Source organism: Paramormyrops kingsleyae, chromosome 17 (assembly GCF_048594095.1).
Source record: "Paramormyrops kingsleyae isolate MSU_618 chromosome 17, PKINGS_0.4, whole genome shotgun sequence".
Classification (NCBI taxonomy): Eukaryota; Metazoa; Chordata; class Actinopteri; order Osteoglossiformes; family Mormyridae; genus Paramormyrops; species Paramormyrops kingsleyae.
The window spans coordinates 20,121,941-20,182,465 of NC_132813.1; the positions used below are offsets into that span (position 1 = coordinate 20,121,941).

The window sequence follows — 60,525 nt, forward strand, 5'->3', positions numbered from 1 at the left end:
CTACAGGGCAAACAGTCTGAAATCTTTTTCACAAACATCTAAAGAAGTTACGGTAACACATTTCTTGAAGTTCCCATCTTTAATGCAGTGTAGATACCTTCGTAATGCATTATAATGAACGGTACTGTATAAGAATTAATAAATCATTAAAGCATCTTCTATTGACAGTGATGATAGTGTTGATTATAATACTTTATAAACTCAAATGAAGCTCTCATCTATAATGCACTATAGAACCTTCATAATGCATTATGATGGACAGTATAAGAATTAAGGATGCTTTGTACTTCATTATGAAGGTCTCTATAGTGCATTATAAAGGGGAGTCATAATGAATAATAAACATAGTTATAATGTGTTATGCCCTTTAGTAAATGTTTATAGCCATGTTTCCAATGCTTTATGAATGCTTTATAATGTATCATGAATGTGTTCATAGATTCCTATGGACATGGCATTCGTACAAAGTGTTACCAACATCTGTTACAATCTGAATAATTGGTAGTTTTATGTGTGTTAGTATAATTCAGCTCAGACAAAAGAGTATAGATCTTTCCCAATAGTGGAATTGTTACCATTTCTTTGGAAACCATACATAATATAAAATTAAAAATTCAGCAATTCAGCTTATTCGAACAGCAAAAAACTGGATTTGTTGTGTCAGGAATGTCACGCCCAGCTCCGTACGATCCTCGTGTGTGCCTCGCCCACCTCGTTACCTCGTGTTATTTCCTAATTGTTATCACCTGTTTCCTATTTGATTCTGACTTGTCTTGTGTATTTAGTCCACGTCTGTGTTAGTATCCCCAGTCCGGTCATTGTAGTGTCATTCTGTGTTGTTGCCTGCCGTTTGTGGAATTAAACCCTGTGTTCCCCTATTCACAGCTTCATTTGCCTGCTTCCGCCCTGCATCGTGAGAAGGAACCAATGAAGATCACAGTTGAAAAAAGAGAACGGAGGGACAGGTCACATGCAAAAGCCCAGACTGCTGCTTTTCCTTCCCCAGCTGGCTGCTAACACATGCCCCCGTCAACCTTAATAAAACAGCCACACAATCCCATTTCTAACTCTGAACACTGTTCACTAAATCATAAGCCTGTATTAAATGGCAGGAGCCATGATTTAATTATGGATAAATATAAAGTATAAGACTCGAAAATGCCTCACATTGGCTTCAGGGATGCAATGAATAAACTCTTGGATTTCTTGGAAATAAGTGCTTTAAAAGGTGTGCGTCTATGAGGCAATAAGCTCCAAATACAGAAGATTAATTCCAAAAGGGGACTTCCTTTGTAAGTCTGAGTCAGTATAGTCTATCTGATAAGCTACTGTAATAGCATAAAGTAAATTACTTTAGCTAAGCTCACATTTGTAAAACTAGCCATCTATCTTGCAGCTGTAGCATAGCTTCAGGCAGACTATGGGTTACCAGATTTTTAAAAAGAATTACCTTATCTGGACAAACACTTTGCTAAAAAGCAAACAGACCATTTAAAGCACAAGATGAATTCACTTGAAATTTATCACAATTTATTCTTGTATGTTTTTATTTCATTGTAATATCAAAGTTGTTATCGCCAAGAAATCACACAAGTGATATGTGTATATGTCTTCAGCAGAATATTGTGCAGCACTGAAGATGTTTCTGTTTCACAGTTCTGCATGCATTACTGCCAATCAGCTCAATGCTTTTTGGGTAGTTAACCATCGTAAAATTTGTATTGTAATCTCTGTTATGCAAAACTATATCATGAGCTAGTACAATTATTAATTGTGTATTTAGGAGCTGTGTTTGTGACCAAAACCTGACTGGTTCAAAAGCCTGCCGCTCACTATTTGACTTTTGAATAATGAAATTCAGGCTCCTAAACCGCTTCTTAAGTTGCTCTGTATAAATTAACATAACAGGAAAATTCTTTCCACAGTGCATTTTATATTGTGCCCTGGATAAGTCAGGCATAAGTCATTGGGACAGACTTTTTATAGAACATCCCTTTTGCAATATATAGAAGGGATAAAATAGGAAGGAAGTGAATGAAATTTGCTTCTTCCTAAAGATCAAAAAATGTCCTTGGAACTCAAAACTTTTCAGAGGGGGGTGTGGCCAGCACACCATGCATATGCAAGTACCTGTGGGGGAAAAACACGAAAAAGAAAATGAAGGACATTCTGCCTGGTGTTTTAGGACTTAGGAATGAAGGTGCCCATGGCTGCCATCAGTCAGTGGGGCTGACAAAACTGCATCAAGACCTCAGTCCAGTTGACATCAAAGAGAGAAGATGGCATGTTTTCTGTCATAAACAGCACTAATTCTTTAATATTTCTTTATGATTCATTCAATGACTGTCTCTGTAATTATTGTCCGATTAAGTTAGACTGGCCTACGAATTCCAAATGAAACGAAACAAGTTCTTTCACTCAGCTGAATCATCTGTGTTGTATCTGTTACACTCAGACTGACAGAAATGTTCCTGCTATTATAGGCAATAAATTTGTAAGAGCATTTTTTTCATTCTTGCATATGATGCAACTCAAAGTATTGAGAAAGCGCATTTAATGTGGTTTAACCGCCTTTGTTTCATTTCCCATGCAGTTTCCAGCTCAGTTTTACATCTTGTTGCAATAGTTTGATAGCATCCGAGATAGGACCCAGCAACAGGGCTGAAGGGGTCAAACCCAACAGAAAAAAGTTCAAGATGCTCAGTAAATCGAGACAACTCTGACAGATTGATCAAGAAACCCCAATCACCACATGTGCATTTATTGCGAGCAGATGTTTGCCTCCCGGGAATGGCTGTTTCCTTGCCTAGAATGTTTGCCACTTAAAACAGCGCATGTGGCCTTTTGCCTGTCCATTCAAACTTTCCTTCTACGGGGTCCCTAACAGGAGGACAGACTGTACTAATTGAGGACCCTGCCAGGGCCTACACATAGATAGCCAGTGAAGGGAATTTACACGGCTAAAACCTTCTAAACCTTCCATACTAAAATTGCTACAATGAGGTGTTTTGGGAGAGAGGTCATGGTCATTGCGTGGCTGGGATGTGATGAGGTTTTTATTAAGAAAGACAAAACATTGGAGGCAGGGGACAGCTCTTATTTCCAGGATATATGAGCGTATCTTTGTTGTTTTTGCACGTTTAATGGCATCACAGAAGATGCTGATTCATTCAGCCTGGTTGAATAAAAGCACACACCTGCTCTATTTTCCTTGCAGAAGGCTGTGTGCGAAACACAAGCTTCATATTTCACTCAAAGTGTGTTCAGGTTAAGAATGCTAATTTTATAAGTATGTCTTACTAAATCTGTACCGCTAAGTCCCTCAGTTCTTCTTCCGAAAACCTTGGGAAAAAAAAACATAAAACCATTCCCTGAGAAATCCAATCCACTCATAATAAAACCACATATTTCTGGGTTCCCATCTGTGCATTTTAAAACCAAGACCAATGTCAAATTATGTTTTCATGGTCATTATATGATATTTTGACCAATAAGCCTTATGTCTTGAAATCACACAACACATTGGTTGTCCCAGCACTAACAGAGCTGCACATTGTATTGAAGAATTAGGGTCAGAGAGCACCAGCACTAACAGCAACCCAAGAAACTGCGTCCTTCAAGACGACATACCAGCAAAAGATTCCCAGCAAGGCTGATGCCAATAAAGTAGGAAGAAGAGCAACACAATGCAGAGGAGCAGGACATGAGGAAGGGCAGTAAGGGTGACATCACCAAAGAAAGAACAGCAGCCTTAGAGTGAACAGACAGTCCCCATTTTGCTTGAGGAATAGTTCTTATCTCTTCATCTTCCTCATGTTCCTCCATTTCAGGGAAGACTGTTATTGGTTCTCTGAAATTGAAAATACTAAATCTTCTGTGACGTGTAGAAGGGACTATAAAGGCCCAGCAGGGGAGAAGGAAATGAGACACAAAAAGACTGAGGTAAGGGCGTCTCTTTGCATGGCAGAAGAACACACAGACCGCCCCAAGCCCGCTCGCAGTGTTCCCAGGTAATGGCCCGGCAGAAATACCGGCCCGAATGACCACCTGCTGGTTCTGCTTCGCGGCTGTCTGGGATACAGTGCCGGGGAACAACGCTTTGCAGCGAAAGCTTAATTTTTCCTTCATATCAAATGAATTTGGGCCAGAAATATCACTGTTTTAGAACAAAATATGAAGGTCAGACACATCACAGGGAGACGACGTCAAAAGATGATGTTCTTGTCATTGAAACTCAGTCGACAACTCCTAACTTAACCATGAATAAACGCTGCCTATTGTTACGGAAGACTTATTTGGTTAACCCTCCTCTAGCTAACAAATTGTGACTCTTTTATTTTGCCCTGCTAAAAACATGAAAGGAACTGTAATTTATATTCTACACCTACTGTGGCGCAAACAGCTTAGGGAAAATGACTCTGCTGTTATCTGGGACTCCCTCGAGCCACCCCACTTTGTGATGCCAGCTAACTGACTGACTTCATTACTTCATTTTCTGTTATCTTGGGAAGCAAAAAAAATAATAATATGTTGTTGTTTCCTCCATGTAAGTCTGGGCGCTTCACATCGCCGGTACTTTGGTCTTATCTCCCTGATTGTGTGTGCGTTCAGAACGCGGATTCCAGTGGGAATCCCTACGCTTGATTTAAAGAGCGTTCTTAGAATAACTGCATGGTTATCCTACCTCTTCACGTAAACTCCGCCTCTGGGTTACCATCCACGCTACACGGGCTATCCGCTCGCCAATCTTCTCTCGCTTTTCTGCCCCAAACCCTGACAGTTACATCTGAAAGGAGCAGAAGGAGATTGAGATCTCCTTGTTAACTTCACCACTGTTCTGTGAAAGTTCTGCTGAACTTCAAAGCTCAGAGAATTTGGTATCAAATGCATGCATCACCTTTCTTTCCTGCCTCTCCAGGAGATTGACAGATATACAAAGGCATACTCCATCAGCAACTCACTCTATAGCCAGTCTGGTATCAATGTTCTTTAAATGTTCTTTAAATGTACACAACTAACTCTTGATTACTGTGGGAGCAGATCTACCATACAATCTGTTACCACTCAACCCAAATTTCAGTGGCATATATTCAAAAAGAAATCCGTAGCGTTCGTACACTGAACATTTGCCAGTTTTCAAAATGGTCTGTCAAGGAAGGAAAGCACAATTATACAAAAGAACAGGGACTGTTATGTCATACATGGTGACTATGTATAAATATACAATTTTTAAATATAAACTGTCCTACTTAATCTCAAATAACAGTCACAAAGTTACACCCCAAATTTTCAGTCCAAGAAAATGGCATCTCAACAAACCCTGAGTATAAATTCATTGCAAATTTTGTTTTTTCTCATTGCTAACCGGTGGTCCACTCCCTGGGATTTTGTTTCAATGTGAAAGTGGTTTCCTTGCTTCTGGGACTAATGACTGCCACTATTCACAGCTACATGTGCACTGTGAGTGACTTCTGGCCAAGCCGAATGGAGAACTCATTTGATCTGTTCTCTTTCCACTGCAACCGCTACGTCTCCTGAACCAAGACGCCTGCCCTGCTAGTGTGTGCAGCCTAGTAGGGCCCATCCTCCCATCCTGGCTGAGGATTCGGTCTCAGGGACTGAACTGTTGCTCTGAATGATGTAAGAAAATTGAACTGCTGCTCTGCTCTCCTTTAGCAGATTCTAAATGCTGAACTTCATTGAATTCTTCCAACAGTTGCCTAAGAACAACCTCAGTTCTGGTCTCCCTACACTGTGAAAAAAGGGTGCAGCCCTGGTACTGTTTTGTACACCAAGGTACAAACCGCATTAGTGTACCCCCAATCAAGGGCATACCTTTGGGTTGAGCATTGGGGGGATTGAGGTCTCCACCCATTTCAGGGGGTCCAAAGGGTTGCATTGGCTGGTTTTGTTTAAGGGGGAGGTTACAACGCCCCCATTCCTCCATAATTTATGCCCATGCCTCCAGTGGTTAGTGTTCTAATACTTGAGACCAGTCTTGGTCTTGAGACCACTTTTTTGCGGTCTTGATCTCGTCTCGGAATGGACTTTATCTAGACTCTGTGTTGTCTCCGGTCTTGGACATAGAGGACTCAAGGTTTTATTTCAAGACCAGTCAAGATCACTCATCAACACACCTCAATATTTATCACAACCGCTTGATATTCATCTGTTTGTTAAGTACAGTGATTGGGAGTAAAATGTCTTGCTTCAAAATTCAAATCCAACCGATAAGGTGTGTATTATTTGACAAAATGTTACATTTGTACAAAAGAATTTATATTGAAATTTTAAGAAAAAACTTCCATGGTTCAAATTTTACTGTGACACAAATTTTAGGCCATACTGCCTAGCCCCAAAAAGGTGCCTATGCTCCATATTTTATAGTGTGTTATGTTATGGAGACTCAAACATTAGTCTGTTTCTGATCTTGACTTGGTCTCACCTTGCCTTGGTCTTGGTCTTGTCTCAGTCTCGCTTTGCCCTGCCTTGGTCTTGTCTCGGTCTCGATACACTCGGCTCGGCTTACTGTAAGAGGTGGTCTACTGGCTAAACCTGCCAGAGGTCCGTGAGGACCCTGGACTCCGGGACCTAGCCAGCAAAAGCGGGACCCTCCTTCAGGAGATGACCCCGCTCACGAGCGCGCACGCCATAGCCGACGTGCGCGAACTTCTCCAGCAGCTTGGAGAGGGAGTGACGGAGAGGCGGCTCCAGCCGCTCGTTCTCTCCGGGGCCACCCCGTCACAACCACCCAGCCAAAGCCGGAGAAAAAAGAAGAGGCGCAAGGGGAGAGGACTGGAGGAGACCCCGACCGTTTCCCTGTGGGCTTGCTCCCTTCTTTCAGCCTCTCTCCCCGCTGCATATCGGGAGGAACCCCTCCCGACACAGAAGCCAGTGGGGATCACTGCAGCCGCGCGGCCGCCGTCACCAGCAGCCTCCATATTCCAGGGTGGCCACCTGGAATATGAGGGGATCAGGGCCGTCTGGGATGCGGTTCCCCGGATCCCCAAGGCCCTTAAAGGGGCAGCGCCTGTACGCCCGGCGCCGATCCTGGCGCCTATCTCGGACCTGCCTGCTCCGGACTTGCCAGCAGCACCGGCTGCTACTGCCGCCGCACCGCCTGCTGCTGCTGCCGCCGCTCTGCCCATGGCACCGCCTGTCCTGCCTGACCCGCCTGTTCTGTCTGACCCGCCTGCCCAGCCTGCGGTCCCTGCAGCTGCCGCCGCTCTGCTTGCGGCAACGTCCGACGCGCCTCCTACTGGCCGCGTGAGGGCAGCACCCCCCGAGGCGCCCCCTGCTGGCTGCGTGATGGCGGCGTCAGCTGAGGCGCCCCCTGCTGGCCAGGAACTGAGGGTGCCCGCTGCAGCTCCGCCCGAGGCGCCCGCCGAGGCGCCCCCTGCTGGCCACGTAACGGCGGCACCCGCCGAGGTGCCCCCTGCTGGCTGCACGCCTGAGGTGCCTGCGGAGGCGGCCCCTGTTGGCCGCTCCTGTCCTCTCTCCCCGTGGCCCTGCCTGAGGCCGCCGCTCCTGCCCTGCCCGCGGCCCTGCCTGAGGCCGCCTCTCTGCCCGCGGCCCTACCTGAGGCCGCCGCTCTGCCCGTCCAGCCCTGCTCATCGGTCCAGCCTGTTCTGGACCCGCCTGCTCCTGACCCGCCTGTTCCCGTCCTGCCCGCAGCTCCAGCTGCACCGCTTCCTGCAGCTGCCACCGCTCTGCCTACGGCGCCCCCTGCTGGCTGCGTGATGGCGGTGCCCCCTACTGGCCGCGTGATGGCGGCGCCCACTGGGGCGCCCCCTGCTGGCCGGGAACTGAGGGTGCCCATTGCAGCTCCGCCCCAGGGGCCTGGCTTCGCCTCCGCCTGCAGCGGAGGAAGCCACTCTGCCCGTGGCACCCCCTACTGGCCGCACGGCTGAGGCGCCCCCTCCTGATCTGCCTGTCTCGCCTGTCCTGCCGGCGCCTGATCTGCCTGTCTCTCCCGTCCTGCCCGTCCAGCCCGGCTCTCCCGTCCAGCCCGGCTCGCCAGTCCTGTCCCCGGCTCCGGCTGCACCGCCTGCGGCCACGCCCCCTGTTTTGCCCGAGCCTCTACCCTTGGGGACCTCCCTCATGACTCCCTCGCCCTTGCCTCGGCGAGGCCAACACCCCCCAGGACCCCGCCTTTCTGTGTCCCGTAAAGGACGGGGACACAAGCGTCGGGCCCGGGTCCCGCCCGCCCTGCCCCCTGGGTTGCCCGTTCGGCCCCTGGCTGTGGCTCGGTGGCTGCCTGCGGGTCCTGCGGTGCCGGTTCGGCTCTCGCCTCCGGGTCCCCCTCCGGTGCCTCGTCGCCCACCTGCGGTCCCTCCGTCGGTGCCTCGTCGGCCACCTCCGGGCCCCCCTGCTCCGGCTGCACCTTCTCCTGCCGCAACTTCCCCCTTCTGCCTGCCTGCGCCGTTGTTCCCTCCTGCTCCCTCCTCGTTTCCTTTGTCGGTCCCTCTGTCTGTCTCCTTGCCCCCTGTGTGGTCCCCTTCGGCTCTGGCCTCCCGTCCGCCTGTGGCCCCGGGCTCCCCTTTGTCCTCCGTCCGTTCCTGTCTGGTCTCCCCTCTCTGCTCCTCCGCCCTCTGTGTCTCCTCTGTTCCTCCTCTGTTCACTCCTGGCCCCTTCGTGTCACCTGTGGCTGTTCCCTCTGTGTCTCCTTTCTCTGTCTGCCTGTCCGCGTTTCCTGTTCTTTGTCGTGTCTTGTCCTTCTTCTCGTCCCTGTTTCTTTTTTGTGTCTCTGTCCTGTTTCCGGTGTCTCGTTGATGTTTTTGCTTTTGATTTCCAGGTTTTGGGCCCCTCGTCTCGTCCGTCGCCTCCTCTCGGGCGCGCCCGGTGTGCGCACCTTTGGGGGGGGTTCTGTCACGTCCCGCTCCGTCCGCTCCTGATGTGTGCCACACCCACCTCGTTACCTCGTGTTCATCCCTGGTTGTTCTCACCTGTTGCCTGTTCCGTTTGCCTAGTCTCTTGTATGTAGTCCGAGTCTCAGTCCATCTTCCCCAGATCCATCATTGTTGTTGTTACGTCGTGTTTGTTTGTATTCCCCGGAATAAAACTCCGATTTCACTGTATTCATGACTTGGCTTGCCTGCTTCCGCACTCGCCCCACACGCCCGGCGTCACATTGGTCTTGGTAATGACTTGGTTTCGGTTTAGGTGGTCTTGACAACATCACTACCAGTGGTACAGAAATGTTCCATTTCTGTGCCTTAAAACGTACATTTACTTACAGCCATCGTACAATTGGCACACCCATAAGTAAGGTCCAGTGACAAGTAAATGTACCCTTAAAGGTACAAATTGGTACTTTTTCTGACAGTGTGAGATGATCCTTAAAACCCCATCCCATAACTCACCATCATTGCTAGTATCCCCAAAACGATCCGTAGTATTATGATCACCACACTCATCATCAGTGCTAGTGTCTCCAAAATGATCCCTAACATTAAGATCCCCTAACTCATCCTCAGTGCTGGTATCCCAGTGAGGATGCTCCTAATATTACTATCCCACTATCCTAAGTACTACTTTCTCTGAGTTCGTGTACTTCATTCGTTGTCAGTGATCTGCCTAAACTCACACATCTTCATAAATACAGCAATACAGGAAAATCTCATGCCAGGAGACTGAAAGTCCCATCTCAGATCCAAACTTGCATGCACCCCTCCTCCATTCTCCCACTTTCTGTTGAGTCTAGGACCACACATGACAATGATAACATTAAAAAGCAAATGAAAACCATTGTTTAGCAATTTACTTGGACCATACTTATATTCCCCCCCCTCTTTGTCCAGACCAAGTCTTCTTATCTCTAATTATAATAGATTCCACCATGACTTAAAATGTCACACACTTTCCAAGAGTGAATTGTTTTGCTTTGTCTTTTTCCAAATTTGCAAAATGTCAGAATAAATTGATTATCAAGTGTTTTCACCTCAGGCCAGAAAGAGAATTAGAGATGCAGAATGCCAGAACTTGGAAATAGTTTCTGAGTTCTGTGTTTTCAATTTGCGTGCCTGAATGGTACTGTGCCCTGGCTCCAGATTGAGTTAGACCTCTCATAACGGCCGACACGCTCCATCTGAAGGATGTCCAGGGTCAACGTGGCAGCAGAAACCTTCAGCCCATCGTCTGCCGAGAGTCTGGATCACTTCTTGAAATTTTACAAACGAATTCAGTTAAATTAATTTGAACACGATTCCTTGAAAACATGCTGCAGCTGACTAAGACTGTGTGGATAAACAAGAGGCCCAAAATAACATAAAACTAACAGGGAGTGCAACAAGGGGACACTTGTGACAAAACACTTTCCTTTTGTCAAAGGTTGGTTTAAGCTGTTTGGTAATAATGGACGGTCACTGCAATTTATCCCAGTTGACTCCCATTGACTCGACCAATGAAATGTGTATTTTTAAATCAAGGGGATAAGTGTGCCTGACTGAAAGCACAATCCTCTTTTCCTGCAAGATTTATCAAACACTGAGGAACATACACATGTTTATTCAGTTTGACTCCCTTTCAATGTCAAAACCTCCATGTCAGAATTAGGGTCTATAATTGTCTGTCTTCTCACAGGATCTCTGCTTCTTTCTGCTGCAATGATCATGATGGTGCTTAGGAGCCATACGAAAGCCATCACATGAAACTTCACAGAGACACGAGTTTTCCAAACGACAGTCACATTTTCCCCCAGAATGTTCCATTAAAAAAAAAGTAGGTTTGTTTTGCCCTTTGGTAAACAATGATCCAAATCCGGGGATACAAACAATACAGTGGTTAACCTCCCAGATCAGGCCCACATGAGGAGCATGTTCTAAAAGCAAGCTGGGGACCAGCTCAGGGGTACGGCTATCTTTGGGAATTCCGGGTCGCATCACCAATTCCACACTCTCAGGCTGCACCCAGCAGATCTTGCTCTGATCCCATCTCATTTTTTCTTTCTTTCTTTTTTTTTTTTTAACCAGAACTAATGTTCTCTGGCTATCCATATGCAATGGGAAGTAAAGGGACCAGGAGCCTTTATGACCATGTACTGCCTTCATCTTCCTCCAGGTGGCGCTGTTGCAGTAACCCTGGTATTAAATCATCAAGCTAAGCATCATTCATACACCGACATGGTAACAAACGGAACCTTCGAATGGCTCATGTAAAAATGAGTGCGATGAAGCAGTTGTTTACAGGACGACCCACTCACTCACGGAAGAGTAAGTAGACCGAAAGGTGCAGCTTAATTACAGAGTGGGCCGGCGTGCTGCCATAAATCTTGCCCATGACTAAAATGCGGATCTACTACTTACTGCCCTCAGAAGTGCTGTATCTACGTCAACTATGCGTGCGAGCCAATGCTGCCAGCTGAACCGGTTTATAGAACCGACCTGGAGACTGATGTTGCAAAGTAAGAGAAAACGAATAACATGCTTAAGTGCACTATGCTCACTTATATGAACAGGCTTTCATTTAACATCTCGATCCTTCAGAGCCTGCATGCTGTGCACACTGCGACCCAAGTGAAACCTGCTTGTGTTACTCTGACCAGTGATTATACAGATATAGGACATCAACATGCCTTCAGTATATGGCAGGAAAGGGTTTGTTTGTGTGTGTATATATGCTTGATGCATAGTGTTTCACCTTCCACCGGTCTTGATGGGAAATGATGCCCCATAGTATGCTGAAGGCTGGCAAACTTCATCTCCTCTGTTCTCTAGGGGGCGCTACCACTCACACTCCTTCCTGGCCACGGTAACAATCCAAATAACACCACTTGTTGGTTGCCTCTTGTATTGTCATTTCTGTTCTGTGTAACTCTGATACATATAAACAGTATCTAGTATGGAGATTACCCTTTAGTGTCATTACATATATGGGACAAAAAGAAAATAATTACAATCCTCCCCAAATTATAAGTATAAAAAAATCTGCAAGATCTATTACTATTTTGAGAATGTGAAGTGCAGTATATGGGCTGCGATGGGTTGGTGCCCCTTCCTGGGTTGTTCCCTGCCTTGCGCCTGTAGCCTCTAGGATAGGCACTGGACCCCCCTGACACCAAACAGGATAAACAGAACCCTGAACAAAAAATGGATGGATGGAAGTATAGTATACTCTACATACCTATGGAAAACATACCAGTAACAGAGACAAAATCAAAACAATTTCAAATAATATTATCATTGCCCTTTGAAGGGTGAACATTAGATGATGCAGAAACACAAGAGTTATTATGTTTATTTATTGATGTCCTAAGTTCATATTATTCTACTAAGGCTGGCAAACAGCCAGATATTTTTGCTTGGACAAATTTCAGCGAAGCGACATGCACACACATAATCTTTTTCTGTGACCAACGGTCAGTCTGGCACACTGCTAAGCCAAATTGAGGTGCAAGTAGAAAATAGCGATAATGAAGCCCGCCGGGGGATGTGGTATTTTAGCTGTTCCAGTAGCTTCGTAATTTCAGAGATTTCAGCCCAAGATAAGGAGTTGCCTCAGAACACCACGGCATGGCCCTTATGCTCAGTAGTAAATGAACCCTTTCCTTGTTTTGCTATTTGTCGCGTGTTCAGAGATTGTAAACTGATTAAACAGACTCTGGTAGATGTGCCAAGGTGCACTGGGAGGACCAGCTTCATACTGGGCAGGAAATTAGGGAACAAGCAGCCCTGCAAGGCCAGTTTTATTGTTACGTTTCCTCCATTGCCTCCAGGGCAAAGTCCAGAGCATTGCATCATTCGAGAAACTGCATAAATCTTTCAGTATCCTGACTCTTCTAAAGACCAGTTGTCAGTTATCGTCACTGACTTATGTGAAGCAAAAGCATATCGTCTTCACAGCATGAGAGATCACGCTCCTCGAGATGTATGCCAAAATGCACAGTGCATAATTACTCACAATGACAGTGAAGAGGTTAAGATTAAGTCATTAAGGGAAGTAATTAAGTATAAAACACATCTTATGCATAACATAACTATGTCTGGAATACTTTTGACCACTGTGGTCGAAGACTGAAATCCATCACTAATAACATTATATCTTTATATCTCTTCATACCAGGGTGTGACTAGGACCAAAAAAATTCAGCTGGACTGTTCCAAAGCGAATGCCGTTATCATTTTCCGCAACACGCGCAAGACAACCAGCACAGCTGAGGTGTGTCTCTGTGATATATTTACAGGAAATGATAAATATATCCAAGCTTGTGGAAAGCCCTTAGTTCCGAGAAGTAGTGCACTGGGGCAGGCAGAGTGCGCCCCCTGGTGTGAGGCGGAGGAACAGCACGCAGGAGTTATAATCATTCTGCTACTGCAAATTTTTGCCTGTGCAACAATCAAGTCTGTTCTGTGTTTGAGAGGAGGGGAGAGCCAGAAGGAAGGGCTGTGGCCTGGCTGCTTTTCTCAGCTCTTACTGATGCCGCATAGCTGGCCAAGGTCAGGGAGGAGGCAGATTGGCACATACACATCAATCAGTCAGATTAACTCAAGGGTATCCAAACGCTCTATGAAACTCCAGGCATCACGCTACTGTTCATCGAAACAGTACTGTTCATCTAAGGAAGGTTTTTCTTGAACCTTCAGTCAGCTCAGGGCAATTCCCAAAGGAATTGATAAAAAGGAATAGATAAAAAATCACAGATGAGACAGTGTGCCCTTTCATGCAGCAAACATTAGCTTCCTTGGTGCACACATAAGCTAGCAAACATCTTATGGTGTAGTCCAACATTGGAATGACTAATGTTCTAAAGATCCAGATACAGACCAAAATCCCTGCAGTCTGTATCTCTTTCATTTGTCCACTGGACCTTCTTACCTTCCCTTACGGATAACAGAGCATCACCTGGAAGGATAGATTTATTCATCCTTTTATAGTTCCAGGAAGATGCTATACTGGTCTCCGATAACAATGTCTCTATGGTTACTATTGTTAGCCAAGCACTTGGAAAAACCTGCAGATACAGTAATATTCACTGCTTGTCTCAGGGAATTGGGACTGACAGGGTATTAGACACAATGCATTAGTGTTATTTAATTAGGCTAAAGGGGTGAGAGTCAAGCAATTCCAGATCATAGATAAGATCGTTGGGATGTGGGGTGTGTGTGAGATAGCAATACCTACCAGGTTTCTATGGAAAGGTCAAAGCAGAGCAGGATGATACCTTCGGGTTATCATGATGTGAGAGTTTTAGGGCAGATGGATATTCTAACTCTAATACCTCTTAACTCCTCTTGGTAGAATTTCTGACATGCTCTTAGATAACTGTGGCAGCAGGGAGATGAGTTTGCAGGTATTAAAGCAGCTCTCAAATAATTATGGAGGAATGGATGGATGCAGGAACCGAGTGGCTGGAGACCCTCAGGGAAAGTCGACTAAAACAAGCAGCCATCAAAAACCCAATCCTGCAGGAGCATGTCTGCTGACTTCCAGCCCGTAACATTATCTTCTGAGCCACCTGATGGGGACCAAATTTGAACTCAACTTCTGCAATTATTACAAAAATGGAAAACTACAATTGTAATGCAATAACAATAATAATAATTTTGACTGAAGATGAGAAGATCTGAATAGCATTGAACTGAATGCAATAGGAACATTTTCTGGAAGCTGTGGTGGCGTTTGTCTTCACGTAAAATCATGATCACTGTGACTGCTTCAGGAAAGGAAAAAGATATCATGCCAAAGTTCTCCACGGTCAACCACACTTACTGTTTGCCCTGTCCACCCCTAAAAGGCCGTCAGCAAATAAACTTCAGATCCTCTCCCTTGCTTAACCTACCAGTAGAAGAGCATTGCAGATACATTGTGCCGCAAATGTAAATATTTATGTAGTTGAACCAGCGACCATTTAGTAGTGGGACGTCCAGGCATGTTTACGCATTCTGACTGATGGACGTCTGCTTGATAAGCCATGCAGAAGGTAGAGGACCTGGCCAGGGTTAGCCAAGCCAGCACTGGACATGGGAGGAGCGAACCAGGTAACTTAGCGACGCTGAGGCGCCCTTGGGCCCTTGTGGTCGCGGGGGGTTGTGCAGTGTTTATTTTCATCCTGCATGTTTGCTTTCCGTTCTCCCCCTGATTTATGTTTCATATAAGTATGAGCGCCCCCTCCAGTTAACATATACAGACGTCGGTCAGGAGAAACATTAGACGACTCCAATGTAACCAGACGGGTTTGTTTGTCCTGCAGTCCCTTGTGTTTTTTTCTACATGTTGCTTCGTCCTTAGAAACACATTCTGTCATCACATGACAGACCTCGTTCCTAAAGGAGGCGCGCAAGCGGGACTTCCCAGTGAAGCAACGGTAAATCAACCCTGCGTGGAACCAAGACGATCCTAGTCGGTGTTTACCCGGATTTCGGAGATCTCTTTGGTAGGACTGCTGCTAAGAGGAGGCGCTGTGTGAACCCCTGACGTACGGACTGGTGAGGCAGCTGGATTCCAGAAACTCTGTAAAGTACACAGTGTTTATCTGAAATTGCACATCGACCTACTGCGGTCCAGGGTGAGGGAAACACACTCTGTCAGGGTTATAATCTACAGCTCTATAAAATGTCTCAGGCAGTACCTGAAAATACACCAGAGCACACGCAATTCGGGAGTCATGTTTAATGGTATAGGTAAATGGGCATTCTTCAGGATAAATATCAAGGAATAAGGAAGTTCACTTCCTGAAGTGGTCTGCTGGGAGTCAAGAAACTTTGAAACAGCTCAACATAAGTGACCCCTTAGAAATGTGAGGGATCGTGCAGAGACCTACCAAGAAGAACGGGGAAAGGCTGCACCAGGATGGCCTGCGAACCGGCTATAAACTTACCGATAAAGACTTGCAGCTATATGGCAAGCCATTTTAACTTTCAAACACACCTCTTTCCTATCTGTAATTGTATTTTAGATATCCAGAACTCTCTTTCTCCTAGTAATAAATGAAAATTTGAGATATCCAAAACTCTATTTGGTGGCATCTATAACTTAGACTCTCCTAGTCAAATTTCTATTTAACAGATCTTCAAATCTTTAACAAATTTCAGTGGCCATTTTAACATTAAATAAGTAGGCAGATAGCAATTTTAGATATCTGCATTGTAATTCTTACTAATACAAACTGGCACTTCCAGTATCTCAAATTCAGTTCTTACCTGTACAAATGAACATTTGAGACATCCATAAATCAGGTTTTCAATTTGAATATCTAAAACAGACATTGTGACTAGTAATAATTCTATTGCAGACATCAAAAAAGAGAATTGTTACTAGTACAAATGTAATTACAGATATCTAGAATTTGCATTTGAGATACCTACAGTAAAATGGAATTTTTGCCCTCTCAAATGAAAACCGTAATTCCATTTAAATGGAAAAGTGACGTCATTCCTACTAGTAAGAACTGAATTACAGATGTCTCAAATGTCTGTAGTTGTAAGAGTTGAATTAGAGATATCTGAAATGCTAGTATGAAGTAGTAATAATTACAATGCAGATGTCTAAAATTTCCATCCTGCCTACTTTTTTAATGTTAAAACGACTTGCCGTAGAAGCTTTAACTGTTGACGGAAGTGTTTCCACTAGATACTGAGTTCAGAGGGCCTGCGTACATATGCAATCAATGTTTTTTTTTCTTCTTAAACTACAGTCAAAATGTTAACAAAAGCTGACATTAAAAAAAAACCCAAACAGCCTGAGCATTCTGGTTTCACATTGAACAGTAATGCAAAATAGTGTATACATGTGCTTGAAAACTATGCTGAAATGGGTTAGCATCTGTCTCTTGATGAAGATGCGGGCCTACGCCACAGATCGACCGCTCTGACTCACCAGCTTTGGAAAAATACTGTAATCATTAAGTCAGGCTATAAACAACTGGTGTAGCGTGATCCAAAAAGAGACAAACTTCTCTGCAGAACTGGAAGGTGGGGACAGGGGGGGGGGGGAATGTTGAAAGGAGCCAAGCCCCATTTGCACATGACCTCACTGAGTAGTGTAGCAACTCCCCTCAGAAAACATGCGGCCCCCACAACATGCACGAAAAAGAGGAAAAAGAGGATGAGACAGTGGCTGGAAGGAGGACAACATTCAGAGTTAGGATGGAAGAGATTGTGCACCTGGGGTGTCAATTGGAAGCTCGTGTGCACTGTGAGGTCTACAGCAGACTGACGAAGGTCAGGGTTTCAGTCACTATAGGGCGCTTGTGGGGATGTCTGGAGACAGACCGAACATTTTCTCAGAAGTCTCGCGGCGCCGTTCATGTGTGAAAATGGGAAGATTAAGATTAACAGCAAGCCAAGACACTCCAGTTGGAGTTAATTTAACTACAAATGCAAAGCGCTCTCCAAATCCAGACCACAGCACAAATCATCTTTCAGTGGCTTACTAATCTTCTCCTTATCGTGATGCCACTATCTTTTTTAAATTTTTTGCCTTAAGAACTGTATACGCTGACCAATCATAAGCCATTATGGGCAGAGGCCTTGGGTTTGCTGGTATTCAATGGGCAATTTTCAGCTAGGGCAACCAGGTGACATCAGACGCCTTTTGTGAAAATGACAAGGTTTAAGAAATGCATGAGGTCCTAACAAAAAAAAAAACACACACACAATCTTGAAGGTGGTTTAACACCTGGTCCTTGAGGGGAATTCTGGGATTGATGATTGAAGTAATTAAGACTTGACACTTTTTTGGGTGTTAGGGATAAGGTGCGTGGTGTTTTCTGTTGAAGAAAATATTTTAATGGAATTTGGGCTAGAGGGCCATGGGCCAATCTGTATTTTAAGTTGTAAATAAAGACCCAGGTGATTTAATACGGCAAGAAGGGGCGGACAGGAGCAATTTTGTACCTTAGTGGATGGCGGACATCAAGATGTCAGATAGGATATGTGGGAAAATCGAAAGGAACTCACGCCTGAAGAGCTCACAGGCATATTGACAGAAGTATATCCATTTCAGCCATTTAAGCTCAGAATGTCTGTTTGTGGGGGGAGCGAGGAAACCTCGTGATGAACCTGCCCCTTGGTGTTTAGCTGGCAGGCATGGCAGAGGAAATGAGAGTAACAGGACTGTTTTATCCAGCGAAATGTTTTCATAATCACTGCGGGGAGCCTGTAGCAGCTCTCGGGACAGCTGTCAATGGTATTTACACTTGCCAAGCTCAAACATCAGCTCTGCTACAACCCACCATGCATCTTCTACGGCTGGGGTTGTCTGGTCTCTTGTGTCACCCCCCAGGCTTTCAAACTTCTAAAACACAGAGCATTCTCTAAAAGGGGATGGGGGGGGGGGGCAGGTGGCATAGAGGTGAGAAAGTAAAACAACCCAGTTGCAGCCAGTGATAGCAGAAACACTACGCACATGCTGTGGGTATCAAGTGATGTCAATTGAAACCACTTCTGATTGGTTACTGGCAAATGTTCTAAGTAGTGACTGACAGCTATGCTAATTATATGCAGTGAAATATAGGCTGTGTCCCAATTCAGGGCCTGCATCCTTCTAAGGCTGCATTCAAAGATCGAATGCTTCACAGCGGTGCGACAGGCCTGTCCCATTTCGAAGGCTCCTTCAAATGTGCCCTTCTTTCTCCATAGTCCTGTACAGGTATCCCCCCATTTAACCTCTGCATTACGTTCTGTAAAACAAGATGTTAAACAATTTGGACATTGATCAAATATTACCACAGTCACTTTGGAGGTTTAGGCTACTCTCCCCTGCCATAGCATAAGATGCCTATAATTACTGCAATGAGTAGTTTAGAAACTTTACAGATAACGAATATTAAGGCAACTAGAGTTAACAAGAGTTCATTACAGTTCTCTAACATTATACGTCAGACAGCACTGTACAGTATAGTGCCTTTGTTGGCTGACAAGGCTACCTACAGCCTGCCCGCTCTATATCTACCACCTCCCCATGCATAAAAAACAGCAGCCTCTATGTCTCGCATAAAGACACAGATTTTATTTTTTATTGTCATTTTTATAGGCCATAGCCATTAACGCGTTAACAGGGGATACCTGTATTTAAGTGCTTCCTAGTCCTGTGTATCACCGATCCATCACTGATGTCATTCTCTTGAGTTGCTTGTATCCAGCCTTCCTGCATTTGTTTCTAGTCTTTGTTTATTCGTTTCCAATAAACCTCTTTTGTTTCACCTTTACGTTCTTCGTTTCGTCCTTCGTCCTGTCCTACATGAGAGCAATACATTTGCAATCAAAATTATTCAACCCTCCTACTTGTTTACAAATTTAATCTGTTCTGAAGACATTGATTCCTTAAAGAGTACATTACCAGTTGAGTGACATATTCACATTAATAATGAAAATGTATAATGTGACACTTAATTTGCTACAGCTGTGATGCACATATAAATACCTCCCGTACATGTGTTCAAGTCGAGCTGCAAACATAGCAAAAAAAAAAGCCTTCGCAAAAGCTGAGTGAAGAAATAATCGCATTACACAGCAAAGGCTGTGGTTGCAAGAAGCTTTCCGAGACACTCCAAGTTCCGAGAGGCACCAAGGCAGCACCATGCGCGAGTTTAAACATGTGGTACAGCAGCAGACCTACCTGGGCATAGAAGAGGAGTGAAATTTCAGCGAGGTTCTGAACAGAAGCTTATGAGCACATACAGGAAAGATTTAGTGGAGGTTATAAATGTAAAGGACGCTCCACAAAATATTGACTTTGGTGGTTGAATAATTTTATACATAGATGTTTGTGGGGCGGATTTAAATTTTAATTGGAACTATTAGGAATATCAACTAGGTTCTCTGAACATTTATATACTGTATGTGTTCCTTGAATGTTTCCTGAGGTTAAGGGTGTTGAATAATTTTGATTTGATTGGCTATATGTGTGTAGGTGTATGGCTACAGAGCAGTCAGGAACTGAAAAATAATAATGTAAGCACAACTTTTACATTTGACTGTGTATAGCAGCCTCAGGAGCTAAAATGGAAATGATGCTTATAACTTTCTCAAAATGTCAGTGTAAGGTTTGCTCCAGGCAGGATGACAACCAAAACTGCATGACCCCAGGACGGAAGGATGAAGGAAGGACATTATTTAGGTACGGAGTGGATGTAATGAAAACGGCAGGGAGGAAAGCAAATAAAGTACAGCCACTTTGGCGTCAGCACAAGGGAAAACACATGAGAAAACCAGTGAGCGCTGGGACTGTGGAGAGCACTAGGACCAGGTCAGCAATCTGGGTCAGTGTCTTTTTCTGAACAAGAAAAACCAGAACTCAATCTTATATAACGACGGATGTGCAAGTACAGTACAGGTGAAGCAAATGACCGTCATGATCCAGCTTTTCCTGCCATAGAGACACATCCACACCAATCCCAGAGCGGCCAATCAGGAGACTTGGAAGAGAAGTTAGCCACTTAGCTGCTGTGCTGGTCAGTAGCAATGCTTCAGAATGTTAACCAGCGAGTTTTCTCACACAAATTCACACACAGACACACACACAAACACACACACACGGGTTTGTAGGGACCATTCATTCATTTCTATGGGCAGAACCCTAATGATGACCTTAACTCCTACCCAGCCCTAACCTTACTCATAAGTAACCAAACAAAATACAAAACTTTTGACATTTTTAGTTTTTTGATTGTGGTCACAGATTTTTATAAAAATTAAGTGTCCCCTTGTTTGCAGTTGTGGAGGTGCCACAACTAATCGTTTGCTATTGCTGTTCACTGGAAGTTTTCCAAATTATGGATATTAGAACGGTGGGCTGAAAAAGTCAGACTGCGGGGCTGAAAAAGTCAGACTGTGTGGCTGAAAAAGTCAGACTGCAGCTGAAAAAGTCAGACTGCAGGGTTGAAAAAGTCAGACTGCAGGGCTGAAAAAGTCAGACTGTGTGGCTGAAAAAGTCAGACTGTGTGGCTGAAAAAGTCAGACTGTGTGGCTGAAAAAGTCAGACAGTGGGGCTGAAAAAGTCAGACTGCAGGGCTGAAAAAGTCAGACAGTGGGGCTGAAAAAGTCAGACTGCAGCTGAAAAAGTCAGACTGTGTGGCTGAAAAAGTCAGACTGTGTGGCTGAAAAAGTCAGACAGTGGGGCTGAAAAAGTCAGACTGCAGGGCTGAAAAAGTCAGACAGTGGGGCTGAAAAAGTCAGACTGCAGCTGAAAAAGTCAGACTGCGGGGCTGAAAAAGTCAGACTGCGGGGCTGAAAAAGTCAGACTGTGGGGCTGAAAAAGTCAGACTGCTTCAACAGTTTGATATGCTTTTTATTTTTTATTATCTTCTCGAAATGTCAGAAATAAATTTATCAGAATGATAAGACTTGGACTGCGGCACCACTTATCAAAGTTCTGCCAGAACACAGACAAAATGCGCTGGTCCTGGGTTTAAAACTCCCAGGATGAAAGTAGTCCTACTCCGTGCCTGATTGGCACCGTAACCAATTTTTTCAAAATTTCATTTTTAAGATGAATAACATAGAAATAAATGACAGGAATGAAAGCACATCTGCTTCTGCATTTAAAAAGAAAAAATATGAAAAAAAAATCTTTGGTTAGTGCTTGGGTTGCCTTGAGTTTTTAGACTAAATGCAGAGTAAATGATTTAACTTTTGACTATAGAATGCACAGGGATATCCGATCACTGTAATTATGGGCGAATAAGGATGCGGTCTCCCTTCAACGGAGCGTTAGCTAAATACAAACATGACTGGTGCAAATTATACGTGGAGGGAGCCAAGCCTGGGCTCTGGGAATCCTGCAGGACAGAAATAGGCCTCCCACCAGATGCTCCTCGGGCGAGTGCGGAAGATGACAAGCCTTCCTTCACCGCCTCTGATCCCAGAATGATCTGCAGGCCTCGCTCTCATCCATCCAAAGAGTTTATCCCACTTTGCATTCAAGATCAAGGGCAGCGATGTGTCACTGGAAATTAGCGGACGTATTTCAAGAAATCGCTGTTCAGCGTCAGCTAACCCCTCCCCTCAAATCTGGCCGGCAGGAGACTTTGCCCCACGCTGAACGTCGTTGGCCCCCGTGGGTGGAAATGTGCTGCTTTTGCCCCACGCAGACCGCAAAGCGTTCTTCTCGTTTTACGTTGCTCGCACGGGACCACAGGCATCGTCGCTATGGACAGGGGCTGTGTGCCACCTGCCCACACTCAGGCAGCCTGAGCCTGGGAGGGGCCCAGACAGCCCACACAAACTGGGGCCCCAGTGCCAGCTCCCTGGGGGAAGATCATCCGCACCTTACACGAGAGTAATCCACATCCCGATCCAGACACCCACAGAGTACCGTGCCCCGGCCCGTCCGGATGCTGTAGATCAGCGGAGGGGCCGGCTGTTTGCCGAGAGTAGGCGGCCTTTGATTTTCATTGCCTGTCCGGCGTGGGTTGGCGTTTTTTTGGATATTTTTTTTTTCTGAGGCAAATTTGTGGCTTATTGCTGGTCCAGGAAGTCCCACCAACCCGCAAAGCAGAAACATACGCTGTCTGAACAAGATACGCAACCGGGGACCCATGATTGGGGGCCCGGAAGGCAACAGAGGTAAACAGAGCAAAGGGAATCACAAACAAAAACCAACCTGGGGGGAAAAACAGAACACACCTTGGTGAGCGCCTAAGGAAAATTCTAAGGCATTAATGAACATGATGTCTGTGATTTCTACTACAGGGAATAGTGATTTTGATAGAATGATTTTCGTTTTTTCCAAAGAAATCATAGCCATGAGTACATTATTTTCTCTGTCCGAAGGCCAGGAGTCTCGCACACACCAAGTGCCCGGGAAATGCTGGTAAGTGATTTGCATGGGGAGGGTTGGAAATCTAGGCAGCAGGTAGAGCAGGGATGTCAGACTCCAGTCCTGAGGGGCCAGAGCCCTGTGTAGCTTAGTTCTTTCCCTGTTTCCCCGCAAATGATAAGCTCAAGAGCTGTGCGGTAAATAGCACAAGCAGTTTAATCAGGTGTGTTAAATGAGGGGAAACCCAAAGATGTGCAGGGATCTGGCCCTGTAGGACTGGAGTTGGAAGTAGAGTACTGAAGTAGAGGATGGAAAACTGGTCACATGACTAAAGGGCTTGTCCCTATTCGTCATTCATGCCACAAGTGAAAAAATATTTCACCTGACCTTTTTCCATCTGAGAAGAATTAACTGTCATGGCATATTATGTGTGGAAATATAAAGCATAAACAGAATTATGGTTCAGTTTTTCTGTCCCTTCTATCTCTGGGCAAAATTGATATATTACAAATGTTTTAATCGTCTGGAAGAACTTGCCATTTCAGTCACGTCTTGACTAATGAACTAATGAACTTTTGAAGGTTTCTCCAACAGCTACTAAAGAAGCTCAGCCCCTCCCTCTCTGAAGCTTCACGTGAAATAGAGAGCTTCCCTTTCCCAGATTCTTTTATAGGGGTCTTTTTGTGAGATTGGGAGGAAGCATCCCCCCCCCCATGAACTGGGGGTGTTTCTTTGATTAGATTAACATTATAAGGGAAATAAAGATCAGAAGCAACCTACTGACACCAGAGATGAGAAAACTGGGGTGAAATCCAAGATGGAACCAATGACGGGGATTTAAAATCACATGGAGGACGGTCCCTGAAAGCCAACTGCAATTTAAATCTTCACACCCAGATGGAAAAAATGAGACACAGACACACTTATTGGAACAAGAAACTGATCAGCTGAACGGCTCCCAGTTCAGCCCCAGGAGAGTGCGGATGTCTCCATGACAGCCCAAAGTTGAAGATAAATACACCTCACTAGATTTTCCGTTGACCGCTTAACAATCTTGATTGAAAACGAGCTTGACAATGTGATGTTAAGTCACCCAGAGGCTGCAAATGTTACATCTCACCTGAGTACTGGCATGTGTCTTCACAGGCACCAACCCATCAAATCTACATTAACCCATTACACATTTTCAGCAGTTACCCTGATCATTGATACAATTAATTCTCCAAAAATATATCCAGTCTTCTCCTTGGTAACCCATGGCAACCTCTTACTCGGTAGTAAGAAATAAATCTGTTGAGAAAAATGTTGAAAATTCCAAGGTAAGGGCCTATTCCAGTGAAAATCCTGTCATTTCTACCCCAAATTATCATTGGAGGTAAAATGTGAGACACACAGTCCCACTCCCTCTACTGCCCCAGGGCAGAAACAGCCTGGGGAGATATTTCACAGAAGTGCTGAGGGTGTGAGGCCAGGGCCAGCAGGCGTGCTGACGGTGGCAAAGACAGTGAAGAGAGAAGCACAGGATATGGATGGATGGAGAAAGACCACCTCAGAGCACCTCTGATCAGTGCTACATCATACGCCTCCACAATCTGCTGTCTAGAGAGAGTTATCTGCCAACAAACATCATTTTCTTTACCAAAAGACTTAGATATACAGGCCACCCCCAAGTTAAGAACATCTGACTTACGGACACCTTGTATTTAAGAACGAACCATCATAAAGACTATTATGTTAAAAATTCAGGTTAAATACAATGATTTGTAATAACGAACGCAGGCACTACTTTGTTACTCTTGAGAAAACATTGAGCTACATCAACAATTCATCGGCTCAGGGTTCAGCACTTTACAGCACCATAAGTAGTTACTTCTAATATGACTGTATTATTATTATAATTTTTATTTTATTATATATTGTATTATTATAGTTCTGACTTACCTACAAATTTCACTTAAGGACAGTCCTAAGGAGCGGATCTTGTTCATCATTGGGGACTGCCTGTAGTTTAAATGCATTAGCATGAATTCTCTTCATTCATCAGATGACACTTGCTATCTTTCTGGATATCCACCAGAGGGCGTGCTGCTCTCTTTACTGAAAAGATGTTTGAAACTGGACAATCAGTATAAGATTTTTTTTTTTTTTTCGTCAAGAAGGCAACATCTGAACCTTTGCCACCACACAGCCCCTGTGAATTGCAGCCAAAGGTCTGTAAAGCAGCCTGTGTAAATCCTAAAGCCCGGGCCTGAGCTATGATGACTCTGGGGAGGGTCTGTAATTCTTTCCATGTGTCATGGCTGTCGAGAGGATTGTGAACTCTCAAGTTTGCGTCCCCTGCTCCTCTCCTCTCTGCTGGCCCCTCTGCCTTTTGTTCCACGGCTCCCCAGTGATGCAGGGAGCCCAATGGCGAGATGCTAGGCTGACCAAAGAGCTTAGAGTACATCTGTCCGGTGTTCCTGTGGTTAGATAGGGCCCAAAATAAAATAAACAGAACCTTAATAATGGCTTTTAAGTTGAGTGTTTTTCTTTATTTTGGGTCCCCAAGTGGTGAACATGTGCATGTGTGCACACAGACATATTTTGAATAACTAACAGAATTTTTAAAATCCATTCAAAGAGATACATGTTAGTAACATCAAGTCTGGATCTCCAGGTGCTTAAACACCACGCCACACTATGTACTATAAATATTCATTTTTATTTATATCTATCTATCTATCTATCTATCTATCTATCTATCTATCTATCTATCTATCTATCTATCTATCTTTCACAATGTAAGGTAGGATTTTTGTGTTTTTAGGTGTGAAAAGAGGACCTTCGGTCAAGCTCAGTCAAATACAGACGTAAGCCATCAGACACACAAGGCTCTTTCTGCTTTGGTGCAGAACCCAGTCGATGTCACAGGAGCCAGTGTACCGGAAAACAAGCACACCAGCCCTGTGGATTTCCTGCAGTGTGACACCCCTTGTATGGGGCCCGCAGCCTTCGCGCCGAACCAACAAGGCACACATTCACTTTACCAACAGTGGAACAAACATATAACAAATTTGTCCCGACCCTGAACAGTGTAAAAATATAAACTGAGACAAACAGAAAAGTAGATAAACCAGAACTCCCCATTTGCACGTTTCACTTCCCGTGACTCCTGGGAGGGTGATGCTCCTTCTACAGTTTTCCAACCTATGTATAGCTACTGGAATGGTGGCCAGTAAATGGTGTGTGTGTGTGTGTGTCCTGTGATGGGTTGGTGCCCCATCCTGGGTTGTTCCCTGCCTTGTGCTCGTAGACTCCGGGATAGGCTCCAGACTCCCCACAACCCTGAACAGGACAAGAGGTTACAGAAAATGGGTGGATGGATGGATGGTGTGGCTACTCTTCCATCAGAATTGCACATTTGCCTGCTAAAAGGTCCTCCTTTCACTATAGCGGCTTATTTCCTCTGCACGATCGTAGACTTCACAGCTATCCTGCCCCCTGGTGGTAATTTGTAGGAAATGTCTACACTGAAACGATCAAATTGCTCTAAAACGCTGTTCGTAGATTCATGCCGTTGAGCCATGCTAACTCCACATGTATTTCACATTTCCGTAACGGCGTAAGAAATACAACAGTAATTCAACATGATTTCAATATTACAGTCAGCGACAGTGAGGGTGGAGAATCTGATTTGTTCGTGGTGCAAACATCATTCAGAGCAAATTATGCATCGTTTTTGTCCTTTTAGAAAAGCCGATTGAGTTTACATTCTTCCAGGATAATACTAACTTGTATTTTAAAACAATTCTAAAGCTAAATGGAGAGTTTAACCCGAAATCTTTTTTTGACAATGTGAACAAAGCGACTGCCGTTATCGATTTCTTTCTGGTCATAAACATCCAGCAATTTGGCATATACCTTATAAAAGTGAGCTGTTGGTGTGTATATATTGGGTGTAATTGAGTTTTGTTTTATAAACACTTCGTAACTTTTAGAAGAATCGTGATGCTGCACAAAGCGCGAAGTTATAAACTAATCCGGAACGAAGAGTAAGCAGGTAGTAGGAGTTACACGGGATCAAATTTGATTGGACAACTTCCTGTTTTCAAAACACGTGTGAGAGTTTATGTCTGTTGATAGACTTGTGCCGCACTCTCAAGGGGCTCCACTAAATACAAACGTAATGGAGAAGAAACGTGCGAAAAAAGATTCAGGAGAGTCGGAAACACAACAAAAGAAAATGAAAATGATGACACTGGATGAAAATGACACTGAGTTTAATGGGACTGTTTTTAAATCCATGCTGAAAGATCCAACCAAGGCTTTGAAAGGTGAATGATAACTTTTTAAAATATAATTTCATAGACAGCATTATCAAGTGACATTAATCATTCTCCTTTTAACTGACTGACCGCAAGAATTTTGTCCCTTTTTTCTCGTGAGATACCATGGACCTTTGCTGAATGTGCTTTATGTTGTAGTATATTTTTTGTTGTACCTGTAGATCGTTGATTAGCCACATTTTCACCCCTGTAGTAGATGTGTGACTGAACACGTATGTATGTTTTGCTGTCAATGTTTCCCCCCTTTAGGTTTGGGAAAGTTTGTGTCAGTAGCGACGAAACTACCGATTGCGGACCTCTACGATGTTGTTGAGGGTTATATTAAGATATCCATGGAGTGCGCTGAGATTTTCAGTTTACTCGAGGGAGAAAAACATCACGAGAGAGAAGTAAGTATGGAAATGTGGTAAAGGAGTGCGAAAGATATTCCTATGACTGATTATGTAAAAAGACAACGGAAACATGTGACTTAGGTTTGTGTAAACAGTTGCTTGTTTTTTGTACTTCTCATGTTATTCCGTTCTTTTGCTACATCTGATGCTATGTCAGTGTCTCATCTTGGTAATTTCGTGTGCTTCCAGTTGTTGCTGATCTTCCAGAGCTTAGAAGTGATCTTACTGCGGACCGCAAGCGACCTCTCTCATTTCAGCGTGGTGGGCATCACGGTCGTGAAGAAAATGGTCACCAACCACATGAAGCTTCTTCAGTCGTCACTTAATTCTGAAAACCATAGGTGTGCTGCAGTCTGCATGTGTAGTCCTGACTGTGTGGTCCAGGCAAAGGAAGCACACGTAGGTAACCCAGGTTGTTGTTTTTCACCAGGTTCGTTCGCCAGTGTCTTGGCCTCCTGTCCTCTATGGTGTCCCAGGGATCTGACATGGCCAGAGAGGTTTTCAGCCACTTTCACTTTAACAAGAGCTTATCTAAACTGACCCGCAGACGCGATAAGAAGGTAAGGCTGTTGGTCTGCTTGCCTGGTTACATTCAAAGTGATACACCCTCTGTGTCAAGGAAAAATGACAATACTCTTAGTTTTCATCACTAGCAGTATAATTTCAAATAAGGCAACTTCTCTGATGCATCTGAAGTTGCAAGTATGGACGTTTAGAATACTTGGCTGCTTGGTGTCAGTTTTGTTTTGTGGCTGTGCTCTTAGGAAATTTAAACCTTTTTGTCATCTCCATAGGGACAACCTGATGTTCGCATGGCCTATATACAGTTTGCTCTGTCTTTTCTGGTATCAGGCGATGGCTCCACTATCGGACATGTTCTTGAGATGCAAGGTTTGTAAATAATGGGCTTTGTTTAATGTATGTATGTGGTGCTTATTTTAACGTATTGGTGTTGCAGTATTATATATAGAAAATGGATATTTTATTTCCAATTGTTAGATTTTCTGACTGACATTTTAAGCACTGGGCTGAAGGAAGACAGAATCTCCATTATCAACCTCATTTTATCTACGCTACAGACCAGAGTAAAACATTTTTAATTTTGTTTTTTTTTGTTTAGTGTTGTATGTTGTAATTGAAAGAAAAGAAATGCAGCTCCTCTCTTATCCTGTCTACAGGTCATTTGGAATAAAGCCATCAGTAAGACGCAGAAAGTCCGCTTCTTCACTCCTGCCATTCTGGCTCAGATCGCATCTCTCTACAAATGGGATGGGATTGCAGATGTAAGACTGGAGGACAGCAAGGTCTGTATGCAGTTAGGTCGCGTTTCACAGTTAATCTTTGCCTCCATCATATGTGGATTGTACATGGATTTCTTTATTCCGCATCTGATAGGTGGGTGAGAATCCCAAACAGGATGGAAAGATGGTGGTGCGAGAGCTGGTCCATAAATTCCTGATCGACCTCTGCTGCTCTCGGAAACACGGGATCAGCTTCTACGACCCCAGCTTCGGGACGGCAGGGAGGTGAGCCGGCTCTTTGGCTGTCGTCCCCCTCCTCTTCCTCAGCGGGCCCACTCTTCCTCACTCAGCATCTGGTATACGTCTGTCTGCTCCTACAGGGCGGGGAATGTGGTTCTTCTGCAGTTCCTGGTGGGACTGAAGCAGGCTACTGAGGACGAGCTGGTGAGGGACTTAGTGGTCAGCATTCTCAGGGACAACCCCGACGTGCTGTCGAGGTACTTCAAGGAAACCCAATACTCATATACCCCACGGCTCCGGAGCACCTGGCAGGAAAACGTCACTCTCCTCAAGAAGGTGATGCACACATAACCACTGTTAAACCCAGATTCTTGAGTTTTTCTAGGAGCTGGTACTCTGTCAAGAGTGTATAATGGGAACCGTATGTGCAGATTTGTGTCAGATTTTATACGCATACAATGCCATCTATAATGTTTGGGACAAAGACATGTTTTTAATTTACTTCTGCACTCCAGAGTTTGTGATCAAAAACACAAAAACTGGTGTGGTTGAAATGCATAGGGTTTATTAAAGGATCTTTTCATACATTTTGGTTTTGCCATTTAGAAATCACATCACTTTTTAAACATAGACCCCCCCACTTCAGAGCACCATGGTGTTGATGATGTAATTTCTACATGGTAAAACCAAAATGTATAAAAATATCTTTTAATTAGACCTGAGAATGTGCACTTTAATACTGTCTCAGTTGTTTGATTACAAATCTAAAACTGTTGAGTACAGAGACAAAAAATATCTGTCTTCCAGATATTCCAGATATTACGGAGAGCACTCTCTGTTTTTATAGACATGCAGGCAGAGACTCTCAGCTGACAGAGTCCTGATGTCTGATGTGGAAACTAACAATGGCTCTTGGTTTGGTTGGCGGTCCCCAGATCTACGAGGCCCAGCCAGAGGTGTCCCAGGCCTTCCGAACCCGTGAGTTTGTCCCGCTGCCCCGTCTGCTCGCCATGGTGACGGTCACGTCACTGCCGCCTGTCTGCAACAAGGCCTTCTTCACCCAGGCCCTTAATGTGAGTCCAAGCCACCTCAACACCGCGCCCGTCCCGGTTTACCTACCGATGGAGCTGTCCAGGAACAGTACCTGTCAATCATTACTAAATTGATTTGCTCAAAGTCTGCTTTTGTTTATTTTTGTAGCATCTTATAGCAGCTAACTGGTAGTTATTGGTCACATTGATGGGTCAGTTTATCGGTTTATCATCTTCTACAGTTCCCGTAGCTATTTTCATATTACCACTGAGATGTCAGATTTTGGAGGAGATCCTTGGCCATCCACTGAGAACTAGTTTGATCTAATTTAGTGCCCTCTTTTCAACAAAATAGATGCCCAACACAGTGGTGAAGCACACGGCTCTCTCGCTGGTGTCCTTCATCTTGAGGCGTGCCCAGAAGAACATTGAGCACTGTCTTGACCGAGCTGTGTGGCAAAGATCGGAACTGTACACGGCAGCCGTGATGGAGGACTTTGTGCAGCAGTATAGGGAGGCCCTGAGCAAGGTAATGGGAGATGGGCTCCAAGCCCAGACCAAGGTAATGGGAGGTGGGCTCCAAGCCGCGAGCAAGGTAATGGGAGGTGGGCTCCAAGCCCAGACCAAGGTAATGGGAGATGGGCTCCAAGCCCAGACCAAGGTAATGGGAGGAGGGCTCCAAGCCCCGAGCAAGGTAATGGGAGATGGGCTCCAAGCCCAGACCAAGGTAATGGGAGGTGGGCTCCAAGCCCCGAGCAAGGTAATGGGAGGTGGGCTCCAAGCCCCGAGCAAGGTAATGGGAGATGGGCTCCAAGCCCAGACCAAGGTAATGGGAGGTGGGCTCCAAGCCTCGAGCCTCTGAGAAGGGGTTTGAAGACCCAGGTAGGTATCATTGGTTAGGTGCCGCCAGGTGGTGAATATGCTGGTACGACAGCCCTTCCCTCCTCCCCAGGTCTTACCGGATGTCAACAGCATCATTTCTAACTGGCAGTCCTTGGCAAAGAAGGAGAAGTGTGAAGGTGTGTTGAAAAGCGGAAGTCAAGATAAGAGTAAGGAAGAGCCAGCTCTGGAGCCTCTCGGACACGGTACGTTACTCCTGAGAAGTACTGTAGGCATTTTGCCAAACCTAGGGTGGCCTGAATCCATGTTCCGTGTGGCTGCATCCTCCAGGCTTTGACGACCCGGAGGCCACGGTTCTGAAGGCCCTCATCCTGCGCGTCCTATGCCTGTACCAGAAGGTGGCGCCCTTCCTCATCAGCCAGAGCTCCTTTGACTTCAGCAAGCTCTTGAAAGGTTTGTGAGACCCCTGGGGTTGCCACTTGTCAACCTCTGGGTTAAGAAGGCATGAATCATCTAATGGCGCTTTTCCACTGGCATACAGGAGCCTGGCTGTACCCGGGCCTCACTACGAAGAAACACTAGTTACAGTGTGGTTCCAACATGGTTTGGTTCTCCACTGCAGAAGGGTCGTGTCTGGCTTTAGAGAGCGACAGTGACGTAAAACTGAAGAGATGCTTATTTCCTGTTTACATGGTTTACATCATGATTTACTATGTGCTAATTTCTGCTAGCAAGTCTGCGAGAAACACCATGTTATGTTACTATGGAATACTAGCAGAATTATTCGCTTGCGTAAATTTGCATTACAAATCCATTCCATTCAGCTATTCTATAGTTCTTTTTGTTTAAGTAGGTGACTGGAAATTTTCAAGTTCTGAGTTGTCGGGAATGCATCAATATTTTGTGATGTGCGATACTACTAATAATGAATAAAATATAGAATATGGCCTTTTTTTTCCTTCATGTAATCCATGCATATCACCAGTATCTCCATGCATTTAACCAATCAGATGGTGGTGACAGAACCAGCTTGGTTCAGTCATGCTTCTTTGTGGTACGGCTTGGTTCTGGGTGACAGTGGAAAAGAGCCATAAGTTCCCTCTTGAACACAGGCATCATGTCAGAGAAGGAGGTCAAAGTTCCCCCGGTTCTGCAGCACCAGATCCTCCAGCTGGCTCTGGACTTACCTGCTAACAAGTTCTCCTGGTTCCAAGTCCAGGTGAGGTGGTGCTTTTAGCAGCACAGTTTGGGGGGGGGCTTTGGAAGGCACCAAAACTCTGTCACCATCTCTACTTCCTCCCGCTCCTGCAGGATGTTCCTGACGCCGGAAAGGCCGCTGGTGAGAAATCCGTGTTCTACCTGCTGCTCAAGATGTTCGTAGACAGCAGCATCGGTGCCTTAAAAGACTCCACCAGGTTGCTGATCTTGAAGGTTTGTCATTCACCCGTCATGGTTTTATTATAATGGATATTTTCACATAATGAATACCATCAATGGCCTTGTTTGACGGTCTAACTGCAGGACTTCGTTCTGGGCTTCTGCGCTCACTCTCCGCTGTTTGCTTCCTGTCTGCCAGGTGCTGAGGGACAGCGGCATGTTTGAGTACACCTGGCGGGAGCTGGAGCTCTGGCTGGTCCATCTGGACCGGCTGCCCAGGCCGCAGCAGGAAGCCGTCGTCCGCTTCCTGGAGACCGTGAGCACCGATTGTCATCATTAGTGCTGCTGATAGCTGAGATACACCTGTGTCTGTTTGTGCGGGTGATCAGCACCTTGCAAGTTGGCAGTAGTCATGGTTTCATCACTGTCAGCCTTAAAAACAGTGATTGAAGACGAATGGTCACTGAACACCCCAGTCAGGGGAAGGAACAGGTCTCCCTCACAGGGATTAAAGGAGGAGTGTCTTAATCCATGGGATTACTAATCTGCCAGACGTGTGCCTGTAGCCAGCAGTTTTCCAGTGTTTTATTGCCTGTTTCCTGTCTGTGCCTCTCTGAACTGCACGGCGCCCCCTGGCTGCTTCCGAATCCCAGGTGCTGGTGCGGCTCACCTCCAGCCCGTACAGCTACACGGACAAGGCGGCGAGCGTGGTTCAGGATGCGGCCTCCCTGCAGGCCAGCCTGGGTGCCCAGGAGGGCGATGCTGCCAGCATCCCCATCTCGCACATCGACGGTGAGCCCCCGCGCCCAGCCAGCCCCGTAGCGGGCCCCCCGCCACCCCGCCACCCCGGCGTGTACCTGACGTGTCTCTGACTGATGCCGGGCTGCGTTTCAGATGCTTTGGACATGATGGACGTGATGCTGGAGGGCGCTGAGGGTGAGGTGGACCAGCTGGGGCCGTCCCTCACTGATGACCTCATCCTGCAGACGTTCCCCTTCAGCGCGCTGGTGCCCGCCGCTCTGGAGACCAGGAACAGCCTCCGGCCAGCTTCCGCAGAGGAAAGAGGTGAGTGATTAAGTTCAGGCTCTCTGGATGCTGTGGGAAATCGGCTGACTCTTTCCTCACGGCCCCCCTCCCTCAGGCGTGCTGTTTGTGTATCTGGCTGCCGTCCTGTCCGACGTGCTGCATTCCCAGAGAGACCCCCTACCCCTCTGCCTGGCCCTGCAGCAGTACGACAAGCTGCTTTCTGGAAGCCCTCACCCTGCTCTGCTCGCCTTCCACAGCTACTACACTCGCTGGCTTCCTCCACAGGCTAAAGAAAATCTGGTACTGCTTTTTTCATTAATCTGTGATAAACTGACAGTTTTTCCTGGGTGTCCCTAAACTAGGCAGGCTCTGAGCTCTCTACTGCCCTCTGCTGGATGTGTGGTGGAAGGTCGATGCTTTAATTCAGTAATAAGCATTTGCATTTGGTGGTTATACTACTGGGTTGTTTTTACTGTAAAGGTCGATGCAGACACTTCCTTCACCAGCAGCATAGCATTTGTTCCCATGGTGTCTGTGGTGCTTCTTTCTGGATGATTGCATCCTTGTGAGATCTTGATAGGGTTTTATGTTGTGTTTTTGTTCAATCTTCCCATTTTGCCCCAGTTTAAGTCCACGACGGTCTCCCTTCCCAATGAGTCGGGTTTCGACGGCACCTTCGCGGAGGTGATGAAGAAGGCCTTCTGTGATGGGCCCGACGCCTGGCTGAGGAGCTCTTTCGCGGACAGCCTGAAGGAGGCGCTGTTGGGTCTTGGGGTGGCCGAATTCCCTGTGGCTGCCAAGCAAGTCCTGCTTTATCTGAAAACCTCAGTGGAGACGTTTGGCAGGGTACGTGGTGACGCTCTGTGACTCCGGCCCTGGGTTGGTCTGACACTTCCTTCCCCAGGATATCTCTCATACATATATATGTTAAACAGTCTCTGGTGGTGTTCTTTTCAGAAAGTTATTTATTGTGTGAATTTGACACCTTGACCATCTGGAAGTAAGAATTCTGTTGTACTGTTAAGAGAAAAAGGCTTGTTCTCGTTAAATCGCTAATATATCACCTTGTATTTCTTGTTTTTGACCTGCCCGTTGTATCGGGAAAACCACCACACTGAGGGAAGCTTTGTCTTAAGGGCCGTCTGACCGTTTGATTTGCAGACGTCCAAAGATGCAGTGCTGGGCTGCCTCTTGAAGGTGCTGGGTGCGTTGGTGGAAAGACTTCAGGCCGTGGAGGACACGGCCGACACTGAAGCCATCGACTCCGTGGGGGAGTCGGACCTGTTCCTGGAGACGGACGAGGCTGCCAGGGAGCGAGTCGACAAGGATCAGGTGCGTGTCTGGAATGTTCCTTGGCAGAGCTGAAAACACGAGTTTCAGCGTAACTTTATGAATTCTACACTTAAGGAAATTTGTCTGAAACAAATGTATTTTAATATTTGCTTTTTACTGTCCCATGCATGTACATAATTTTATATTAGATAATATTTTGTGACCAATGTGCATCCTTGATACTGGTAGTGTTTCTGTACAGTATATAATAAATGCTGTTTCTGTAATAAGTCTCTTGCCTGGGTGTCTAGGTGCTGCTCTGTGTGCTGCAGTCTGTCTTGCAGCACCCTACCCTTCAGTCCTGGTTCCTGGCTCTGGAGTTGGGTTCCTTGCCGGCTCACAATCTGGACCCGGTCCGGGTGAAACTGGTCTGCAGACAGCTCACCGAGGGGGTTCTGGCCTTGCTGGTGCGCTGTGGCCCGACTCTCAGGGACCTGGGTTCTCTGGAGCTGATGGCGGGGTACCTGGAAGCGGTCCGGGGGGCCCTGCTGAGGGAACTGAGCCGCAAGGCCAGGAAGACGATTCTGCAGGCCTCATGGCCGCTGAAGGGGCTGCTGGTGCTTCACGGGTACATGGAGGCAGTAGGCCTGAAGGAGGTGCTGTCCAGCCTGATGCTCCTCCCCCCGGAGAGGCTGTTGGCCAGTAAGAGTGAGGGGGCGGAGCTAAGTGTCTACGGGCAGGCCGCCGTGAGCATCCTTTCTGAAGGAGCTGGTGACTGTGCCCCCCTCCTGTCGCAGGCCCACCTGCGTGCCCTGGCCTTCCTGCTGGCATCCTCTCCCAGAGGCAGTATTGCTGACCTCCTGCTGGGGGCGCTATGCAGGGAGCCTCAGGCGGCAGCTCTGCTCCCGGGTGACCTGCTGCTACACTGCCTGGACTGGGGAGACCCGGCGGGCCTTGCCATTGGAATGGCCATGCTTCGCAGCTGTGCTGCCCACCGGCTCCGGTTTGAGCTGTGGTGCCTGGAGCCCGCTAACCTGGAGCGGCTCTCGGGGGCCATGGAGAGCTTCCTCCCGCTCCTCAACACATACCTGACTGCTGCGAGCTCCGACGACCCGGCCAGACCCAAAGGAGGTGGGCTGCCCTTTCCTGAACGGACAGTATGGAAAAGTCCATGCTCTAATGTTTTATACTATCTTATTGCTTATTTACCCAAACATTCCTTAATGGTCATGCCACCTACTGGCCGCTATGCGCATGTACATTGAAAGAGTAGTGCACAGTGTTCGTGCTCCGTATCTTACGCCGCCCCCGCTCTCCCACGCCTTTCCTCTGCTGCACAGTGCACACGGCTGTCCTCCGATCCTTGAAGGCGGCCCTCCTTCCTGGCCTGGTTGAATCTGTGCTCTCCGACACAGCGTGTGACTCCCTGCCTGCCTGCACAGAGGCCCTCAGCAGCCTCGTCAGACAGACCACAAAGGAGACAGAGCTTGCTGACCTCATCCACCGCCTACCTGGCGTCCTGGAGCGGGCAGCCGGGTGCGAAAGGTGAGTCCCAGACCTCGCCCCACCCTCTGTGTTCATCTGATGGTAAACGGTCAGGATCGTGATGGGAATAAACACGACTGCCAGAATGTCTGCATTGGCAAATACAGCTCAGACTGGTTAATTACTTCAGGTTCTTTATCCATCCATCTGCATTGCGTATCCATTGAAAAGTTTGTGGATAAACACACACTGTCATGGTGAACCTTCCCACCGACGGAGCAGCTTTAGCCATGCAGTGTTTTCTGGTTTTTCCTGTCAAGACAACCTTCCAGTACAACAGAATCGTAGCAGTTACACATTTACGAAAGAAGCTGGTTTAAGGCCACTGTTCTCTCCGCTCATCTTTGCGTTCCATGCATCCCAGAATGCACTGTGGCGGTTGTCCTTACATACTCTGCCAACACTTTTTTTTTTCCCTCAGGTGGCAGCTTGTGAGCTCCATCAGCGACATGCTGGCCGGTTCCCCGGAGCAGGTGGCCTCCTGGAGGAAGACCTTGCTCTCCTCTGCCCTCCAGTGGCTGAGCGCAAGGTTCAGGAGCGCCAAGGAGCGAGAGCAGGATGGAGAGGAGGCGGCCATGCTGCTCAGAGTGCAGGAGCTGCTGGTGTGCTTCCTTCTTGCCTTGTAACATCCCCCTAACCCATCAGCTATATTTAATGTAGCTTCATTGGTTAATAATGGAATGAGTACTGATAAACAGTTTAATTAGTCACAATTAGCTGAGAATAATCGATTACAGAGAATTTTCTTCTAACAGACTTCAGCAGAGCAGCTGATTCTTCCAGACTGGAACAGTTTCATCAAGGCTGGATTGAAGTAAGTACTGTCTGAGTATCGTAAGTCTGCAAGTGCGCCACCTGGCTGTTCTGTCAGTATGGTAATAAATACCCTCACCCCCCCCAGACACCGCTACAGCAGCTCAGCCTTCCTGGAGACCCTGAGCAACCTGCTGGGTCGGGTTTATGAAGCTGACCATGTCCCCGCTGACCTGCTCGCCTTACCCACCCTGCATATGATGATCACAAGCCATTCTCTCTTCCTGCCATCGATGCTGGATGAGCAGCATGCATCCGGGGGAGGCTCTTCGGTGAAAGGTAGGGGAGCAGGCACTCGAAGGGGCACCCCGAGGGGGCCTCCCAAGGAAGGGGAGCAGGCACTCGAAGGGGCACCCCGAGGGGGCCTCCCAAGGAAGGGGAGCAGGCACTCGAAGGGGCACCCCAAGGGGGGCAGGCACTCTGAGGGGCACCCCGAGGGGTCCTCCCAAAGGAGTGAGGCAGGCACCCTGAGGGGTCCTCCCAAAGGAGTGAGGCAGGCACTCTGAGGGGCACCCCAAGGGATCGTTCTCCCACCTCCTGCTGTATCTTACATTACGCATCTGTTTACTTTTCTGTCTTTACCTTTCCTTAGCATTTTATTGCTTTTAAAGGCTTGAGATTTCCCCCTGGGGTGGGTAAGAATGAGGTCTGTGCCTTGCAGAGTTGCTGGTGTCACTCCTCCTCACTCTGGTGCAGAAGTGTCCCTCCGTCTGTCACAGCAGTCACTTCGTGGTCCTGCTCGGAGCTTACGGCGCGACCCTGAGTACTACAGGTGAGGTGAAAACGGCAGGGCGGTCGGGATGGGGTGGTCACAGCAGCCAGGGGGCGGTGTGGTTGGAAGTGGCGTTAAACCCCCCCCCCCCCCCCCACGTTCCTGTGCTCGTGCAGATCAGAGGATTTTGCTGCTGCTGCGGCAGTACGAGAAGAACGGCGTGAGTCTGGCTCAGTCTCAGTAGGTGCACTTTCTACCTGCTCTCTTAATTTAAAATGAGATGATCTGTATTTGTAGCGTCATCTAGAAATTTACTCATACGATACAATTTGTTAATGTATGACATGAAAAAAGTATTTTATTGATCTGCCTTTCTTTGTTCCATCTTTATATTGCTTTGTGTTTATCACCATGGTAATGCTCCCCCCTCCCCCCCAGGTGCCTCCTGTGGGGCCCCGCGGCTGTGGAGCACCACAAGGCCTGTAAGAGCCTGGGGCCGTCCCTGTGGCAGCAGCCCAGCGGGGAGGGCCTCTTGGCCCTGCTGGAGCCAGACAGGATGCTCAGCACTGTGGCACATTTCCCCCAGAATCGCCGCATCATCCCCTCGGTAGGCCGCCCCTCCCCCTCTCCCCCCCCCCACCCCCCACAATAAAGCCAAAAGGGACTGGCTGAGTAAATCTCCTCTGTCAGTAAATCTCCTGATGTAAATGACATGGAGACATTGAATTATTTCAGCATTAAAGTGCCTTGTGTTACTACAGGTTTTATGAAACAAGTGTTACAAATAAACAAAACAAGGAGGACATGTGCAAATTTATTTGAGACACAGATTAAATTCCCCTCGGAGTAATTGATCTCCGATATCGGTTTTCTGTTTATTATGCTTAATCCATCACTGTCTAATACTGTTTCCTTAGCAATTAACTATGCAATACAGCAAGAATAAGAAATTAATCTCTTTATAGTAGTCCACTACTATAAATAGTATAGTATAGTACATTCTTTCCATTATCTGTCATTAATATATATATATAATGTATTTTTGATTTAAATATGATATATTTGAAATGTATTGACTGATTGCCGATTGTGTGATATAGATGCACAAATCAATATGGAAGGCAGGATCTCTGACTGCACTGAACGCTGTCAGACCAATTGCAAATATATCCATTGCCGCCTTTGTCCACCAACAGACCCTTCTCCGTAAACTTGATCTTACAGAGCATTTTAGAGTGTAGATGACCAAACCTGACAAAGCTTTGCTTACGCATTCAGATTCTCCAGTTTTCTCCTTTTTTCCCCCCAAAGAGCTGCGCTCTACTTTATCGCGTCTCACTTGCATTATGGCAGAAACATGCATTTAGGCTGCTTTTTGAGCGTTCAGAGCTTTGACCCACCTCCATGCGGATCGTGCGGACTGGTGTGACTGGTGTGACTGGTGCTCCCCTCTGCAGGAGGCCAAGGAGCTGATTTACCGGGAGGAGGGTGCCGGCGACCTGGGGAGGGTCTATGACCCCGGTTTCCTGCTGCCCCTCTTCAGCATGCTGCTTAAGCCTGGTAACCCCCCCCCCCCCGACAGCCCCCCCCCCTGAAATCCTCACAGTACATTAGTCACTGTTTAAATTTGATTTACCGCCTACCTCATCCTCAAAAGCTGCTCCTGTTTTTAATTGTGTTTCAAGTCACGTCATCTGTTGTGTATCTGTTGTATAATTCTAACTGTCCTGGATCAAGATTGATGATTTCTGATGCCCTGATAAAAATTAATCCTTAAAGTGTGTATTTGAGGGCAGCACAGTGGCTCATTACCCCTGGAGATTCGCACAGGGCTGTTTGTTCGATTTGTAGCTGGGGGCTCCGTGTGTGTCCTGCATTTTTTGCGGTTAAGTGAATCGCAGTCTCTGAATTGCCCAGCGTTTGGGCCGTGCACCTTGACATGGTCAGGCTTTCTTCTCATTGGAAAGAATCTTTCGGTCTCCTCCTCCCTCCCTTTCCAGAGTCTGTGGTCAACTGCCACAAGTTTGTGTCCAGCCACGCCCTGGGCGTAACGGTGGCAGCACTCAGCAGCTACGACGCCAAGCTCAGGGCTGCCGCCTACCAAGTTCTGGGCTCCTTCTACCACCACCTGGAGGCTGGGCGCTTCGCAGGGAAGAGGCAGGTAAGGTTGGCAGCTCCTGGCGCTGGGGAAGCCGGACTCTCCGGCATCATGGGACAGGGCTGTGCGTAGCTGCCGTGGTAACAGTGTGGGGCATTATGGGTAAATTTATAGGCAGGAAGACTGTCCAGAAGCAAGATTTGAATGAAATTTTATTAACCCACTGAGAGGAAATTTATTATCAGAATAGTGTTGTAAATTCATAGTATATTTTTGAGAGGCGTTGGTCATGACTGGTTATAAAATGCTTATGATAACTGTCTGGAGTTCCTACAGATATTCGCTAATGAAATCCTGTGTGTTATTTTGGTTTCACCGACGTGCATATGTGCGTTAATCGCCCTGTTGACCGTTTCCGTCCCAGCTGCTGTACCTGATGGATACCGTGAGGAATGGCATCCGGCAGGAGAACCTCAGAGTCCCCTTCCTGCTCACCACCTACGTGGCCAAGGTGGCACAGCAGATGCTGAAACCTGGTGGGTGGGGAGGTGACCTCGGCGTGGCACCTCAGGGGACAGCGGGCGGTTCGATGTTGAGTGTGTGACCGTTCGTTCCCGTTCTCTCCAGAGGAGCACATGTACATGGTGATCAACAAGTTCCTGCTTGCCCACCAAGACCTGGACTTGAAGAGGGTTCCGGCATTCTTCAGGTTTTTCTACAGCTTCGACTTGGAGGTAACGTGACATAATACCCAAAACATATTCTTGTTGATTCAGTAGCTTTTCTTTGGAAGTTCCTGGCATGGTACCAGTCGCGACCAGGCGGAACGACAAACGACAACAAAGCTTATACATGCCAGCTCTGATTTTATGATTCGGAGGACAGCAGAGTATCCAGAGGTAAACCATGTAACAACAGGGAGAACATGCATACACATGGAAGATGGGTGGGAACCAAGCACACCAGCCTATAACTGTGAGGCTTCAGTGAAACCCAACCACAGTTTTTACCCAAGGATGACACCTAACTTCTCAAATTGCCACCAATACAATCTTTTTGTAACGTATATATCCATAATTCGAAAATCCTACAACTCCTTAACTGATTGGACACGTATACAGGGCTGGCAATTAACCTCCCTCACTCACCAAAGGCAAGTCATTTAGTCGGAGGATAAGCAGGCCTTTTGAATCCAGGCTCCATCTGTGAACTCTGGCTGGGGCTTGGGGGGCGACACTGAGGGGGCAGTCGATGGCGTCTGTTTCAGCACAAGGCTGAGCTTGGGGGGTGACACTGAGGGGCCGGTCGACGGCGTCTGTGTTTCAGCACAAGGCTGAGCGCGAGTGGCTGATCGGCGTCATGCGCGAGGGCATGAAGGACCGTCACTGCTACGAGGTCTGCGAGCAGCAGGGCATCTTCCAGGTGTTGCTGGGCTTCTGTGCCAGTCCGCTGTGCGACGGCGCCACCCAGGTATGAACCCGTCTGACCCCAGCGTCACCCTGTTCGCCACAGCAACTGTGACCTTTATGTCATAGGTTAAACCTCATATGTATTTCATATGAAACTACACCTCCAGCCCAAATCATTTGTTAGTTATATGTCAACGACTAGTTTTTATTAATTGTGTTTTGTTATGTTATTTGTTAGTTATTGGGAGTATTGATCACTATCAATATGGGACACAGACTTTTATTTTCATTTCATTTATATGACTCACGACGTGTTTATAATTCATAATTAAATCAGGTCAATCAGCAGATCAATCTTTCATTCTCCAAAGAATAAAAAGTGTTGCAACATTATTCTGCTGAATACTGCTGGCAAGTTTCACTGCCAACACCTGCGATTTTAGACAAAAATACATTGATTATCCGTTTAATTTTCTGATGCAGAAATATGGAGATGAATGCAAAAAGGTATTCTTTGATGCATTAAATGTAATTAAGGAACAACAGTAATTCCTTCTGCTCCATTTTTGCTCTACTGCTTCTATCTTTTCCCCCCCACTTCCAAATGAATGCTTGCGGCCAACCAATCAGCAAGTTTATCGCTATAAGCCCTGCCCCTCTTAGTTTGTGGTCAAACGAAAAATACCAAGTGGGGACTAAAAAATAAAGTTCCGGAACTGCAGTTGGGCTGAGTTCCTGGGGAGGGCTGCGAAAAAAGCTCCTTGTTCCTGAAAAAGCTCCTGTTTCCGGAAAAAAGTTCCCGCAGAGTGAAAATGGCTGTTCTCTTGAATTAACCCCTTAAAAAACCTTTCACTACTGCTAGAAGCAAACTTCAAAATTTCCCGAGGTGAATCCCTGACAATGAAAGCTAAAACAGACCAAAGGAGTGTGGACATGAAGGTGATGTGAAGCGTGATTGCTGAGCATGCTGATACAGGCGTGATCCCTCACAGGTTCTGATCCTGGACGTGCTCCAGCAAACTGCCCATGTAACCAAAGCCGCCTATGAGCTCATCAACATTCACGGCCTTCTGACGTGGATTCTGCAGCTAATTGAGACCAGGTGGGTAGGGCTAAATGCAAAACAATTACTGTGTTATTCCCAGGAAGATGATGACTTGGTATTTTCACCTGAACAGTAAACCTGTTGTTGTTTTTATGGTTTTATATGCCCAGATGTCATTTTATTGAGGCTGTTCAGGCCTTAGCTAATAAGTGAAAGGTGGTGACCTTTGAGTTGATCTGACAAATTTTCGGTCATTGTTCACCGCCTCCAGGTGCCTGGACGGCCAGCTGCTGTGTATAGCAATTGACCTGGTCCACAGGCTCTGGTTCACCAACCTGGGGAAGAAGGAGAACCGGGTGCCCGGGGGCGGTCAGCCGGCCAAGTGCCTGCCCCTCCCGCTCATTGGCGAGTTCCTGTGTGTGTTGATGGCCCTGGTCAGGCACCTACAGTAAGGCCTCTGTCTCTCACACAGCTCTTAACAATATGCACACTTACCCTGGTATATGCCAGTGTATGGTGTAGACTGATTACAGAATTGAATATTGAGCATCAGATCAGGGTGTGGGTAAAGAAAAAAAATCCAGTTTCAGTGTGGTCCAGACCTGCACCCACACACACACTATATGGACAAAAGTATTGGGACACCTGGCCATTACACTACAGGAACCTTTATGACGTCCCATTCTATACATACATACTGCATACATACAACGTGTGGTTCAGTGGGCTAAGCCTGTGTGCATGTAATCAGAAGGTCGCCGGTTCAAACCCAGCGTCAGCACGTCTGCGGGTCCTTGAGCAAGGCCCTTAACCCCCAGCTCCCTGGGCGCCGCTATGGGTGGCTGCCCTTTGCGGACAACTTACTCTACAAAGAGCAAGCTGAGGGAGGCGTAAAGACAATTTCCCCACAGGGATCAATAAAGTATCAATTATTCTAAATCCATAGGCATCAATATGGAGCTGATCCCCCCCCTTTCAGCTATAACAGCTGCTACTGTTAAGATCTAGGAGTGTGTCTGTGGCACGTTCAATCAGAAGAGCATTCGTTAGGTCAGGCACTGATGTTAGGCATGAAGACCTGGCTCACAATCTCCATTTTAGTTCATTGCAAAGGTGTTCAGTCAGATTGAGGTCAGGGCTCTGGAATAGTCCGAAATGTCTTGGCATTGAGTTGCCTTCACTGGAACTAAGGGGCCTAACCCAACCCCTGAAAAACAGCCTCCACCAAACTGTACGGTTGACACAATGCAGTCAGGCAGGTAACGTTCTCCTGGCATCTGCCAAACCCAGACTTGTCCATCAAGCTGCCAGACAGAGAAGCGTGATTCATCTCTCCACAGAACACATTTCCACTGCTCCAGAGTCCAGTGGCACCGCGCTTTACGCCACTCCATCCAACACTTGGCATTGCGCTCGGTGATGTCAGGCTTGCATGCAGCTGCTCGGCCATGGAAGCCCATTCCATGAAGCTCCTAGCGCAGGTTTTATGCTGGAGTTAATGGCAGAGGAAGGTTGGATCTTTGCAGTTATTGAGCTATAGAGCACTGGTGACTTCATGCACTATCTACCTCGGCACTTGGTGACCCCAATCTGTTACTTTACATTTTGTGGCTGATTTTCTGATGTTCCGAAACGCTTACATTTAATACCAATAATACCATATACAATTGACTGTGGATTATCTAGCAGGGAAGAAATTTCACAAACTGACTTATCATGACAGTACCACGCTTGATTTTATTGAGCTCTTCAGAACGACCCATTCTTTCAAATGTTTGTAAACCTGACTGCATGGCTAGGTGCTTGATTTTATACACCTGTGACAATGGGTCTGAGTGAAACACCTGAATTAATGATTAAGAGGCCTGTCCCAATACCTTTGTCTATTTAGTGTATCAAGGACTGCAGTGCTCAGAATTAGCTTAGTTTAGCTTAATTTGGTCCTCTGGGACCCGCAGACAGTCCCTAAGTTTATCTTCCTTAACTGGGAGGGAGCCATCTGTGGGTCTGGACCAGGCTGGGAAACACTGGTTTAGATTATTTCAGACTGTTCCAAACTGAACCACACATACTAAACTCCAACTAATAAAAGCGTGATGACGTTAAACTTAACTCCTACCCATCACAAACATTTAAATATTACCAAACCATATATTCAGGTACACCTTAGCTTCAGTATGTATAACTCTACATACACCAATATCACCACAAAATACAAAAACTAAAACACAGTGGTATGGAATAGTAAAGAATGTTTCAATTAATATTTTTATATTATTTCTTCAGTTGATTTATAGTCGTGCATCCAAACTATTCCGTAAATGGACCCCACATACACATCTGTTCCTCAAAGCGGAGTAAGCAAGTCGGCTTCGTCAGATAACCGGCGGTGATCACCTGACCCCAGCTCTCCCACCCTCCAGCTGCTCCGACAGACATTCTTACGGCTCATTATCCCCAAGCATTCCTGTGTTGTTCCTGCACGTTGCCATTAATTCATGCCGTTCTGTGCGCCCCACCCCCAGCGGCACAGTGAAGACCCCTCAGCTGTTCCGCTTCCTCGAGGCACTGGCCTCCATCCTCAGGCACCGTGAGAGGGCACTGGGCGTCTGCCGTGCCGCCGGCTGGGCCACCGCGTGCGAGCAGCCGCTACCCTGCACCGCCGCCCTAGCGCTGCTGCACTGCTGGGCCTCGCTTTCCCGCGATGCGCCGCTCCGTTCCGACCTGCAGGGGGTGCTGGAGCGCTGCAAGGTGAAGGAGCTGCTGGGTAAGCTCTCTGGTCTCCTCGTATGAGGTGTCTCTTCACGTCAAAGTCTTTGTGTGTTTTTTTTGTTTTGTCTATTCAATCTATTTGCACATAAGTTATTAATTAATGAGGAATAAATCATTGATGACTACCAGAAGGTCCACATTTTTGTTCCCTCCTATATTCCCTCCTAATACACCTGTACCAGATATTTGGTGTTCTCCTTTGTTCAGTTGTGTTGGGAGCTGGGAGGGGTCAAAAATGTGGACTGTTTTTGAGGTCTTCAAGGACTGGGTTGAGAAACACTCGTCTAAATTAAACTGGTTTGTGGAGGGTTGGTCATGCTAACTTATCGTTACCTTTAAAAATCACTGGTTTCTTTTTGCTAGCTTTGCACTCCCGTTTTAGGAATTTAAACCTTACCAAGTAAAATACCCGGGAATGTGCTCTGTGCTGCAGGAATCGCGAAGGAACGGGGGAGGAGTAAAGGTCACCTGCAGCGGGGTCGCCCCCGCGTGGAGAAAGCTGCCGAGGAAGAGGAGGGAGGGGGGGCTGGGGTCGAGCAGGAGAGCGCCTCCCTTTCGGACTGTGACCCCCTGCTCAGGGACGTCTTTGTCCACATGTCTATGTGCACCCCTGAGGACGGTGACCCCGACGCTGCCGTTCTGGCCGCTGACGCGGCACGGCTGCTCCTCCGGTGGATGCTGAGGTCGCTGGTGGCCGGGTCGGCTGACCCTGAGGCCGTGTCACGCTTCCTGTGCTGGGTGCAGGCCTCCGTGCTCCGGCGCGAATCGTCAGTAGCGGCGGTGCTCGCAGAGGAAGCGGTGAGGCGGGACTTCCTGAGGCTGTACCACCGGGCCTGCGAGCCGCCGCCCACTTCCCAGGACCCTGCCCGTCTGGAGACCCTCAGGCTGTTCACCGACGTCATGCTACGCCTGCTCCAGGTCCGGGGCGTTCCCGAAGGAGACCTGCATCGCACCGTGCTCTCAGCTTGTCTGTCCACGGCCGAAGACGATGCTTCCAGAAGTGGTGAGGAACCGTTCTCAGATCTCACATTGCTTGTGTTTGTCAACCCAGCCCTCAGGGGGCCCCAGACAGTCCACAAGTTTGCTGCCTCACAGCTCCCACTACACCTGTACTACTGTCGGTATTTAGTGCTTTAGCCTACTTGGGTTGTCATTGTTTGCTTTAGGTGTGGACTGTCCCCAAGGACTGGGTTTGGAAACACTGGTTTGAGGCTTGCGAACATCAGCACAGATATTTTCATCTTAGCTTATCGAGTTCTCCCCCCACAGAGGCTGGCCTCCTGCTGCTCTCGCTGTACGTGCGGGAGCTGTGGGCCGGCGCCGACCCGCCGGGCCTCTTCCTGTGTCACGTGCAGCTGGTGGCTGGGCTGCCGCAGCAGGGGCTGAGGAGGCGCAGCGTGACTCAGGCGCCCGTCACAGCGCTGTGTCGGCAGATCTCCTCTGCGGCGGCTCCTGGGCCATGATGAGGCCTCAGACCAGGTTTATACCAGAGAATGGGACTTTTTTTTTAATTCATGATATCAATTATTATTTTTAAAATTTTTCTTTTGTTTTTGTCATGTTTTTGTTGCATATTTTTCAGTTATTTAAAGTGTATTTGTAAATTGTGTAAAATATGCTCTTTTTATATATTCTGAATGAATACACACACTGAAGGTAATACTCTGGAATTTGTCTGGAATCCATTTTCTGGCACCTTCTGAAATGACGTTTCTCATTTTTTACTTGGTCATTATTATACAATTCCCTTTATCTATATCATAGGGAGTTTTGAGTAAATACTTTTTGAAATCAAACACGTTTTTATTGAACATGAATCCTGCCTATAAACAGCAATTAGCATTTTTGTATGACAGTGGGAGACTCATACTGATAATGGTGCAGTTAAACTGGTCTTTCCATCTTCCAGGAGCTGGAGTAAGACTCGTCTAATAGTAAACGGTAGTTGAGGATGGGTCATGCAGACTTTTATGCACAGTTTAAGGTACACTGTAGTCCTGTGGAAAGTCTGGGTATTTGCTGTTTCATTGTATTTTTGGACCACAGTTGCAAGGTTTTCACTAATGGCACCAATTTGTTTTTTTTCACATTATAACTGTACTAAAATACATACAGTACATAAATACTGCAGCCTGTTCACCGTTTACCTCATTTCACAGAGAAATATCACAATATCAGTCTTTTTTTTTTTTTTTTTTAGTTTTTAAAAGTTCACATTTTTGTTTTGTCACTGTAGTTGATAAAGACGGAAAGTGTGCTTCCGCTTAAGAGCCTTCCATATTGGCCATTAACAGTCAGACGCACAGCAGGAAGCCATCCTACCCGCTAAACCGCCTGCCGCTGTCAGGTTTGAGGCAAGCTGCGGATACTGCTGTGTTCCCTGGCACAGAATTAAAGGCGGGGCCTCGGAAGTCAGAGGCAGAGGTGGAGGAGGGCTGTCTTAAACGGCGCTTTGGTCGGTAAACGGCCCCCGGATCTTTGGCTGGCCGCTTCCACGGCACCGGCTGCACTTTTCCCAGGATGCCTCAGCGCAGCGTATGTGAAGGGCTCAACGTCATGCGCCTCCGGCAGAACGAGGCCTCCGCGGCAGGAGCGGCGTGCCGGAACGACATGCTCCGCCGCAGCGCCTGCCCCAGGCTGATGGACGGCAGCCGGGCCCGCCACCTGGGGCCCTCTGGCTCTGACCTGCTCTCCTTGGCCGGGGGCAAGTTCTCCGGTGGCTTTTGAGCCACGGGGAAGCTAGATGGAATGAAATCTGGCACCGTCTTCAAGCCAGGGCTGTAGGTTTGGAAGACCGGGGGCACCGGGCAAGGGGGTGGACTGCTGTGGATGAACCTGCACCATGCGGCTTTGATGCCCAGGGTCCTGAAGTGAGTCTTGGCGTTGGCAGGGATGGGCTGCTGTTGGGGTCGGCCCTGAAGTGAGATCCCATTGGTCGGGGGATACGTTTCCTGCCGCCTGATTGGCCGAGGTGGGTCGAGCTGCACAGGATAGCTGTTCAGGTGTTCCAGAGCAGTCGACAAAACTGTTCGGTGGACCGTGAAGACACAAAGACAAGATGTCTTATATGCAGAAGACATAGCTGCAATACTGAACATTACATAAATGATCCGATAATGTATGTCATGTTCCATTTCTCGCTTTTAAACTAACTCTCCACTTAAAGATTTATAAAGATTTTTCTTAGACATTACAAATGGCCCAACTTTACAGTCTATAATGAATATAGGCATGAATATAGTTCTCCTATTTGTTCCTCCTGGGTGGCCATGCACCCTTTTTCCCCAGAGTTGGAGATCTAGATACAGGTACTCTATAACTATATCTAGATCTACAACAATTAATGTGGTAGATGGACGCATCGCTTTTACACTTCATGCTTCCCTCAGAACCCCATCTTTTTCCATCCAAAATGGCCGCCCTTTCTTCCTCACCTGCTCTCTGGTTCCCGCAACTGGCTGAGCACCTTCTCAAAGGCGTCTGTCCATTTCCGCAGTTTTCTTCCCCACTTTGCCTTTTCGTCTCCTTTCCTGTTAGCTGCTTCTCCTGGAAATCCAAAGGCAGTCCCGTTAGGCCTTGTCGCCATGGGGACGGACGCAGCACCCCGCAGACCCCCTGCTCACCCCTCAGACCCCCTGCTCACCCCGCAGACCCCCTGCTCACCCCTCGTACCCCCTTCTCACCCCGCAGACGACCTGCTCACCTCGCGTGGCCCCTGTACCCTCCTGCGTTTCCGTTCCAGCAGGTAGTAGACGGCCAGCGTGTGGCAGGGCCTGTTTTTGAGTACGGCGCTCAGGACCTCCTCGTGCTGGAAGCCCATCTTCACAGTCATGTGCTCAAGCACATGGTGGTCAATCTCCATAGGCGGTCTGACAGAAAAGCATTTACTGTGCATTGGAATGTAGATGTTACCCTCACTACTCAGCTGTCACAATTACTCATAAGCTGAACAACTTTTAGTAAATTACTTATATGAGTTACACTTATGTTACAATTTACCTGTTTGTAGAGATGCAAGTTTACTTAAATTGCTCAGTGGTACTCAAGCTTCTGCTTATGATGAAGTCTAGCCTCCAAATGATTCAGCCAATCACTCACTTTTTCGAGCATGCTGGTGCTTTATTGTAAAGCACTGATACTTTACAACCTTACTGAAAGGCTGTTAGTAATTTTCTGTGTATGCATGCAGAGAATGCCAGGAATTGCGGTACCTGTTCAGGTAGAGGGATCTGGCCCTCGGGTTGGCCGGCAAAAGCCACGGATCAGCCATTACTTGACGAATGCTAGGCCTTCTGGCTGGGTCAGGTTCCAGAAGGTTCCTAAGCAAGCCAGCGGCACCTCAGGGGAGAAAGAGACATGGGAGCACTTTCATTATGCATCTGGAGAGGAGAACCACAATACTACTGCAACACTTCCACGTTGCCATAACTCGCATGCTGCTATCTGTTATGTTGTAGGAAATAAACACTCTGGCATAGTTTTATCACACAACCAGAACAGTGTCATAAATCAGCAATGCAGCTTGTAAGACCTGTTTAAGCTCACAGGAACATTTTTTGACCTAATGAAAAGATGAAGCTTAATAAGGCAGTATGTCGTAACTGCTGTCAATCAGAATGAATGTACCTTCTGGGTGCAGTTCATTAATTTCATAATGTGACTATGCCTTTTTCAGCCTGACAAAAGTCAGTTTAAGAGTTAAGTCATTTCTATATTGCCTGTGGCGTGCTATAAATCATGATACACTGATTTTAGAAGGAAAAAAAACAGCTCAGCATTTAAATAACCCAATTGGATTGGGGGCCCTTGTGAGGTTATTTTGGCAACTGATTAATCCTTTTTTGCACTATATTCCTGAAAATGAAGAATTATATATATATATAATCTCAGAAACATTCATACTTAGGAATCCTGCTTTGAATGAAGCCACAAGTTGAGATTTAAACGAACAATAATTATGAAATTCAATTTTAAAAGCTTCTGCCACAAGCAGAACACAGTATGAAATTATTTTTATTGGAACCACATATTTTCTTACTTCCGTGGTCACAGGAAAATTCAGACACAGACACACAGGCTCGTGACGTTGAAAGGGCAAATACCTAACCTCTGTGCGGCATTTACATTTATATTCTTGGCAGTTACTGTATTCCAGAGTGACATAGATAATACTTCACATGCATACAGAACATACTTCTTTAGGCCTGGAACACACCAAGCCAATTTTTGCCACTAGCAAGCTGAAGATCAATGAGAGTCAATGAGAGAGACTGATTGCCTGTCAGATGGGTGTGTGGAATGGCTGGACATGGTCACCACAGGCGCCACATTGGCCGATTGAGCATGCTGAATTGCCATTGGAGCTAGTTGGCAAAACAGCTCTCTGATTGGGCAACATGTCAACAATCACCTCTGTTTGTGCTGGTGTGTTCCAGCACACATTTTTACAATTAAAGAGATCCCACAGGAGCGAATGGCAGCCGCCTGAAGCCGACCGTTCATTGGTCGAGGACGGTGCCAGTCTTTTGCTGTCGCCTTGCTGTGCACTCAGCTTTCGGCAGTTGGACAGCATCTGTGTTAGGATCTAGTTCAGAACTCTCACCCAGGAAGCCACGTCTTGTTAGCTATGGAGACAAAAAGGCTGGGAAAGACCCCAGGATGACCCCTGCCCCCTGGGGACGCGACAAAGACCCCTGAGACCATACGGGGCAGAAGGGCAGGGCACAACCACATGATGACCAGATGTCACCCCCGGGGGCATCACAGGACACGCAGATACAGTGTCATGCCTTGTTGTGTGATATCATAAAACAGTCCATTTCTTTAAACGTTATTAATTTCAGGGCGTGACAGTCTGTGTTGCAACTCCGGGTGGGGGTGGGGGGGGGGTTTAATCCCACCTCTACTGTGTATCTGGAATTTGCTTGGTCTCCCCGTGAGAGGCGGGTTTCCTCTGGGTGCTCAGATTTCCCCCCGCAGTCCAAAACCATGTAATTAGTGTGTGCATGAATATCCCCTGCAACGGCCTGGCATATTGCCCAGGGGTTCCCCCCCCGTGCTTCTTGGGGTGGGCGCCAGAATGAAACCCTATACTGCAGACGGGTGAGTAGTCCTCAATGAAAAGGTCTCTGGGTAAGTAAGATTTGCTGGCATTCACTAATGTAAAAAAAAAACATTGGAACACAAATTTCCAAAGTACACAGATGAACTCAATATTCTGTGGGAAACTGTGGAAGGAATTAAACAAAAGTCAACTGGTGTGTCTTAGAAAAAATCACAAAAAGTTTTCCTAGTCAGTCCAGTGTGATCTCTAATGGGAATCCATTGTCTGACACTGGTTCTCAACCTTTTTTTCACCGCAACCCAATTTTTACTATGCCAGCATAGGCCTAGATTAACTCCATGATCAAGCTCAGAGTGCACTCTGCAATTTACGTCAATCAATGCCTATCTCCCAAATTTGTTTGGATGTGCCAGTGAATTTTAAATTAAGCATCTGCGGTTTGGCTTTTTGGACCGGTTCGATGTTCACTATTTTTGTGCTAAACATTTGTAGACCCAAGACCCATTTATACTGGTTAATTCTAGCATTGTGGCTGGGAAATCTGATCGTGGATCAGCATAGGAGCTTGCGGGTTTTAAAATGCTTACATTTTACAACTCTGCCTTGCTATCCTTTCAGAACTTGCCGCGACCCAAATGCCATGGGTTGGGAATTACTGGTCTGTAACAAAGGGGAGTAGAGGTCTTAAAGGGTGACCCCCGGCCCGGCGCCTACCTGGCGACAGCTTCTGTGGCAGCGGGTTCATCTGTCTCTGCACCATCTTCTGCCAGAGCTGACGGAGGTTAAATGGCTCCATGGTGAAGGGCAGGGCCCCGGTGAGCAGGGTGTACATGATAACCCCTCTGGACACAGAAAGCAGGCCGGCTTACAGGCAGACGAAGGCACATTCCTCTCCGTTTAACTCAAGGCGACACTTAAGCAAGACAGCTTCCGAGGAAATTCATTCCTCTGCATGTTCATCACACTCCCTCCTGTGCTATTACAGCATCATACCTTTTATCGTGATTTTCCTGGTTAGTTCTTTGTTCCCGAAATAAATACGTACATAATGTGCGGGTGCATTAATCTGAAAGGAGGCGCTGAACTCACATGGACCAGACGTCCACTTTGGGCCCGTACTTCTTCTGGGAGATGAGCTCCGGGGCGCAGTAGGCGGGGCTGCCGCACTGTGTGCTCAGCAGGTCACCGGTGCCGCGCCTCCTGGCGCAGGAGCTCAAACCGAAATCTGAACGAGACCAGATCCAAGAGCTAATCTGAGTGGGGTCCTTTGGAGGTCACGGTGTCACGTTACTAATCAGGTGTTAATATGCATTCAAACACACAAGCATGAACACACAGTGCAAATCAGGCCACTCACTCCATGCTCCGTCATTACTGATATTTAATAGTTAGATGTCATTTAATCTGTTACTTACATTTAATGGGTTAAATTTGATAAAGCACTGCTAAGCGGACAGATGCAGGTATTGTACGTCTACTGTAATTCTTGGGGACCCCAGTTTTTACTCCATCCCAGCTCCCAACAGACCTATACTAGGTATTGGGTCTTTTTCACTGTTGGGTGCTGGGAGGGAACACAAATGTGGACTGGCTGGGGGTCCCTGGGGACTGGGCTGATGGTAAAGAATCGTGGAAGAAGGGTCTCAGGACTGGAGGGGGTGCAAAGTCACCTGTTAAGACTGGGATCTGTTTTGACTCAGGTACCTAAGTATGTTTCCAGGCCTTTATACTGAAACTCCCACATTAGGCCCAAAACCCAATGAAGCACCTGTGTTCTGCCCTGCACCCCCCCCCCCCATTAAACCAGTCTCCACTTCTCCACACAAGTACAGTCCCTTTGCCCCTCCCATCCCCGGGTCACATGACCATCCAGAACAAACCTTACTCAATGTTTTCTTTGCTCCCCACCATATTCCATGATTTCACCTCTCCCTTCATTGCTAACAGGTGGCCATGGCGACCTGAATGATCCCCTTGAAATGCCCCCCCCCCCCCCCCTCTTTATTTCACACCCATAGATATCTTCCGATATAACCTGTAATTCTACCAATGTTAATTTTTTTCCATTACTATATATTTCATTAAAATGCTAGAACTCGGTGTTCAATCCACACTAACCCACATTTTCTTCACTTGGCTGAAATACTAATTTAACTTTAATCCATTACTAAACTCCCACTTCAGTTCATTAGGTGCAGCAGTAATGAACAGTGCTATAAACATGCTATTTACAGTAATTTACTGAAATTATTTAATCTCAAAGTTACCTGTGACTTTAATGTTGCTGTTTTCATCCAAAAGGAGATTCTCCACCTTGAGGTCCCTGTAAGACAACAACAGTATGTCAAAGTAATGGCAGAGTGTGTTGTGTCCTTTATTCAGCCAAAATCAGCAGAGACCATTCAATTCAAACTCACAGGGAGGCTCTGCTTCTTGCTTGACAAAGGCATTCAGCAACCAAATTACGTTTGCTGGCTCATTAGTGTATAGTGTACCTCATTCTCTTTAATATGTTTATACTACATCTGGCTCAGTGAGAATGTCATTTAATAAACATTTTCTCTAGTCCCATAGATTGTCAGTGAAAAGGCTTTTAATTTGTTACATCCAAAAATATTAGTGAATTGGCCAAGAAAATGTCTTCAATAAAAAATACAAGGCTGGGCTGAAAATATGAAACATCTCTGTATGCTTTAGTACAAACTATTTAGTACAAACTATTTAGTACAAACTGTTAAACAGCTTCTTATTCATCCTGCTCTCCCTGCCATCTCTGAATTGTGCCTTAATGTATCGGTCTACCATCCCTCAGAGTTTAGGTGCAGCCCTAATTTAACACACCGGATACAGATAGTCTTGTCAATAGTATCGAAAGTATCAATTCTATTGTGCATACAACAGGTTCGATACTCATTTTTCATGGTATCGATTCTACAGCCGGCACTCGCTCTCATAAGCTACCAGTGTGCGTGCCTAGGCCTGAGTGCAGTCTCACACACGGTGTGTTACTAAGATAACTAGTTCAGAAGCGGCAGAGCTACCCGCACTGTTTAAATCATTAAAAAGTACAGCAAGAGTGACGTCTGGAAATACTGTGGCTTTGTGCCAAATGTAGAAGGTAACCCACAGGACATAGGCAGGCCTGCATGAAAGCTATGCCATCGTACAATACTGACAAACACCACAAATTTAGCTGAACATTTAAAGGACTGACATGCGATACAATTCAAACAGTTTCAAGAGATAGGTGTCTTATTTCTGAATTAATGAAATATTAATTGTTATATGAGCCTGCTGCAGTTGAAGTGGAGATTTCATGTGCATTTTTTTTCCGTGGGTTTAAGACATTTTTCATAGTTAGAAAAACATTTCCACATTAAGACAATGGTCTGAAATAATTTTTACTTCTTGGGTTGTGTTCAGGTCCCACACAATCTCATGAGGTTGTGTTGAATAGTGTTGATCATTCTCATACAAACTTTGAGACAGAAGATAAATAAGGCATGTAAAAGTCTGTTACATACTGATCACATGTTAATTCATAATTAATGAATTGTGACGCATGTTTTATTTCATGCAGTTGCTATATTTGTTACTATATCTTTCTGGACTACTGAAGGAACAAGTCATGAATAACACATATTTGTTCATCGTTAATGAATCATGATGCATCTTTTATCCCAAGCAGTTACTAATCTTAATTCTGTAAACCTTTGTGAACTACTGAAGGAACTACTGAAGGAATTTATGAAGGAAAAATTGAAATACTGACCTCATGTTTGTTCATCATTAACGAATCATTACACATCTTTTATCTCTAGTAGCTATTATATTTTTTTATGATTTGTACTTCAGCACTGAGTCACTACTAAGTATTTGTGCCCCTTTAAGTGAAGTGTTACCCATGATCAGAGGACTCAACCAAGATCATGGATATGGTTATCCAGCTGTTTCGGTTCTTCGAAGTCATGAGAGAGTTGGATTAGAAAACATGGATTAAATCATCTGATATAACTGCGTGCTCCCATGGACACTGACTAGGCTACGTATATCGAGACTCAAGAGCATGATCCGCAAGTCTGTGAGTGGCTGTCTAAAATGGTGACTGCCAGGCTGCAATTCTTCTCCCCCAACAGAGCAAGAGCTTCTGCTGGAGGGAGATGAGGAATTTAAAACACATTTAGGCCACACAACAAAAGCGGCCAAAACAAAAGAGGGGTTGACAAAAACTAGCTGACACATTAAATGCGTAAGTGTCCTTTTTTATTGTTCACTATTGCAACCTTTGCATTTTCACTGCATATATGAATTAGTCTGGCCTTCATATTCATAGCAAATACCAGCACACCAAGGACCTGGGAACAGATTAAAGTAAAATACAAAACTATTCTCACATGTAACCTGAATATGAATAGTATTCACTACAGGTCAATTATTTTTTTCTATTTTAAAGCAAATGGGAAGAAGAGTGAACAAACTGGGGAGTTGCAGACTTCAACCCAGCTGAGGAGATGGCTACCCAGCAAAATGCCCATTGGCCCATTTTAAGGGGCATAGAAGGGCATAGTGTTTTCTCAGAGCCGCTGGCAGGATGCCACAGTGGTTTGGCGCATAATGTACAGAGACACACTGCCCATGTATATTTTTCCGTCTCAAATGAAGCGGTAACTCTCAAAAAGCAATTTGCCTGGATACGTTAAATGATCTTGACAATTGCACAATAATTCTTTGCTAAAAGCTATATGTATAAATGTAAAGTCAATGGTGTGTTTTTTTTCTGCACTTTCATCTGATTTAAATAACTACATGGGCTATATCTCACATCCTAATATTGCTAAGGCTGTTAAAATCCTCCATTTGTCCAACTTCTATTTCATCCATAGAATGTTTTGTTGATGAACTTTAGTGCGTGTCTTATACGGTATTATTTCATCATTTTTCTTGTTTATGTGCCTCTGGTATTAAATTGTTTGTATTTGTACTACAATATTATGCAATGAAGTTTTAGTCAGAAATTTCTCTTATTATTATGAACACACCGATTGCGATCAGTTGCTCTCGTAATAACGGCACAGCTACGGTTGAACTCCTCTGTTTAAATTTGTGATCTAATCTTGTTTACATTGAATAAACCTGCTCTGAGAGGTTTGAGCTTATGGATTGGTTGCTGTGACAACCAATCTAACAAGAAAACCTGGATCGTGTCAAATTGTCAACAATTAATTCCGGATAACTCGGTATTCCACCTACGATGAACACCCCCTTGAACTAATTGGTGACTTTGTTGAGGATAAAAAAAAAACAAGGGAAAGAATGCTGTTGTTGTTCAGTCAGCTGTGTACATATCAGCTTATCAGTAAAATGATTATTTGAGAGGACTATGGTGAGGATACCAGCATGAGGAGTTAAGGTACCAGAATGAGGGTATTAGTCCACAAGTTATATGGAACCAGTGGGGAGATTACTAACTGGTTAGGGACAGGGTCTTAGTGGATCACTTACCTGTGAACCACCCCTGAGCTGTGCAGATGCTCCACAGCCATGACCAGCTGCCGAATGTACTTCTGAACCTCTGCTTCTTCCAGGCGTTCCCTCTCTAAGAGTCTCTCCAGAAGGTTTCCTCCCATGCACAGCTCCATCACCAGGTAGCAGCTGGCCTCCGTCTCCAGGATGTCCAGCAGCTGGATGATGTTGGGGTGAAGGACCATCTGCTGGATGAGGCCCTCCCGGTGCAAGTTCTTCAACAGGTATGAGTCCTTCTTTGCCTTCGCTTTGTCAATTACCTTTATAGCCACCTGAGGGAGACAGAGAGATAGTGAGAGAGAGAGAGAGAGAGAATTTAGCTGTAAAAATCAGGCTTTTTAAATCAAAATAAAAAAATCATACAAACACACAAATCATAAAATTATAATTGTTTACTCAACAGGCAACATGACACCAAGCATACTGCCATGCCTGCTTCTCATAAGCTCCATACAAGAAGATGCACTCTTATTGAAGTAAATCAGGCCGAGTACCTTACCTGAATACTGCGGTCCTAAACGTTATAATAAAGATTACAAGGTACTACAACCTTTGCCTTCTATTAGCTAAACAGTGTAAAGGAGGGGTTGTGGCTCCTCACCCCTCGATATCCAAAACTGTTACCAGTCCTTCACGATTGACCCGCAAAACTTTTTCTTTCATTTCTCCATTTCTTTCTTTGTCCGCATAATAGATTTTGCGCGCATGTTAAAATAGCTAGTATAATTAATATTCATATTTACTCTTTCGGTTCAAAAACACAACTTAACATACTTTAATATAGGCTTACATATTACAAAAAATAATATAATATAATGCGCACTTTATATAGTAACGATGTTACACATAGGGTAAACTAACACTACTTTTGCAGGAGTTTATTCGTCAGTTTATTCAGTCTTTTCCGAAGAATTCCCCTTATATACAGTCAAATAAAACCCATTCTTAGCTCACTATCAAAACAAAAAAACATTAAGATAAATTTTAAAATGTAAGTGATCAAATATATACAACATGTTTTTGCAAATTGAAAGTGTAATGATTATACTCCTCTGTGCAGAAACCGTATGCAAGATTATTATTTCTTCTATGTTATTCCAGTTTAAAAAAACACGTTTACCTTTTCTCCCGTCACAGCGTGCAGACCCTCCCTTACTTTGGCGAAGGAGCCTTCTCCGAGTTTTCTTCCAATAAAGTAATTCCCAACCATTTTCGTATGGTACATCTTGCGTTGGCTATCCGGGCAGGCATTGATATTCGCCGGGACAGTGTTTTCTGGGCCAAAACAAACTGGACTTCTCGGTCCAAAATATCGGGTACCGTCCATCACCGTCCTGATAGGCATCCCCCGTCTGCCTGCTGTGACTTGCAGCAGAAAGTTAAGGCTGCGTGGTTCAGCTCCCGGACTGAACAGTGCTATCAGCAAAATGCGGTACAGTGCACTCTTACTACGAACTCAAAGTACTTATTCTTCAGCGGTTTCTGCAATACAGTACTTTTAAACCTTCAACTCAGTGTTTTAATAATGTCCAGTCAACGACTTACGTAAAACAGTAGAATAATATTTCCAGAAATCTGATGAAGACGACTGTTGGTCGAAGACGCTCTGTCCGTATGGCTTGTATATTTCACTGAACCTTTACGGTAATTTAATCCTATCACCTGCAGCGAGAAATGATTCTGTTCTCACCGCCCATTCAAAGCACTGCCCCCACCCTCTCCGCCCTCTTTTAACCGCAGAAGAAAAGAATAATAAAATCAAGCCCAAGTAATGTTTTTATTTTTTTATCATTTACTTCATTCATATTTAACAAAATCACGTTATTCAGATTAACACGTCTTTTTGAAAAGAATGCACCTATCTTAAGTTTTTTTCTGTATATCTGATTTTTTTTCTTTCTAGGCTTATATGATTGATAGGCAACCGAAATGTGTTTTTTTTTCTAAAACGACTATATATATCAACTACTTAATATATTTGAATGAAAATGACAACGTCCCGTCATTGTGAAATATTCTGTTACTGTACTTTCTGTTGGATCATACCTCCACCTGCTGGCCATCTTTGAGAATGGCGCACGCACTTTCCGAGTCCCTGAGATAGTCCTAGTCAGAAAAACAATAACTGTTGTAGTCATTAAGGATACGACAAATACTGAGCGCGTTTTTATCAAATTGTTAAAAGTCTGCCTTTGCCATTTTGTTTTAATTGTAAATTATTAACAAATTATGCTAATTATAGATTGTAGACTTTTATCCCAGGATAGGCAAGGTGAGAGAACCCAACCAGTCATTCACTACAGGCTACGCCAAACTGAGCTACACATCAAAAATAGTAAGTACGTTAACAATAAATTAATATGACACATTGATATGATTTTTACAGTATAATTAAATTTTATTGAACTTAATACTTCTCATCTGACCAGTAGAGGGTGCAACAGCACCCTGTAATATTTCGTATGACGTTATTAATATACTGTATAGTTGCATTGGGATGCACACAAAACGAGGTGAACTAGTTAATCTTACGAAAGGTTGATGCGAGATTATTTCTAATTTTCATAAATATATGGTTATTAATATCTTCCAGCTAAGATTTAATATGCTTCTTTTCGAAGCTGACAAAACACCAATATGTATCACCCACCTTACACCAAGAACAGGTATAGCATTACTTACGGAAAATGTGATAGCCTAACTATGTGTTAGCCAAGCTAAAATCGTGAACAGTCGGGCAGTGCATGGCTTTCAAACTCAGCAATGAGCCACATGAAATAGAGACTGACCTCAGATGACACTGGTCAGGTAGGTTTCACTAAGGGGTTCTGAGTACTGCTTACCGCTTGGGCAACGGTTTTTAATATGCGTATTGCATAACACCTCACAAAAATATGCTGCTAAAATAGCGCTTGTGAATAACTTGATTGTGTATTTTTACAGGATACACACCTCTGGAAAACGCCACAAAAAGAATACTGTAAATACATAATGTACTGCATAGAAAACTGTCATTGTGTCAAACTGTCATCGTTTTTTACTGAAGCGTTGAATTCGACTTGCTTTGTGGCTACATCGGGCATATCTTGAAAAGGACTTGAAAAACCTGCCCCTGGCCAGCATATTATAACCTTTTGCTGTGGTTCGTTCTTTCACCAGCTTATAGGTTAATGTAGGTTAAATTTTAATTTCAGGTGTCTTTGCGAATGCGTTTCCAATCCCGTTTATTTCATACAGCATACAGCATTTTATATTACATACTATCCACATATTCAAGCCATATAGGGAATGCCAGTTATGATCATCAAATGGGGTAATTGTCACAAATCTATCTGTCTGTCACTAAATTCTACCACAAAAATGTGCATCCTCTTGACCTGTGGGCCGCCAGTTTGGTACTGGAAGTTTAAGTTACAGCAGTAAAAGTTGCATAGATTTAGTGTTTTTAACCCCTAAAGCAAAATATCTTTTTTGCCATAAATCTTGATTGCATTATGATAGCTCCTAAATTGGGCTCCTTTCAGATTAAGTGAGGCGATTGCAATCTTTTGTGTTTCTTTGTTGATATAAGGTGTGTCACCACGTGACATTATTTACGGTTACAGCGAGGGAATATAATAAAAGCGTAATAGCAGATCTAGGGTGTCATCCCCGCTCGCGTGTTTAGCGTATTCCATCCGCGGGGATTCGTTTGTGCAATGACCCTTCAAAAACTTTAAATAATAATTGTGCCTGTCGGCTGCAGTTCACCTTGGAGTTTCAATGTCCGCTGGAGCTTTTAGCGGTAATTTCAAGGTCTGACTGTGTAACACGGTGCGTTAGCCTGCCGCTCACATTACATGACGTCTGTTGTAGTCGTGTAAACAAAAATGGAGATTGTTGGCACGCTTATCTTCTGTTTCTAAGCCAGTGGGAGCTGAAAGAACAAACTCACAGGAACAAGAGGTTGAAATGAGGTTTACCCACAGGCTTTCTGGGTTCAGTCTTTTTTAGTTAGGAGAAAGCTTAAATTAGAGCCACTGCTACTTCAGATCTGGAGGAGTCAGCTGAGGTGATTGGAGCCTCCTATTAGGATGCTGCCTGGTCGGCTTCCAAGGAAGTTATT

The 60,525-nt window shown here is 45.8% G+C and overlaps 2 protein-coding genes across 3 annotated transcripts; one reads left to right on the top strand and one right to left on the bottom strand.

The window, feature by feature from the left end:
* Window positions 1-26,744: 26,744 nt before the first annotated feature.
* urb1 (URB1 ribosome biogenesis homolog) lies at window positions 26,745-46,503 on the top strand. Of its 2 annotated transcripts, XM_023826165.2 has the most exons (39): window positions 26,746-27,008; window positions 27,270-27,409; window positions 27,602-27,753; window positions 27,843-27,972; window positions 28,207-28,303; window positions 28,412-28,497; window positions 28,591-28,716; window positions 28,808-28,938; window positions 29,034-29,229; window positions 29,829-29,966; window positions 30,280-30,453; window positions 30,877-31,009; window positions 31,095-31,217; window positions 31,877-31,983; window positions 32,076-32,195; window positions 32,341-32,457; window positions 32,795-32,933; window positions 33,036-33,206; window positions 33,283-33,467; window positions 33,792-34,013; window positions 34,329-34,499; window positions 34,751-35,570; window positions 35,780-35,984; window positions 36,406-36,586; window positions 36,740-36,798; window positions 36,886-37,076; window positions 37,459-37,569; window positions 37,686-37,749; window positions 37,948-38,116; window positions 38,967-39,069; window positions 39,510-39,670; window positions 40,032-40,143; window positions 40,235-40,341; window positions 40,934-41,077; window positions 42,009-42,118; window positions 42,333-42,509; window positions 44,587-44,828; window positions 45,267-45,836; window positions 46,103-46,503. In XM_023826165.2, the coding sequence occupies exons 1-39, from the start codon at window positions 26,804-26,806 to the stop codon at window positions 46,294-46,296; spliced, it is 6,783 nt and encodes a 2,260-aa protein (XP_023681933.2). In that variant the 5' UTR covers window positions 26,746-26,803; the 3' UTR covers window positions 46,297-46,503. The 2 variants fall into 2 exon arrangements, with proteins under 2 accessions (XP_023681934.2, XP_023681933.2); XM_023826166.2 differs by lacking the exons at window positions 44,587-44,828; window positions 45,267-45,836; window positions 46,103-46,503 and adding an exon at window positions 44,348-44,572 and having other exon boundaries at window positions 26,745-27,008.
* A 112-nt stretch (window positions 46,504-46,615) lies between these two features.
* On the bottom strand, window positions 46,616-58,068 carry LOC111851339 (hormonally up-regulated neu tumor-associated kinase homolog A-like). The gene is made up of 9 exons (XM_023826167.2): window positions 57,541-58,068; window positions 56,400-56,692; window positions 53,165-53,220; window positions 51,987-52,122; window positions 51,612-51,739; window positions 49,045-49,171; window positions 48,537-48,702; window positions 48,268-48,379; window positions 46,616-47,858 (listed from the first exon to the last, which is right to left on the bottom strand). The coding sequence occupies exons 1-9, from the start codon at window positions 57,763-57,765 to the stop codon at window positions 47,359-47,361; spliced, it is 1,743 nt and encodes a 580-aa protein (XP_023681935.2). The 5' UTR covers window positions 57,766-58,068; the 3' UTR covers window positions 46,616-47,358.
* Window positions 58,069-60,525: the final 2,457 nt, after the last annotated feature.

What these genes read in the sequence shown, in the direction of transcription:
- urb1 (XM_023826165.2), top strand. Translation starts at nt 26,804, where the DNA reads ATGTCTGTTGATAGACTTGTGCCGCACTCTCAAGGGGCTCCACTAAAT. An exon ending in TCCAACCAAGGCTTTGAAAG is followed by an intron (nt 27,009 to 27,269) that starts GTGAATGATAAC and finishes TCCCCCCTTTAG; the next exon opens with GTTTGGGAAAGTTTGTGTCA. An exon ending in AAAAACATCACGAGAGAGAA is followed by an intron (nt 27,410 to 27,601) that starts GTAAGTATGGAA and finishes GTGTGCTTCCAG; the next exon opens with TTGTTGCTGATCTTCCAGAG.
- LOC111851339 (XM_023826167.2), bottom strand. Translation starts at nt 57,765, where the DNA reads ATGCCTATCAGGACGGTGATGGACGGTACCCGATATTTTGGACCGAGA. An exon ending in AAAGTGGACGTCTGGTCCAT is followed by an intron (nt 51,740 to 51,986) that starts GTGAGTTCAGCG and finishes TTCTGTGTCCAG; the next exon opens with AGGGGTTATCATGTACACCC. An exon ending in GGGTACAGGGGCCACGCGAG is followed by an intron (nt 48,380 to 48,536) that starts GTGAGCAGGTCG and finishes TTGGATTTCCAG; the next exon opens with GAGAAGCAGCTAACAGGAAA.